At 37.3% G+C, this 72,089-nt stretch overlaps 2 protein-coding genes and 1 long non-coding RNA gene across 10 annotated transcripts; 1 reads left to right on the top strand and 2 right to left on the bottom strand.

Moving 5' to 3' along the window:
- The first annotated feature begins 12,357 nt into the window (after nt 1-12,357).
- On the top strand, nt 12,358-43,073 carry LOC113048250 (rab-3A-interacting protein-like). 5 transcript variants are annotated; one of them, XM_026209947.1, is made up of 12 exons: nt 12,360-12,621; nt 16,597-16,701; nt 18,125-18,395; nt 20,698-20,875; nt 22,484-22,579; nt 24,205-24,282; nt 25,950-26,135; nt 29,133-29,261; nt 30,429-30,541; nt 37,324-37,423; nt 39,264-39,333; nt 42,560-43,073. In XM_026209947.1, the coding sequence occupies exons 3-12, from the start codon at nt 18,133-18,135 to the stop codon at nt 42,640-42,642; spliced, it is 1,296 nt and encodes a 431-aa protein (XP_026065732.1). In that variant the 5' UTR covers nt 12,360-12,621; nt 16,597-16,701; nt 18,125-18,132; the 3' UTR covers nt 42,643-43,073. The 5 variants fall into 5 exon arrangements, with proteins under 5 accessions (XP_026065734.1, XP_026065733.1, XP_026065732.1 ...); XM_026209945.1 differs by having other exon boundaries at nt 25,950-26,153; XM_026209946.1 differs by having other exon boundaries at nt 12,362-12,621; nt 25,950-26,153; nt 42,563-43,073.
- A 3,517-nt stretch (nt 43,074-46,590) lies between these two features.
- LOC113048249 (uncharacterized) lies at nt 46,591-53,735 on the bottom strand. Of its 3 annotated transcripts, none has more exons than XM_026209941.1 (3): nt 49,809-53,735; nt 49,142-49,554; nt 46,591-48,865 (listed from the first exon to the last, which is right to left on the bottom strand). In XM_026209941.1, the coding sequence occupies exons 2-3, from the start codon at nt 49,496-49,498 to the stop codon at nt 48,782-48,784; spliced, it is 441 nt and encodes a 146-aa protein (XP_026065726.1). In that variant the 5' UTR covers nt 49,499-49,554; nt 49,809-53,735; the 3' UTR covers nt 46,591-48,781. The 3 variants fall into 3 exon arrangements, with proteins under 3 accessions (XP_026065726.1, XP_026065728.1, XP_026065729.1); XM_026209943.1 differs by having other exon boundaries at nt 49,916-53,735; XM_026209944.1 differs by having other exon boundaries at nt 53,368-53,735.
- An 11,382-nt stretch (nt 53,736-65,117) lies between these two features.
- On the bottom strand, nt 65,118-66,364 carry LOC113048248 (uncharacterized). 2 transcript variants are annotated; one of them, XR_003276428.1, is made up of 3 exons: nt 66,248-66,364; nt 66,066-66,143; nt 65,118-65,848 (listed from the first exon to the last, which is right to left on the bottom strand). It is a non-coding gene; the product is annotated as an uncharacterized LOC113048248 (long non-coding RNA). The 2 variants fall into 2 exon arrangements; XR_003276427.1 differs by having other exon boundaries at nt 66,066-66,364.
- Nucleotides 66,365-72,089: the final 5,725 nt, after the last annotated feature.

Below are 72,089 nucleotides of genomic sequence, written 5' to 3'. Positions count from 1 at the left end.
CTTTATATTTCACATCTGTGTGGTTCAGTCTTGTATATTGATTAGGCCTACTTTGCTATTCCATAAAAATATAGGCCTAATAAATTGTATTATAATATCCTATAATGTTTGAAATATATTTATCTAAATGTATCAATTAGTTTCCTCAATATTCACCAGAAGTCAAAATTTCAGGGGTTATTTTTCAACATTTCCCGCTCCCCACTCCTTATTTCCATTTCAGAAAGTTGACAACCCTAGTTATATGACAATGCTCAACACTTAAGTATCATAGTATTATACTTTGTAAAACCTTTTTACTAAACCAATAAAGCTAAATAAATCTGAATATGCTTTTCAGACCATGTCTCTGTTTACGGTATTTAACACTCAATTGTATATTTTGAAATTTACTTTCATGTTACTGATCAAGCTGTTATAGGAAGCAAGTATGAGCAACAAAATACATTCTTTATGTCCAGATTTACACTTCAAATCAAAATAAAATAATACAACTTTGATAAAAAAATACGTCTTTAATGATGTCTTAATATATATCCAAATTAAAGTTACTAATTATGTGGGAATCCAACATTCCCAGCCACTAGGGAACACACAGCCATGATTATATGTTTATTTTATTTATAGAGTTAAACAGCCATCTAGTTGTTACACATTGGTATTACAGATGATAAATGGTGATATTCCCAATAAGAGATTAGAGATAATAAATATTTTAGTAATATTTGGTCAAACCCACTTAAATTACAACGTTGTTATATATATATAGACACATACACACACACTATATGCTCCTATATTTATGTTCAGTTGTTTCACTTTAATAGCCTGGAAAAGGACCTGCACATTGCCATTAAAGTAAAATGACTCCTAAAAATCCAAATTTTAGATGAAAATTTCAGATGGCACTCAGAGGCTTTTGCATCTGAACTCTTCATATATGTATATATATATATATACAGGTCCTTCTCAAAAAATATGTATATTGTGATAAAAGTTCATTATTTTCCATAATGTAATGATAAAAATTAAACTTTCATATATTTTAGATTCATTGCACACCAACTGAAATATTTCAGGTCTTTTATTGTTTTAATATGGATGATTTTGGCATACAGCTCATGAAAACCCAAAATTCCTATCTCAAAAAATTAGCATATCATGAAAAGGTTCTCTAAACGAGCTATTAACCTAATCATCTGAATCAGCTAATTAACTCTAAACACCTGAAAAAGATTCCTGAGGCTTTTTAAAAACTCCCAGCCTGGTTCATTACTCAAAACCACAATCATGGGTAAGACTGCCGACCTGACTGCTGTCCAGAAGGCCATCATTGACACCCTCAAGCTAGAGGGTAAGACACAGAGAGAAATTTCTGAATGAATAGGCTGTTCCCAGAGTGCTGTATCAAGGCACCTCAGTGGGAAGTCTGTGGGAAGAAAAAAGTGTGGCAAAAAATGCTGCACAATGAGAAGAGGTGACCGGACCGGAGGAAGATTGTGGAGAAGGACTGATTCCAGACCTTGGGGGACCTGTGGAAGCAGTGGACTGAGTCTAGAGTAGAAACATCCAGAGCCACCGTGCACAGGCGTGTGCAGGAAATGGGCTACAGAGAAGCAACACTGGACTGTTGCTCAGTGGTCCAAAGACCTTTTTTCGGATGAAAGTAAATTTTGCATGTCATTCAGAAATCAAGGTGCCAGAGTCTGGAGGAAGACTGGGGAGAAGGAAATGCCAAAATATAATATTTATAATAATACAAATATTTATAAACTGATTATTACTGTCTATTATTGCTTTATAAATTATGAATTATCTGTTTACTAATGCTTAATTAATGATTAATAATGTGCAGTTATTATAAAGTCTTACCCTATAGGGGAGGAAGAATTGTATAAACTTGTTAAATCATCCAAACCAACAACATGTATGTTAGACCCTATACCATCTAAGCTTCCAGAAGTCATAGATCCTCTTCTGACTATTATTAATTCCTCATTGTCATTTGGATATGTCCCCAAAACCTTCAATCTGGCTGTTTTTAAGCCTCTCATCAAAAAACCACAACTTGACCCCAAAGAACTAGATAATTATAGACCAATCTCGAATCTCCCATTTCTGTCCAAGATACTAGAAAAGGTGGTATATGTAAGAATTTCCAGTCAGGAATTAGACCGTATCATAGTACTGAGACTGCTCTCCTTAGAGTTACAAATGATCTGCTTTATCATCTGATCGTGGGTGTATCTCTCTATTAGTTTTATTGGATCTTAGTGCTGCGTTTGACACAATTGACCACAACATTCTTTTGCATAGACTTGAACACTTTGTTGGCATCAGTGGAAGTGCATTAGCATGGTTTAAATCATAGGCTCAATACTAGGGCCGCTACTCTTCACGCTTTATATGTTACCCTTGGGAGATATCATCAGGAAACATGGTGTTAGCTTTAACTGTTATGCTGATGATACTCAGCTCTATATTTCTTCGCGGCCCGCTGAAACACACCAATTTGAAAAAATAACGGAATGAATAGTCAATATAAAAAACTGGATGACGAGTAATTTCTTACTGCTAAATTCTGAAAAAACAGAGGCGTTAATTATAGGACCTGAAAATTCTGCTTGTAATAACCTAGAACACTGTCTAAGACTTGATGGCTGCTATGTCAATTCTTCATCATCAGTTAGGAACCAAGGTGTGCTATTTGATCGCAATCTTTCCTTATAAAGCCACGTTTCTAGCATTTGTAAAACTGCATTTTTCCCATCTCAAAAATATATAAAAATGACTGACTATGCTCTCAATGTCAAATGTGGAAATTTTAATCCATGCATTTATGACCTCAAGGTTAGATTATTGTAATGCTTTATTGGGTGGTTGTTCCGCACGCTTAGTAAACTAACTACAGCTAGTCCAAAATGCAGCAGCAAGACTTCTTACTAGAACCAGGAAGTATGACCATATTAGCCCGGTTCTGTCAACACTGCACTGGCTCCCTATCAAACATCGTATAGATTTTAAAATATTGCTCATTACTTATAAAGCCCTGAATGGTTTAGCACCTCAGTATTTGAATGAGCTCCTTTTACATTATAATCCTCTACGTCCGCTATGTTCTCAAAACTCAGGCAATTTGATAATACCTAGAATATAAAAATCAACTGCGGGCGGCAGATCCTTTTCCTATTTGGCGCCTAAACTCTGGAATAACGTAACTAACATTGTTCGGGAGGCAGACACACTCTTGCAGTTTAAAACTAGATTAAAGACCCATCTCTTTAACATGACTTACACATAACATACCAATATGCTTTTAATATTTTTAGGCTGCATTAATTAGGTAAACCGGAACCGGGAACACTTCCATAACACCCAATGTACTTGCTACATCATTAGAAGAATGGCATCTACGCTAATATTTGTCTGTTTCTCTCTTATTCCGAGGTCACCGTATCCAGTCTGTTTCTAGATACGGAATTAGCTTCCACTGTTATGCTGATGATACTCGGCTATATATCCCAACGAGACCAGATTCAACTTCTAAATTATCTAAGCTAACAGAGTGTGTTAAAAATTTTAAAGATTGAATGACCAATACTTTTCTCCAATTAAATTCAGATAAGACAGAGATATAAATTATTGGACCAAAAAAACAGTACACAGAATCTTGTAGATTACAATTTGCAGCTAGAGTCCTTACCAGGTCAAGAAAAATGATCATATTACCCCAATTTTACAGTCTCTGCACTGGCTACCTATTTCCGTATCAGTTACAAATTATCATTACTTACCTATAAGGTCCTAAATGGTTTAGCTCCTGCGTACCTAACTAGCCTTCTACCAAGTTACAATCCATCACGCTTCCTAAGGTCACAAAACGCTGGACTTTTGGTAGTTCCTAGGATAGCAAAGTCCACTAAAGGAGTTAGAGCTCTCACATTTGCCTCCCAAACTCTGGAATAGCCTTCCTGATAATGTCCGGGGTTCATACACACTCTCTCTGTTTAAATCTAGATTAAAAATGCATCTCTTTCGCCAAGCATTCTAATAATGTATCTCTTAAATTGTGAGTGTAGTTGCATCTGATCAAATGCACGTTCTTATTCTTTAGCTTTGGTTAAACTAATTAATTTTACTTTATTGGATCCAGGGCCGGCGATTGCTATAGGCGAACTAGGCGGTTGCCTAGGGCAACAGATATGTTGGGGACGCCCTCTAAGCTCTCCGTTACGTGAGGCAAGTGCAGAGTTGATGAAGAAAATGAAGCAGTCTAATAAACCCAGGGCTTAATTTGTGCTGGAACAAGCCAGATCCGGAACCTCTGAAATCTGATCCGGTATCTCATTTTGGTGGATCTCCCTCCTCCAGGGGCAGAGTTTCAGTATGGCAGACAGTGAATAGCCAGATATGTGCCATAAAAAACTATCCAAAATTCATATCTCTATTATAATTCGTTATTATTATTTTAAATCACAGGGGTTTCGAAATATTTAACCAATGATATGTATTTAAAGGAGCTTGTAAAACTTTGTAGCCCCATTGGATCCTCAAGCTCTCGTGAACCCTCGTCACTTCACCCCACCTCCACTCAGATTGAGCGCCGCGCACAGCCTGGAGGAGACCGATCTCCGCTTATTTGCAAAGCAAGGGTAAACAAATAACTTTGAATAGTACAGGATTTCTTTTCTCAAACACTATGTCTGTAAAGGCTAATGTTTTTGTCTGTTTGAAGACTGGAGAATTAGTTTTTTGCCATCTAGCCAATATACTTTTGTACGTTGAAAATATCCTGTGCATAAGTGCTTAATCGTTTATATCATGAGATTTTGGCCAAGTGTATAAAAAAAAAAAAAAAAAAAAAAAAAAACCTTAAAAAAAGAAATGTTATATCCTAACCTGTAAATACCTCAGGTGCGGAAAAAACACAGATCTCCTCAATTGCCGGCCAAAGACCTTGTTAACTCCATTTGAGCTTGTTTTTCATATAGCCTGATGTTAATTGCAAGTGTCTGATACAACACCAACACTGACGACGCAGTGTTGTTTAATTATTGATTTGTTCCCCTATTCTTTCTTTTCCCCACTGTATTTTAGTAGAGTGTGCCATGAAACTATTGTATTTGTCAATACCCATCAGACATCATATTGTTTGTATATGGTTGCTTAAACTCAACAAACTACAGAAAATAACTCTTATACAATACTCGCAAGTCAGCTTTATATGCACAAGCTTTGGATGTGACTGTGAGGGCACATAATACAGCCTTTGGAGCGTGTGAGTACCAAATGGCTTAAAATTCTTAAAAATTATTATAAATTTTTGTGACAATGCAACTATGACCCAATTAGTCAAGTGACAACTCTGTCCTGAAATGTGAGTGAGTGTTGTATCACAGCATGCAGGTCACTGATGCGCTGATGAGAAGCGCGCTCTGAGAGAGGTCATGGATTGAAATTACTGATTTAATCTTAGACTTTGTGTGGATTTAATCTTGCCTAGGGCAACCAAAGGGCTAGAGCAGGCCCTGGCTGTTACTGTTATGAATATGAAAATATGATGTTAGTTCTTTAAATGTAAACTAGTTTCAATCCTTCCAGAGTACACACACACACACACAAACTCTCTCTCTCAATCAGATGTGTGTTTTATTGCGTTTATCTTTTCTAAACCTGTGTGAGGCACTAATGTGTTTGTAGCGCCACCTAGCGACCATTAAACACTAACCCGCAGCACAGGACTGATTAACTTGTAATCCACAACCAGATAACTGAAATGAAGAATGTACTGCAATAGTTCATAAAAGTACTATTCAAACCATTGGATGAGTGTTAATTATTTACTGTTCACATAATGTTTTAGCTATAAAACCGTATTTCAATTGCATATAAATGGTCTGACTAACAAAGACCCTAATGTTTCACAGTATTTATTTTTAAATTATACTGAAAACATTACACTGTTATCAAAATACTTGCTGTTTTGTAAAAGGTATCGTTAGGATTGTTGCATTACACCATTTTGACCAGTAGGTGGAACCCGCGTGACGCAAGTCAAACGAATCAAAACAGTGGATCTTTTTTTGTTGACCGTCTGCCGCAGAATCATATATTTCTCAGTGCCAGGGGCATAGATTACGCGGGGGACGTGTCCCCCCCACTTTTAATATCACGGAAATTCGTCCCTCACACCTTTTCAGTCAAATGTGTTCGCATAGAGGTTTCCAAGAGCATGTCTGAATAAATATAGATTTAAACTCAAAGAGACAGGATAGTCTGCGCATGACCTGATATTTTATTCGGACCCAGAAGGCGAGATGAACTTCACGGAGCACTAAACTCTCATGCAGTGTGTGTTTCATTCATACTACAAGCCGGAGGGCGCTCTCGCACATAAAGTCAAATCAGGAAACTCCTAATATGGGCAACAGCGTCCAGCTATCTGTATGAAAAGAGTTGTTTTGATGGGAGAACTGAAACTTTTGTAAACACGAAGACATTAATATAGGATTGCGACAATATGGTTTTTCAAGTCATCTCCAGCAGGTGATAAATACAATATATGAACAAAACTAGATTCATTACCGTATAGAAACTATTCTTCCTTATGTGATAAATGTGTTTTTGTAGTATATAAAAAAATCATTATTATTTGTTATTGTCCAGCAGCTATGGATTTCTAAGCCAATTAAAAGCTAAAAATTAGAGAATAATTAAAAGGCAAGTCTCTTCTGTTCACCAAGCCTGCATTTACTTCATCGAAAGTACAGCAAAACAGTAAACAAATATTTTTACTAGACTATTTAAAATAATGTTTATAAATAAAATAATGTTTTCTATTTGAATATATTTCCAAATTTAATTTATTGAGATTTTTAAGCTTGCTAAATAAAAGTATTATTTTCTATAATTTATTTTCCAAAAAATATTTTTTTTTTGAATGATATGCTGTATAATGTTGCAAAGGCTTTTTATTTCACATAAATGCTGATCCTTCTATTCATCATAAAATGTCGAAAGAAATGTACTCATTTATAAAATATAGATTATCAGCAAGATTTGGGGGGGGGGGGGGGTGAATATGTATATATAAAGGTAAATTATATATACATATAATTTCTGTCCCCCTCACTTAGGCAATTAATGCCTGTCTTGTGCTTTGAAAAAAAAAAAAGTTTAGAATTAATTATTTTTAAGTACTATATTGAAAAAGAAGCTCATTTTGGCGGACTTCAAATTTTTTTTTTGAATGATATGCTGTATAATGTTGCAAAGGCTTTTTATTTCACATAAATGCTGATCTTTGGATCCTTCTATTCATCATAAAATGTCGAAAGAAATGTACTCATTTTTAAAATATTGATTATCAGCAAGATTTGGGGGGGGGGGTGAATATGTATATATAAAGGTAAATTATATATACATATAATTTCTGTCCCCCTCACTTAGGCAATTAATGCCTGTCTTGTGCTTTGAAAAAAAAAAAAGTTTAGAATTAATTATTTTTAAGTACTATATTGAAAAAGAAGCTCATTTTGGCGGACTTCAAAGTATCGCGGTAAGTTACGTGAGTGGACTCTCTTCTCGTTCTGTTCCCGCTTTAGTCTACATGCTAAATAAACAAAATGGACATTCGGCGTTTTTTTAATAAACCCACTAGTAAAAGTGTGGAGTTTTCTAACTTTGACACTTCAACCATCAATTCCACTGCTGCTACTGAAAGAGCAACCGAGGCCGCATCTGAGAACAACAAAGCTGGCCTTGGATCCAGCAGCACCGGCGCCACCGTGTCAGTGGAGTTACCCGCTCAACCTGTGGATCTGGATACGCTGACCTCGAGGAGAAAGCTATTGGGCCGAAACAGCCCATACTTTCTTTCCCTAAGCGCCTAATTGGAAATGTTAATGGTGCCTTCTCTACATTTTACTATCACAAGTTCCCATGGATGGATTACTCAATATCACTGGATTCGTTTTTTTGTTTTTGCTGTCGCCACTTTTCTTCAAATATTGCAAGATCAGACGCAGACGAACTATTTACAAAAGCCGGAACTTGGAACTGGAAAAAACTGTCAGAGAAGCTGACAAAACATGCTTCGCCACAGGTACATTCAAATAGCATGAAGATATGGGAGAGTTATAAACAGGCTGGTGCATCGGGATCTGTGGCAGCACAGCTGTCACACAGCCATCAAATCACAGTAGAAAAAAAACAGTGTACCTGTACAAATCCGTTAAAATTATAAAACTGCTAGCTAAATTAGGTCTCCCTTTCCGCGGACATCGTAAAGATACTGATGCAGAAGCAAGGGGGAATTATTTAAGCATATGTAATTTGTTTTCAAAATACGACCCTGATTTCGAATCCATGCAGTCCAAATATTTTAACTGCACAAGCCGAGACTTTCAGAATGAAATAATTGCATTGTGTGCAATTTCTAAGAAAGTACACAAGACTGGTTTTCTTGCTGTTATTGCTGATGAAGCAAAGACCTCAAAGAATGAGCAACTTTCTATTTGCATTAGATACATGGAGGGACTTCAAATCAAGGAGCGATTAATTTGCTTTGTTGACTGTTCAAATTCTCGCGATGCTGCAGGGATTGTTTCTGGCATTAAAGAAAGATTGTAGCGGTGTGGACTGAAGGACATTCCCATAATTGCTCAGGCATACGACAGAGCCTCTGTAATGTAGGGGCGTTTGAGTGGAGTTCAGCAATGGATAAGAGAGGAATTCCCCTTTGCTGTGTGTAGTGTAGTGGTATCGCGAGAAATGAGGGGGGGGGGGGTGATCGCGAGAGTTGAGTGACTCGAGAGTCTTGTAGTTGAGAATGTGTTAATAAAAAAAGTAGATAACAGCTATACAGACTGGTTATTGAGACAAACAACAGACCATAAAATAGCGACGAGGATGAATACATAAAGAACGATCAGGATTGTCGTTCAACTGTCGCTGGAAAAGACATCTAGATCTGTAGGACTGAGAGAGCTGGCATGGAGGGCGAAGAGGCAATAGGCAATAGATTTTCATGAATGTCCAGGGTCCCAAAGATTCATATACAGGGACTGTAAATGCACTGGATGCTTATTTTACACCTCAGAAAAATGTTGTGCTGGAAAGACACAAATTCCAACAGAGATCTCAACTACAAGATGAAACAATTGACGCTTTTGTGAATGCGCTGAGGGAACTGGCCAAATCTTGTGAGTTTGGAGCTTTAGAACTTGATATAATACGAGATCAACTCGTAGAGAAATGTGCATGTAGACGATTAAGAGATAAGTCACTATGCGCGTTTGCAGAAAGAAAAACAACTCACAAGAGTATAAAAATGAAAAATTAAAGACCAAAGACAAGTCAGATCATAAAGACAAAGCAGTGAGAGCTGTAAATGACAATTCTGATTCAGATGGACTTGTGTATTCAATTGATCCAGAAGGAAAAGAGACCATAAAAGTTAATGGACAGAGGCTGAAGATGGTCATAGATACAGGAAGTGGAAGAAATTTCATTGGAGAAGAACTGTACCATAGATTGTTTGCACAAAAAGTTGAACTGAAACAAACAAAGAGAAAATTCTTCGCCTATGCACAGACTCTCCACTGTGTGGGATTTTTTTAAGCAAATTTCCAATTGAAGGATAATGTAACGAAAGATTACATTTTTGTAATCAAAGAATGTGTTGAGCCACTGCTAGGAAGACGGTCATTCTTTGACTTAAAGATTCTGAATACCACAGACCAGGTCGCTGCAATTAACAATTCGGCAGAAAGATTTTTGAAACAATATCAATCTTTGTTTAAAGGACTGGGGCAAATCAAAGGTTACAGCCATAAAATATCAGTGAATGAAAAAGTCCCTTCTGTAGCTCAAGCTTTAAGGAGAGTACCCTACCTGATGGTAGAGGCTGTGAATCAAGAGTTGGACAAAATGCTTGAAGATGGCATCATAGAGGAAGTGCATGAAGCATCTGAATGGGTGTCAAACATTCTTCTCATTCCAAAAAAAGACACTAAAGAAGTGAGACTTTGTGTAGATCTGAGAGAAGTGAACAAAGCGTTAATAAGAGAAAGACACCCAGTACCAACAATAGACAATATACTGCAAGCAATGTAGGGAGCAAAGGTGTTTGCAAAACTGGATGCCCGTAAGGGTTTCTGGCAAGTTGATCTGGCACCTGAATCCAGACAAATGACAACATTCATTACGCACAGAGGATGCTACCGTTTTAGAAAGGTTCCATTTGGATTGTTGAGAGCTCCAGAAGCATACCAGAAAGCCATGGACTCCATGTTATGTGGGACGCCAGGTGTGGTGTGCTACATGGATGATGTGAATTGGACAGGCGATTTTCAATTGAAGCAACGGCCTGATTTGATTTCTGAAGGATGTGACACTGAAGACTGGAGTAATGATGCTAAAATTTCACCTTTGATCACAGAAATAAATCACATTTTAAAATATATTCAAATAGAAAATAGTTATTTTAAATAGTAAAAATATTTCACAATATTACTGCTTTTGCTGTACTGTGGATCAGATAAATGCAGGCTTGGTGAGCAGAAGAGACTGAAAAACATTAAAAATCTTACTGTCCAAAAACTGTTGACTATTAGGCTATAGATTACAGAAATGTTCTATTGTAATGTTTTATATTATATCGTAATGTGTGTATATTATATATATATATATACACACACACACACACACACACACACATTTATTCATTTAGCAGACGCTTTTATCCAAAGCGACATACAAATGAGGACAGTGGAAACGATCAAAAACTACAAAACAGAGCAATGATATGTAAGTGCTATAACAAGTCTCAGTTAGGTTAACACAGTACACGTAGCATGGGCTTTTAAAGAATATAATAAATAGAAAGAAAACAGGTGGAACAGAAAAAGAATAGCGCAAGCTAGTGTTAGAGGTCTGTACACACACACAATTGCACAATAAATGAAAAGAAAATAGAATACAAAAAGATTAGAAAGGTAAATTATATATACATATAATTTATGTCCCCCTCACTTCTGAAAAGATGGCTACGCCCCTGCTAAGGGCAATTCGCTAACAAGAGTCCATTATTCATTCCAGTCGTAGTTTTGCAGAAGTAAATGTTTAATGATTACATAAAAAAAAAAAAAATGGCCAAAGTCTTTCATTCCCCATTTATTTGACATGTAGACTTCTACTAACAATCAGTTATTGGATAATTGATATGCAGAAAGAGACAATGGATTATTATATTATATTATATGCAAAATTCCCCTTTATACCCTTGTTCAACAACATCTACAGCAAGCCTCTGTGTGCTTTGTGTTGGACTCTTCCGATGAAAAGGCATTTAGGTTTCTTTCAGTGTTTGAGCCATCTTGTGGATTCTGAACGCCATTTACATACAAAGCTTGTTATTAGTGTATAGTTTTAAATGAAACTTAATTTTTACCATTAGTATATGTGAGACAAGAGTGATTAGAAATTCCGCTTCCCTGGCCTTGTCCGCTTCCCTGGCCCTGGCCCTGTCCCTGACTGCTTCCCTGGCCTTGTCTGCACAGACACTCTCTCTAGATTCTAGACATTTGAAACAGTTTGTTTTATCATACATATTCTGTGCATTCAATCTGTTTTGCAGTTATCTGTTGTTTTCAAGCTGTTATCATTTACTTACCCTCTTGCCATAGCACGTCTGCGAGATGTTAAATATCTCTTGATCTGGAAAGCATCTGCTGTCTACACACGTCTGACAGACGTCTTTCTGTCAGACGTCAGTTTTGCATACATTCTAAATCATAAACATCTATTTGACATCTAAAAGGAAACGTCCTAGTATTGCAGATGAGCAAACAGTCAAAAAATATGTCTTGCAGATGTAAATGCACACGTCAAATAGACGTCTCCCAGATGTATGTGTGACTATCAGGGATATCTTGACTGTTTTCAGTTAGATTTTAAATGACTCAAACGGTCCCATGCGCGGCGCTGCTGTACAATTGATAAATCTGCGCCTAAATTGGAATTCTATTTTATTTTTGTAACTTTTGTTTTCTAGTTTTATGTCTGTTACCTTAGAGGGTTTATGTTTTCTCAGAGAAACCGATTTAACACAGCTTTCGTGAGCCGCTCGCCTCCGCCTATGGCGAACGTGCTTGACTTCTGAAATATTAATTAGTTACCGTCATGGCCGATCAATGGGCACTCATTGGATTGGCTGAAAAGGAGGCCTTTGTAGGTGGGCCCTTTTCTAGCTGACGATACAATGACTATCTTATGAATATTAATCATGTTACGTGCCTGGAAGACCTATGAAACTACCAGCGAAACGTCAGCGTGACCTATTTAATAGTCATGAGGGAAACCGTCGCAATAGTAGGAATTGTATTTTTTCAACAGCACAATCATGAAGCGGGATGGTGGCAGCCGGTGGCTCTGTTGTGTCTTTGTCTGGCCCTGGTTACTGTCGTTAACAGAAGACTAGTTTATTGCGAGAAAAGCATGCGTTGTGAGAGGAAAACTGCGTGATCGTGCAAGCGTTAATGTATTAATATTAATTATATTCGTGTATTTAATTGAAGAAGGAGCGGGATACATGACCGACGCACAATATCTCCAGGACATGTAAGTGAATTCTTACACTATTAGACAGTCATCTTGCGCTTTTAACAACGATTGTTGCTTTTATTTATTGCATCAACGCCAAAACGAACGTATTATGTCATTATGTTAATGAGGCTTTGATGCATTATTCATAAGAAGTTAATATCTATTACGTGGTGTGGATCACACTTGCAGTAACGTTAACGTTACTCTGGTAACAAAGTCTTCCTCCTCAGGGTTGTTGAAAGCATAAATATAAAACATGGCAGTTTGTTTTCAGGCCTTCATCCACCTATGCAAACATGCACGTATAAAGATAGCAGGTGTGTTTTTATAATAATATGGAGTTGGTTCTGGATCCTGCTCTTCTGCTCTATATTACATTATGACAGTCTGCATGCATTATACTTGCACTACTACTGTAGTGTACTAGCAGCTGCTATAGGGAGCTGTTGAGGGAATTTTCCCAGTCCCTTATTGCGTCCTATCTTAAAACAATCAGCCCTATGTAGTAAACAGCATGTGGGGGTCGAATGCCTTCAGGTCAGGCTGATACCTGATCCATGTCCTGGTGACAGTGGAGTCATTGTGCACCTGCTACAATCTACTGTAGTGTTATAAGTGTGTCATCTACCGCATCTCCCATAGAAGGCTAAACCAATGTAGCTCAAAGGGGTTATTTTTTGTTCTAAATTCAAATTTAGTCCAAGAATACACAAGATAACACAGCAGATCCTAATGGTGGAAACCTTTAGACAGATCTGCAGTACCTGTTCCTGGGAGATTTTTCCTTACCAAAGCTAGGTTATTTGTGAGGAAGTTCATGTGCCAGCATAGAATCAAACACGTCTTACATTTCATTACAGCTCCATACTATCCATGTTTAATGCAGTTCCCTATTGAGCGTTCACTCTCCATTGTGAGAATCGCTGTGGGAACTCCTCCCCTTCTAATAGCGGTTCTCGCAATGTCACTGTAAGTTGCACTGGATATTGTCTTTCAAATAAGTAAATGTAAATAGTGGCCAGTATAGTGATGGGTTGTGATTGTCAAGTACCCTTTGTCCAATTGTTAACCAGTTTACATAGATTTTTATATTGTATTTGTATTTAGCGTGCTAAGCTTAAAGTGTCAGACAGTTTGTAGCTTAAGGGGCCAAGTGGCACAGAATATGTTTTGCACTTAGATTTTTTACATTTCGATTTTCCGTTGATTTCCTTTATGCTAGACGACCTTGTTTGACATACACCGAAGCAGGAAAATATGGACCAAAAAAAATTAAAAAAAGTTTGCGTATAATCAGTATTACATGATACATATCGTTGGACTGTTTAATTTATTGTGAAGTCACATTATTTGAAGAAAATTATTATTTTTGTATATTAACATAATAGATAATACATGTAATAGATATTACAATCGTTAATTAACTCATTAATTTTTTAAGACCAACTTAAATGTTAATTTTTTTTTTGGTTTCTGCTTTTAGACCAGAGGTTTTGGTTTTGTCCAGGTAGTTTCATTTCAGTCACTATTAAACGCCTCTTAATAAAAGAGTCAGATCCAGGATCAAGCCTAATTATACAGTGCTTACAAATGACTATTCTGTTTTGAACACTTTGCTATGTGGTATTTAAGCACGTTGTGGCTAGAGTGTTGCCAGTATGCTTCTCTAAGTTTCCTAGGGCATTTTGGGTAATCTAAATGCTGTTGATTTTTGCCTGTATATGGCTTCTATGTGTTTTCTTCCTGTCTGGTGTGAAAAGAATCCTGTACACAAGTTTCAGTGTAAATAATTTGATATATGTATTTTTTTTTCAACAGACACATAAGCCAAATGAACACCGTGACCAACATTAACATCGTGCTGAGCTGCACACAGTCAGACACACACATGTCTACAGACAACAGCATAGTTTAGTCTCAGCACTACAAATACTCTGTGTGTGTCTTATGGAGTAAAACTCCTGTGTTGTGCAGCTAGATGTAGGTGATTGTGTTCATATGACTCTTGTTAGTCATATGTCTCCCCATGACAATACATAAACAGACCCTGTTAGTAAGAATTGTGCATGCTTCACGGTTGCTACATGTGACAGCACCAGAAGAACTGAGGAAAATCAAGGGAGGGAGGCTACTAAATGACTTTTATCTGATGATTTTGACCACATTTAGCTCATCAGGGGCCAGATTCACACAAATCTTAAGAAAAAACTTAAGAACGTACTTTCTAAATTCTAAGAAGTTTGTAAGAAGTTCCTAGGTTAAGTTCTTTGGGGGGGGGGGATCAAGAAATTCTCAAATATTTTCTTAACAACATCTTTTTTTTCTTGCATTTTTATAACTAATTATTTTGATTGATAAATTCTTCTTCTTCATTGCATCTTATTATTCTATAATTGAATTTATTGTTTAATGTGAAATTTTGTTTATAAATATTTTTATAAAAATAAAATATAAAATACATTTAATAAGTTATTAAAACCCCTTTACAAAGGTTAATAAAGCCCTGCAAAGGAATCAAACATTGCCTCATGGTAAGGTTAATTTCTTTGATTGACCAGAAGATGCATCTCAATTTTATTTCTTCTTTTTTTTTTTTTTTTTTTTTTTTTTTTTTTTTAATAGGAGCACACTTTGCTTCTTAAAAAGAAATGTAAAGCATTTTTTATACGTTTCATCAGTTTGTTGTTTGTTTTTAATTCACTTCACCAAACCAACACTACAAAAGAATCAAAGAATCATATAAAACCCAGTAAAACTTGTGAACATTATTTGTGGCATTGGAATGAAATGTATGGAAATAATATTGTATGATTTAAACTAAACTGAACAACAATATTTTTCTAATTTCACTTTTTCAATTTCACTTTTTCATTTCATTGACAATTTTATTAAACATGGACCTCTACTTTCATTAAATGGTCTTATTTCTTCTATTGCAGGCTCATTTTGTAAATAACCTAATTAAAATGTATACATTTATTTAAATTTAAGTGCAAACTGGGTGTTTAATGCAAATGTAATTGGCAAAGTCGGGCAATTATGTTCGCTCATCTACACAAATGTATCTTTATGTATGGAGACAAAAGATTGATGTTAATCACTCTTCATCTTTTGGGTTTTTTTCTCATCCAACCCAAGATAACTTTAAACAAATAATGTTAAATCATATCTAAATGAATTATAATTATATTTTTATACAATGTCCAATTACTATGTTACAAATTAGGCCTTTATGGAACTTTTTTCCGATTTTAATTGGTGTGGAGTGTTTTAAGAAATTGTAAAAAGAATCCAGTCATGTAATTGTGTTTCTTTTTATAATCGATTACTGTTGTACTCAAGTACTTAAGCCCACCCTTACATCATACAGAAGGCTGTGATGAAGGCTGTCATTGTTCATGGATCAACATGTGATCCCCTCGAGAGGTTATAAACACTCATGCTACAGATAACTAGTGATTTTACACTGGTGAAAGTAAGAGCTTGTGTAGATAGTCCGGACCATTTCCAGCAGCAGCAGAGCTCAATATTTGATGAGTGAGCAGCTCCAGCCTATCAGATATCTGTTCAGTTTATTACAGTGTTCATGAATACAATACTTTCCCAGAGTTTATATGCTTATGCACATAATGTTATCTAAAATCTGAGATGATGCATTCATGGTGTACATGATTAGTGAAATATTTTGACACACTCAAATTAATTGATGTTTCTTATGACCTTAGACCTTTACAACTTTACTGACCTTACATGGAGAAGCATCAAGAAGTGTTCAACCCACACTCTTTCAGTTGTTTTTAATAGATCCCAACTGATATATCGTTTTGCAGATATTATCGGCCATAGTGTACTAGGTTTTAACACTAATATAATGAGCATTAAAGTGAAGTTTCTTTTTTTTCTCCTATAACTTTTATAACAGTTTTAATTTTGCTTATAACTCTGCTGTCATTCATCTGTAGCTTGAATTCTTGTTTTGTGTGTTTGTAGGTGAAGACAAATCAGGAATCAGACGTAGTTTATGCAGAGAAAAGTTTGTTCTGCTCCTCCTGCTGACTTGTGTTCTAAAGCTTTAAACATCACTTCATCACAATGGTATGTTCACATTTCCCTAATGTGTCTTTACGTGTTATTATTTCTTAATATTATATTTTGCTGATGTTCATGTCATTCTGTGTAATGCTTTGTACAACAGACACTGAACACAATTATTATATTGGTAACACTTTACAATAATGTCTCCTCTGTCAAACAAACTTATAGTAACATTTAGCAATGGATTTTTTTACAGCATTTTTTTTTTTTTACCTTTGTACATATTAATTATTTAACAATTTCAAAGTGCATTAACTATTGTTAACAAACACGGATTTTGACCATAAAAATGTTTTAGTGAATTTTGAGATTAACATCAACCAATATCAATAAATAGTGTAGAAATATTATAAATGTTAAGTTCATGTTAACTATTATTCAATTTTGGTTCACGTGAAACCTTATTGTAAAGTGTACCATTATATAAACAAACATAATCATTCAGGGCTAGTTAGCTACTTAGCTAACAATAAGTAATTTTGCCACTGATCTATAATAGAGAACTGGATTGCTCATAATGTCATAAAAGTGAAGCCGCCTCACTGCCATATTGGTAATCCCTAGCATTCCCATACATTCCATTGAATTAACAGGAAATCGTAATTTTAAACATCAGATGGACAAGACCTCAACACATATATATATATATAATTTTGTTATAGTGTTTGTATTCGTACAGTAGGCTTTAACTGCAAATGTTTCGACAATGATTTTGTTAACAGCATTAATTTTGAAGCAGGCAATGATTTAAATGGTGGTTGAATTAATCATTAATTTAGCATACAACATTTTACATGGAAACGGTAATGCTATAAAACATATTTGTGCAATCTTGGAGAAACATATGCTGCTCAATCAGGACATAAAATATATGTACACATCATAATTTAGAGAAATAACTGATTACAGTACAGACATGAAGCATTTAATTTCATTATAGAGCAATATAGTAACAGAGGCTATTGTATTATTCATTGTATACTTAAATCAATTTCTGATACTAATACGTTCATGTTTAATAATTCCTGAATAAATACGGATCAGCTGGATCAGTTAACTGTGTCAGCAGTGCACAGCAGACACAACCACATAAACAGTTTAAATATATCGCTTATCCTGCCCAAAAAGACCATAAACAATGCAGATAAAATCTAAAGTCAAAATGTATTTACATACACAGAACATAAAACCTAATCCCGTTTGACTGATTTGCTTCAAATCGGGTTATTTTAGGCCTGCGGGTTGCCTGTGAACACTTTCTGTGGCTTCACTGCCTGTTGTCAGTTTAGAATGCGATGAGCGATCCAGTCATATTTAGATCAGTGAACTTTGCCCATCCTAATCAGATGGTTTTGATCATAGAAATTGAATTTCACTTTTATTGGCTCTTGTAATTTAACTACCAATCCTGTTGTTTGCACAGAGTACTGTATGAAGATATTTGGGGCAATGGCCAGTGAACCGCTCGAAGGTTTCCATGAGGTGAACCTGGCGTCACCCACCACCCCAGATCTTCATGGCGTTATCGACCCGAGCCCACCAAAGCACAACGCTCCTCCAAGCACACTGTACCGCACACACTCTCTGACTTCTGGCCAGAATGCAGCCAATGCTCTCAGAGCCGACCAGCTGCCCACCCAGCCTGTGTACTCAGCCCCCCGACACCTGGGCACAGAGGACACCCTCAATGGCAGGTAAGACTCCTGGAACATGGGACAGCAGGTGAACCAGGCAGACAGTGTCTACACTAGTCACCAATGCAACAATTTGGCATTTCCCAATATTGCATGGATAGAACAGTAATTAGTCTAGACTGTTAAACTAAGAAATTAAAAGGTATACAAAAAAGTATTATAACAATTGCTTTTATAGTATTAGTAATAGAGAAGCAAACATTATTATACGTTCTCCTTTAGTGTCAGCTTTCAGCAAATACACATTTAAATCATATAAACAAATCTTTGAATGTCTAATAAACATTTCATTTCACAAACTTTGCACACTAAGTCGATAACTAACACAAAAGAAGATATTTTTAGAAATGTCTCAGTTTTTTTCCTCCATACAATGGCAGTCATGATCAGTAATCTTCATAATGCTTTAATGTTGGAGAAGAAAGTTAGGTCTTATAGATTTGGAATGACATAAGTGACGGCCGAGTGAATGGCACATTGAAAAAGAGTGACGCCAAAACTGTCCCTGTCCCATTTCCTGTCCCACTGTATTTGACAAAAGCCACAAATAGTATAAAAATATAAGTATTTTGTATTTTGGGGAGATGACACCAAAAGCATGAGCAATAGTAGATATGTTTGGTTAAGATCTATAGTACTTGTCAAAAGTTTGGAAATAATATTTATAAGTTTTAATGCTCACCAAGGCTGCTATTATGTGCTAAAAAAAAAAAAAAAAACAGCAAAACCACTAATATTGTCAAATAAAATAAAATAACTGTTTTCTGTTGTATTATATTTTAAAATGTTTTTTTTTTCCCTGTGGTGCAAAGCTGTATTTTCAGAATCATTGCCTCAGTTTTCAGTGTCACATGATCTTTCAAAAATCATTCTAATATGTTGATTTGCTGCTTAGAAAACATTTATTATTATTATTATTATTATTATCATCAATGTCGACAACAGTTGTACAACTTAATATACAGTACAGACCAAAAGTTTGGACACATCTTCTTATCCAAAGAGTTTTCTTTATTTTCATGACTATGAAAATTGTAGATTCACACTGAAGGCATCAAAACTATGAATTATCACATGTGGAATTATGTACATAACAAAAAAGTGTGAAACAACTGAAAATATGTCATTTTCTAGGTTCTTCAAAGTAGCCACCTTTTGCTCTGATTACTGTTTGCACACTCTTGGCATTCTCTTGATGAGCTTCAAGAGGTAGTCACCTGAAATGGTCTTCCAACAGTCTTGAAGGAGTTCCCCGAGAGATGCTTAGCACTTGTTGGCCCTTTTGCCTTCTGTCTGCGGTCCAGCTCACCCCTAAACCATCTGGATTGGGTTCAGGTCCGGTGACTGTGGAGGCCAGGTCATCTGGCGCAGCACCCCATCACTCTCCTTCTTGGTCAAATAGCCCTTGATGCCTTCAGTGTGACTCTACAATTTTCATAGTCATGAAAATAAAGAAAACTCTTTGAATGAAAACGGTTTGTCCAAACTTTTGTCCTGTACTGTATATGCAGAAACCATGATATAACAGACAAGAAACAGATGATTCTCCTGCACAATCTGACTTTGCTGCAGCCTGGAATTGAACTACTGGTTTCGTCTGGTCAGAGGAGAACTGGCCCCCAACTGAGCCTGGTTTCTCCCAAGGTTTTTTTCTCCATTCTGTCACCGATGGAGTTTCGGTTCCTTGCCGCTGTCGCCTCTGGCTTGCTTAGTTGGGGTCACTTCATCTACAGCGATATCATTGACTTGATTGCAAATAAATGCACAGACACTATTTCAACTGAACAGAGATTACATCACTGAATTCAATGATGAACTGCCTTTAACTATCATTCTGCATTATTGAGACACTGTTTTCCAAATTAATGTTGTTCAGTTGCTTTGACGCAATGTATTTTGTTTAAAGCGCTGTATAAATCAAGGTGACTTGACTTGACTTGATATACTAGCATTAAAAAAAAAAAAATATATATATATATATATATATATATATATATATATATTAATATTACTATATAATGTATAACCTGCTTTTGGAGTTGAAGCCACCATTAAATCAAAATGGACATCTTTTACTTTTTATGGAAAGTTGCATTATTTATTATAAATGATTTATCGGTGTGTAAGTCATTATGTTTTAAAATTCTATATTTTTTCATGATCAGCAACTTTTCCTTTCTGACAATGTGTGCACTACCGAGAGAGCTGGGCTCTAATCCCTCCCCCTCCCCTTAGTTTCAGTTAAAGCTCTTTTTAGACTGAAGAGAAAGTTTCAAAATCAAATCGGTGTTTGTCTCTGCAGTGCAAATGATCCCACTTCTGCTGTGGATGTGGTGGATGGCAACGTCCCATCCGCTGATGGAGAAGATTTTCTGGGCCTGAGCACAGACAGTCTGTCCCGTCTAAGAAGTCCGTCAGTAATGGAGGTCCGAGAGAAAGGCTATGAGAAGCTAAAGGAGGAGCTTGCCAAAGCACAACGGGTAAGATACTTAACAAATGTCACTGACACTCACTGATCTACACTTACAATTATTCAATTCGCAGATGTATTCATCCAAAACGAACGAGAAATTATGAACACTACAAACAATGTTTCAGACTCTGAAGAGTTGCATTATATCACGTCCTTTGGTTAGGACACCGTGTAATTTCACAAGAGAAAAGTCTAGAGGGCTGGGTTGAAAATAAACGATTCTCACATTGATTAACCAATATCAATTATTAATCCCAGGAATAGATAATTTAGTCTATGCGGATTTCAGTTAATGTGTTAATGTACAAAAAAAACTTCACCAAACATTATTTCTGTCTTGACAACTCTCGGAGGGATTGGCATGGTAATGTATATGACAATATTAATGTATTTGGTTTGGAGGAATCGATCTTTTATGCTGCTGTTGCTGGGGCAGAGGAAGTACCAAGACTTGCTACTTGCTAATACATCCACAACCTGCTGCTATGAGCATGTAAGAAATATTGCTGCTGCAAATATTACATACATGAAAGGAACCACTCAAAGCGGGGGACATAGAAAGAACAATACCTGGGCTACCACGCTGACTGGCATAGCTCTAATTAGACGTGCACTATGTGTAATGTTCAATTAACAGAATAGATATACATTGCAATCCTATAGTTAAGACCCCAGCACCCACCTGAGCAAATATTATAATTTAGTTATTTGATAACTGCTGTTGCTTTCTCCACTTCATTTGTCCCTACGGCAGTGTAACATTTTGTTAATTCATATTTCTGAAATGATAAAAGTTATCGAAGTTTCTCACCAGCTGGGAAAAGTATAGGAAAAGGTCATTGAGAGTTATTTTGTGCCTCTTTGGGATGGCACCTCGAAGCATCGTTTAGGGCTTCACATATAATCATATTTTAATATTGATAATGATTATCCCCCCTTCTTGATTAATTAAAACAATCATCACGATATTGGCTTGCTCGTTGTTTATCCGGAAACACCTGCGGTCCTCATGCCTCCCTGCAACAGGGACATGGCATGATTACTCAGTTGATCAGGAACCCTGGACATCTTTCTCCTGGTGTTTCTTTATTGTCCTATGTTATTGTAACTGGGACCTTAATTGCCTACTGCTTGTAAACAATTTAGTGTCTAAAGGACTGTTCCAAAGGTGCAATAATTATTTATGGTTTATTGAAAATGCATGAAAAACATTGTGTCATCCCTTTCCAATGAAGATCTGTAATGCTTATTTGGATTTTACTAAATTATCTTTAAAATACTGTATCCTGAAAAAGGGATTTTTTTTTTTTTTTAGAGTAAAAAGTTATTATAATGTTATTATTATTCTATTATTCTTATCAGTGTTATCCACCGTATCATCGGTTAATTTTAACCTTTTATATTATAGTAATTTACCAACTGTCTTCCCTTTATCACCAAAATAAACAGTATTTTATTTAACATTTTTTCTGTATAAAATATTATAGTGTGTGTTGTATCATTCACCTGTTTACATTAATGTCATCTACAAAAAGAATGAATGAGCCATACATTCCTTACTTTTCTGTTCTGTTTTTCATTTGTGTATTGTTCATGTCATTGCATGTGTCTGAAGGAGCTTAAGTTAAAAGACGAGGAGTGTGAGAGGCTTTCTAAAGTGAGAGACCAGCTGGGGCAGGAGCTGGAGGAACTCACTGCTAGCCTTTTTGAGGTTTGTTTGGTTTCTTCTGCCAAAAGACAGAGCAGATCTGTGTGTGTTTGGAAGCACTTGATCGTCTGGAGTTACTCTGAATACTCAGCACTGTGATGGGTCTACTCACATAGACAAATAATTCAAAACAGAACTAAAACAGTTTTTGATTGCACTTTGTCCACACATATGTATTAAAGTAATATTATAAACATACAGTAATATTGTGAAATGTTATTGCAATTTAAATAAAAAATGATATTGTATTATATTGTAAAATATAATTTATTCCTGTGATGGCTAGGCTGAATGTTCAGCTTCATTATTCTAGTCTTCAGTGTCACATTGTCTTTTGGAAATTATTATAATTAGCTTATTTTCTGCTCAAGAATCATTTCATATTTTTATCAGTACTGAAAACAGTTGTATTTAAAAGCATTATTGATTTAAAATAAAAATATTTTATAGTATATAGACTTTTATAAAAGTATAAACTATTTCCAAAAATACAAAAACTTTTATGATCTTACCACAATTTTTGACTGAGTGTGTGTGTGTAATAATATTATATATTATAAATATAATAATATTACATATATATATATATATATATATATATATGTAATATTATTATATTTTTTTTCTTCTTCTTTTAACTCCGCCTACTGTCTCACACACACACACATATATATATATATATATATATATATATATATATATATATATATATATATATATATATATATATATATATATATATATTTCACAAAGAAACAAACAGTATTTACAAAGAATTAAACATATAAAATTTGTTGTGTAAAAAGAGTGAATGAACACTCGTTCATAGAAATCACCCACTGAATATGGCTCTGTGACGTGCATGTGCTATCAGGGTGCTATCAAAATGTGTTCATATTTAAAAAATACAATGAAGTTGGGCAGTGAAAACATTGGAGATCTATTATTTGTAGTTTTGTCCGTTAAGTTCAGGTTGAAGAGAATTAAGAAATCCAAGATTCTCGTTTTTATTGCCTGTTACAATTGTCCCAACTTTTCTGGAAATGGGAGTGTATATTCAGTGCATTTTACCTGTTTGTGTTAATGTGAGTTTGTTAATTAGTCATGAAAGTCTGTTTTTATGACAGCAACTGTTTAAATGAAGCAATTATATCAATAGAAACTTTGTGTGCTCAGCAAAATTGACTTGTAATTGAGTAAATTAGTAAATTTTCAAAAAGTTGTTAAAGAATCCTTCTGAACTAAACAAGTCTCCAGATCCAAGTTACTTCAATTGACTTTTCGGTCATTGTGTGGACAGGGTCACAAGATTATGTTGATCTTCACATTATTTGGATCCAGATGTGCTGAGTGTTTAGATAATCTGCTCTAAAGTCTCATTTGCCCTTCTCTGTTATGCATTTCATACTTTCCTCATGTATAACTTTTTATTATATATTTTTTTCTTTTTCATGTCTTTCTTTCTGTTTTCCCTCATTTGCTTCTGTTGGTCAAAGTCCTCCTGTAGCACTGCTCTGCGAGGTGACTCTGGTTTGGTCTGGTCTGATGTGGTAGAGGTGTCTCTTGGTGTGGGTTATTCTCCGATGAGTTTGAGTTAATGTGGATCTGATCTGAGACGTTCTCAACAGGAGGCTCATAAGATGGTGCACGAAGCAAACCTGAAGCAGGCCACTGCGGAAAGACAACTTAAGGAGGCACTGGGAAAGGTGAGTTATGCTGACATTACGGTTTTGTTAAGGCTAAATGCAAAGACTGCACTTTCAATATGATTAGAAATAAACTAGCCAAATGAGAGAGATACAATGAACTTCATAGAAGAAACTAAGCTAATCGACAAACTAAACAATAATATTTGTCATTGTCACCAAGACAAAAAATTAAACTTAAACTGAGGTTATTTATTTATAGTATCCTATGTACCAGAAAAAATAAACAATTCTGGGAATATTTCAGCAATTTAAGTATTGTCTTTTTTTCTGTTAGTTCTTTAGATTCACAGCTTTTAGAAACGGGTTTGCAAAAAGGTCTGAAACTGTTCATGTTTAAGTTTGATTCATTCAAATATTTCACTCCCACACTGAGTCATTGGCAGGGGTTTCTTACACTGAAAGAGCCACAAAATAGTTTTTATAATAGTTAATTGTAGAAAACAAAACTTGAAAATGTCATCTATTGTTTGTCAATGATGAAGGAGCACTTCACTGTGTATGAAGCTTGTGAAAGACACCGTGCTGCAGGTAATTACAATTTATATTCAATACAGTATTCAAAAAATTATCAAAATATGGGCACGCTTTTTGCTGAAGGACCTGTGCCCCTGTACTAATGAAAGGCTAGAAATGCCCTGGGCTTGACATGTTGATAATTTGATCATCTTTGTAGATTTCGTTGGTCATTATGGTAATGTTCTGGCTGCATCATTTGCCCTGCTTAATGAATCTGGCCCTATATCTCTAGTATTAAAGGTAGGACATATGACCAAAGGGGGAAGACAAGTTGGGGGAAGTTGTGGCATAATGGTTAGAGAGTCAAACTCATAATCCAAAGGTTGCAAGATTGAGTCTCTGGCCGGCAGGGATTGTAGGTGGGGGGAGTGAATGTACAGTGCTTTCGCAACCTTCAATACCATGACTGAGCTGCCCTTGAGCAAGGCATCGAACCCCCAACTGCTCCCTGGGCGCCGCAGCATAAATGGCTGCCCACTGATCCGTGTGTGTGTTCCCTGGTGTGTGTGTGTGCACTTTGGATGGGTTAAATGCAGAGCACGAATTCCCAGTATGGGTCACCATACTTGGCTTTATGTCATTTTCACATTTTCACTTTCAAAATCTAATTTTACTCTTATTTTAATAGTCATATTTTTTTACAGTAACAGTACATCTCACAATATACTTATGGCTGCTATAAATTGTTGCTGCATGGTAATAGTTTTATTTACAAATGTAAAAAGGATATAACATCACTGTGTAATGGAATTTTGTTTCCTGCAACAAAACCTCTCTCGGCTTTAAAGGAACATTTAATCTTGAAAGGCACCTTAAAGTGTGTTATTCTCCATTTTTGAAAACACTGTTTTCAGCCCACATGAGCACTTGCAGTGCAAGTGAGGTTTGTCTGTATGAGTTTGTTTTTTTCTATATTTATAACATATAGTATAGTTAGGCATTATCAATAGAGGAAGAAGAGTGCTGTTTTCCCGAATATTAGCATGATTGCAAAAACAAAAAGTTAAATTTTAAATATTAAGTGATATACATATTTTATATGTAATGACGTTATATGTATTTTGTTACTCCCCAACCCTGTGTATAAATACCTGAATTTAAACCCCTCATACGTTTGAAGTCTCACAAGACTTTCCCCTTGGATTTAGATTGATGTTCTGCAGGCTGAAGTGGCTGCTTTGAAGACTCTGGTCCTGTCAACCTCTCCCACATCCCCCTGCAAGGAAATGCCCCCCGGACCCAAAGCCCCCTTTAAGAAAGGCCACGCTCGCAACAAGAGCACGAGCAGTGCCATGTTGGGCAGCCAGCAGGAGGTCACAGTGACACAGCCCATTGTACGTGAGTGTAAAGAGGTTTGTATCTAATCATAAACGTCCTTGTGTGTAACATCACTCCCACACCTGGAGAGATTTACCATATACTCCTGGGGTTTATTCCGTGTCAACAATGATGTCTTGGTAATCACAAGCATCCACATGTACATGTACATTTTGTTAAATTAAATGTATAAAATGTAAACTGTTATAAACAGACCACATATATTTTTAGACCCTGATTTAAAGGTTCACAGTTTGTTTAAAATCGTAACACGTATCTGCGTAATATCAATGAAAAAAAAAGTGCTTGCAGGATTCTGTGTGAAGAACATGAGCACACGTGAACACACACACACACACACAGAACATTTGACTTTGGCGTTGCACTTTTTACAAGCGCATGACTTTTGTCAGTTTTTTTTTTTCCTTGTGTGTAGCGAAAGCCGAAATGTTGCCACACCTTAGCTTTGTACACCAAGGTGGAATTTCTTTCATCCTTCATTACTAGCAGCTAACTATATTCAATTTATAACTGCAATCTAGAGGTCGGGATATAAACTCAAAACAAAACAACTGCCATGAATCTTGTATGATTTATTATAACTATATTTATATATAAATAAATATATATATATATATATATATATATATATATATATATATATATATATATATATATATATATATATATATATATATATATATATATATATATATATATATTTACATTCACATTCAGACACACGATCACTGGCCACTTTATTAGGTACATCTTGCTGGTACAGAGTTGTACCCCCTTTTGCCTCCCACCACATCCCAAAGGTGCTCTTTTTGATTGAGATCTGGTGACTTAGGAGGCCATTTGAGTAAAGTGAACTCATTGTCATGTTCAAGAAACCAGTCTGAGATGATTTTAGCTTTGCGACATGGTGCATTATCCTGCTGGAAGTAGCCATCAGAAGTTGGGTACACTGTAGGCATAAAGGGATGGAAAATATCAAGAAAATATCCCCCACACCATTACACCACCACCAACAGCCTGAATCATTGAGACAAGGCAGGATGGATCCATACTTTCATGTTATTTATGCCAAATTCTACCATCTGATTGTCACAGCAGAAATCGAGAGTCATCAGACCAGGCAAAGTTTTTCCAATTTTCTATTGTTCAATTTTGGTGAGCCTGTGCCAATTGTAGACTCTGTTTCATGTTCTTAGCTGACAGGAGTGGCACCCGGTGTGGTTTTTTGCTGCTGTAACTCATCTGCTTCAGGGTTCGACTTGTTGTGTATTCAGAGATGGTATTTCGCATATTTTGGTATTAACGAGTGGTTATTTGAGTTACTGTTGCCTTTCTGTCATCTCTAACCAGTCTGCCCATTCTCCTCTGACCTCTGACATCAACAAGGCATCTTCGTCCACACAACTTCTGCTCACTGGATATTTTCTCTTTTTCGGACCATTCCAACTCTAGAGATGGTTGTGCGTAAAAATCCAAAAAGAACAGCAGTTTTTAAAATACTTAGACCAGCCTGTCTTGCACCAACAACCATTTCACATTCAAAGTCACTTAAATTCCCTTTCTTCACTATTCTTATGCTCAGTTCTAACTTATGCAAGTTGTCTTCACCACATCTAGATATCTAAATGCATTGAGTTGCTGCCATGTGATTGGCTGATCAGCAATGTGTGTTACCAAGCAATTTAACAGGTGTACCTAATAAAGTGGCCGGAGAGTGTGTGTGTGTGTGTGTGTGTGTGTGTGTGTGTGTGTGTGTGTGTGTGTGTATGTATATACAGTGCCCTGTACTTTCTCTGCTGTGGAGTCAAGACAATTGCAAATATGATTAAAAGATGAATATGCAACAAAACTGCAAAATGTCAAATTTTATTGTTAGGTCTTTTGACACATACATGTTTTACCAAATAAAAAGGACCGCACTTTTAGAGGTTTTTATGCCTTTAATGCAGCCAATTCCAACTGTAATTTGGGGAGTTTCTGTCTGTGGTCTCCACTTCATCTGGTGAAATTAATGTTCAATCGGATTTAAATCTGGAGATTGATTCAGGGAAATCGAAGTCTCTTTGCCTTGATAAATTCCTTGACTGAACTGGCAGGGTGTTTTGGGTCATAGTCCTGATCCATTATGAAGTGCTTTCTAAAAAGTTTGGTGACTTTTTCTTGAATATTGGTAGACAAGATGATTTTGTACCCTTCCAAATAAATTCCTCTACTGCCGTAATACATTAAGTCATCATTAAAATGAAGAGGTCTTGTTCTAGAGACAGCCATGCATGCCCATGCCATGACACCACCTCCACCAAGCTTTACAGATGAGGCTGTATGCTTAGGATCATTTGCAGTTCCCTTTTTTCTTTCCACAATTGCTTTCCAATCACTTAGATAAAATTTAATCTTTGTCTAATCAGTCCATCAGCTCAGTTCCAAAACTGGCTCACATTTGTGAAGAATATTGCCTTTCTGTTGTTGGTGCTGATCAGAGGTTTGCGTCTTGCGGTGTAGCTTCTGTAATTCAGTGTTTAATTCTGACAGAGCATCACCCCAGCTTTCTGGAGGTTGTTGGTGATTTTACAGACACGTATTTTAGGATTCATTTTCACAGCTTTTATGATTAGTCTGTCATCAACTACCATTGTTTTTTCTCAGCTGATCAGGTTGTCGTTGGTTGCTGATGTCACCAGTATTTTCCAAACTCTTGATTTTCTCCATGCCCTTTGTTTTTTCCCTATAGTTCTAATTGATTTCCCCTTTTCTTTTAGCATCCAAATTGCTTGCTTTTCTTTCTGATTTTCTACATTCTAAAGATATTCTGTTAATCGTTTGATGTAATTCAGATAATTCATCAAACTACTATATCATTGACCTTCAAAGGAAGATAAATCTTCATGTCGTCATCATAAGTCATCTCATCCAGAATTTTGAAATGGTCTATAAAAGTATAAGTGGCAGTTATAATTGTCAGTATTAAGTAGTGTGTGTGTGTGTGTTTGTAGGTGGATTCTCTTCTCTTCACTGAGTTCAAAGTGTGGAAAGAGGAGCCAACCCTGGAGAGAAGCTGCTCCTTCCTCGAGCGCATTTACAGAGAAGACATCTACCCATGTCTGACATTTTCTAAGACTGAGGTATGCTTCTGCTGTCATCCCTCTGTAGAACTTTTGAGCTCCTCCTTGTTATTATTTTATAGACATTAGTTTCTGTAAATGATTAGCTAGAATAAGCTATACATGTGTGACAGCTCAGCTGATCATTGAGAATCTGGAATAATAATTTAGATCTACAGGTGCTCTCTTCTGGTTGAATCTAATAATGATTTGTTGAAAACATTAATGTCAACTATATGAAACTGCAGTGTAGAAAGTTTCATATTGTAGTTGAAGCAAAAAAATAATAAACAAAAATAAGGCCTATAGTCTATATAGTGAAATTTAGGTAAAATGTTAAAGTCTATGATTTAATAAATATACATCAATTATAACATTTACTTTGATTTCTTTATATTGTAAAATGTTGTAAATAATTGTTGATGATTGCATCTCTTGTCTTTTTAAATTAGCAGCTTTAAGTAGTAAAGCGTATACATTTAAAGGGGGGTGAAATGCTCATTTTCACTCAAAATCCTGTTAATCTTGAGTACCTATAGAGTAGTACTGCATCCTTCATAAATCCAAAAAGTCTTTAGTTTTATTATATTCATAAGAGAAAGATAGTCTGTACCGATTTTTCCCGGAAAAACACGACCGGCTGGAGGCGTGACGTGTGGGCAGAGCTAAAGAATCACGAGCGCCAGTAGGCTTTTGCGTTGAGAGCATGTGGAAGCTTGATATCAAAAGCATCCTAAAGGTTACATGTGTTTGCACTATATTGTTGTGAGTAACCTTTCTTGGTATTGCGGTTTCAAATATCCCACCATAATCTGTAGTCCGAACCTGTCAAGGGCTAATGGCAATGGCAGATACATTACTAATTAGTTTTAAGGAAAATCCTTTTCTTTTTTTTTTGTCAAATAACCCTGTGTATGTGTGTGCTCCCGCAACCCCCAGAAACCCCTGAATATAAGTAACCTTGTGTCATATACTGTTGAATAGAACAACAGAATAAAAATATCATATTGGTTTCAGTTACAAACCAAAATGTTTATCCAAAGGTAGGAAAGAAAGGGATTAAATTATGAGTAATGATTAAAATAAATTAGTAAATATGTTTACATAATCTGGCCTTCTAAAGGGCAGTTTAGTAAACTTCTTTAATTTATTTGTGCATGACTGATGTATAGTTTGTGTTATCCACAGCTCGGATCAGCGATCCTGGAGGCAGTTGAGCAGAATACACTGAGTGTGGAGCCTGTGGGATTCCAGCCACTGCCAGTGGTCAAAGCATCTGCTGTTGAGTGTGGAGGACCCAAGTGAGTGTGGCTGAATTCAGAGCCGCTTGACATTAGGCATGTTGTTCCAATAATCAGTGAAAAGAGTAGTTTTATAAATCTTCAGCTCTCCTAAAAATGAATGAACCAAGTATCCTGTAAATAGGCTATTACAGTGTCATCAAATGTGATTACTATTCAGATACATACTTACCTTTGTTTTTAAACATATATATTATTGTGCTTGAGACATTTAACCTTTCTTAAAATAAATGAGCGAGAAAATGAAAATTTTTACATTTTAATTTAATCTTTAATTTTAATGTTAGTACCACCCTGAAGATGCCCCTAAAAAAAACATAGGCCATGATTTATTTCAAATGCCATTATTTCGTACTAAGTATACTTCAAATCTTTTAACATATTTATTGACATATCACAAAAGATTTGCTGATATAAAATTATAATTAAACTTTATTTGAAATATTTCTTTATTGCACAGTGCACATTATTTATAATATACCTAAAATGTGTTTTAATATCAATATTAATAAGGATTGTATGATCTCTGTATAATATCAGTTTTTAAATGCAAGATATTAAAAGTGTACCTCAGACAGGGCTTGAAAAAGAAAAAAAAATTGGTTCAATCCTAGCAGAATCGATATGTTAACGTTTCTGTTCCAGCGTTTCTCTCATATTATTACCGTTCCAAAACCAGTTCGGGTGGAAGAAATACTGGTTAATAACGTTATTATTATTTTTTTTTTACATTTTATTTGCCTATAATTTGCCTAATAATAATAATAATAATAATAGTAATAAGTACAGCGTGTTCTTTACTCAAAAAAAAAAGGAAAAAAAGAGAGATCTGGTAACGTTAGCCAGTAACACACTGCACTTGTCACAGCCGATAGAGCATCATCTTTTCTAGATTTTGGCAAAATGTAGGCTACTAAAAAAACTCATTAATAATATATCAGCACTTTAAAGACTTCAAAGTATTTTTAAAGATATACAAAAAAAACACTTGTATAAGATTGCATTTTGAGAGTGAAAAAAAAAGTCACGACTCACATCACATTTTATTAGCCCTACTACTATCAGAAATAATGATGGTTAAAATGCCTGTAATCTAAAGCAAAATGTTTACAAACATTCTAAAAACAGTTATTAGTTTCTCTCCGAAACAAATCCTCTCAAGTTTAGGCTATAAAAATATCAATCCAAAAACAAATAAATTTAAGGTGAAGCTGATGCTTACCACTCTCATTCGGCACGAATCCAAATGTTTCCATATTCCCGAAGTATCTGGATGCTAAAATATGATTTACTATATAGTGTTTGTACTTTCATCGATATAAAACATCATCCTTCACATCCGCTATATCAGCACAGTGAGGTGCAGTCAAGCTGAATGCAACAAATTTTGTACAATGGAACAGTGTGACTTTTTATTTGTTTCTTTAACTGTATTTTATTTTGATAATGAACAGGCTTCAAAATAACAAAATTATGTTGTGTGTGCGCATAAGGTGTTGGGGCAATGGTAATACCAACGCTGACAGAAAGACATTTAAAGCTGTCAAGCTTTTGCAAATAAATAAAAACTGTAAAGCCTTTGCAAAATAAAGAAAACTACTCTTTGCTGTTTAAACTTTGGAACACATGTGTCACAAAGAATTGTAATTTAGCTAATTTTTACTTTTGTTTCATTAATCTGTCATTATGATTTAAGTGAAATATATTTAATGTAAATGCCTATATTCCTTTTTATGTAAACCTATAGTTTTTCTGTTTTCTCCATTCACAGAAGCGCTGTCTGTGCATGTGATCTGTTGAATTCATCTTACGCTATCCTCAGATAAACTCTAAGGGTGGTGCATTGCCATTGCGATTTACCTATGATGAATTTACAGCGGAGTGGACATATCATTCGTTGGCTTCAGTGCTAAATTTCCATTTGCCTTATTACTGGAATTTTTGATTGGTTGACATAAAAAAAAAAAAAAAAAAAAAGTATTTAATGATAACATAATGTAATTAACCGGTTAATGGCCATTTCAAATTTTCGATTCTGTTTGAAACTATCAAATTTGATTTAGTTTCTGTCTCTGGTTTTGTTCCTGTCAAAATTTTGTTTGTTTCCGTTTTCATTTTCGATCCTTGAACCCGTTCAGAGCCATGACCTGAAGTATACTTGCAATAGTTTCACTTTAGCACAATCAAATATACTTTAGTATATCTTTAGTTAGACCTCAGCACATCTTCTGCACAATTGTGCAGTAAAGCATGAAATTTAGCAGACTTTAAGTATACCAGTTTAGTATACAAAAAGTACAATTGCAGGGCATTTTTATTAAGCACATAAATATGTAAATGTATGGACAAAAAGGTCATATTGTCTTTGTGCATATAGATTAATTAGATAAATTAATAGAAACTAGGGGTGTCCATGGTTAACCGATTAACCGTTAAAAATTGCATAACCGAGTAAAACATTTTGCTCGGTTAAGTGACGTCAATGGCGTGCATTGAATTTAGTTGTAATACATTTTTGCACCACTAGAGACCGCCAGAGCGCTCCCAGACATTTGAAATGTGCACAAGAAGAAGTCATTTTTCTAATATGAAGCGGGCAAAGAAAAGTACAGCGTTGGAGCACTTTAAAATTGAGACTGACGGGGCAAAATGCAAGTATTGCAATACAGTGCTTAGATATAGTTCAAGTACAACCTCGTTGTTGTAATCTCAACAGCCAACACCCGGGCATCATTAGGCCGGCGGCGACACACTGGATGCGTGGCGAAAGCGTCTCAGCTGCGTGGCGTGTCTGTTTTTAATTCGGCTCCCATGTTAACAGGTTAGAGCTTGCCGACTGCCTGCGTGAGACGCAGGCGCAGCTCGACGCGTGCATGCTAGAAATAGAACCGACGCCTTGTTGGAAGCGTTTCCAGGCAAAATATAATAGGAAAATAGTTTTATATGTCATTTTGTACTAAAATACATATGAATTCATGACATTTTGATATTTGAAAGTATATAGGTTGACATAAATTCAGATATAAATGTAATTAAAAAAATAAAAAAATAATTATCAATTTTCAAATATTGTACCTGTCAAACATAGTCATAGTCATAGCCTTAGCGAGGCGGCCGCGGAGCCTGCTTGTTACCTTCGCCTAAACACGGAAAGTTACATGACTATTACTAGAGCCTGTTCCTTTATAACATAGCCAAAGGTCGGTGTATATTTGCGTTATACATTTTAGGCTTATTCTCAAATTCAGATTGTGTTAGGAGGCGGGATTATTAGGCAGTTTTAATAGGACAATTTGACCGGAGAGATTAAATTTTGTCGGACATTTAATTTTTTTTCGGCCAATGTCTGGCAATTACCGGACAACAGAAACCCTGGCGCACACTATGGTTAACTGAGTATTAACCGCTAAGGGCCTCGGTTAACGGTTAATGAAAAACTTGAAAACGTGCTGCCCTAATAGAAACAATAAAACTTTAAATTCACACAGCTATAGCTTACCTAGATTGTGGAGGCCAGACGTCAGCCTATTTTGTGGAGGTTTTCACTTTTTCCAGCACTCCTGTCTTTCCAAGGATGTATTTATGGAACTCTGCACAATTCATCACCAAATTCATTTTTACTTTCATTTCGTTGCGGACCAGGTTAAATGAGCACTCGTTTCTCACATCCGTCCATGCACCTTTCATAATTGAAAACACCTGTTCTGAGTACGCATTGCTCATGGGGATGCTCAAAATGATAGACAGCAGCTTGACTTGGAACGCAGACCTGCTCCTGAGTGCTTGAGCCCAAAGCTCACCTACATGATGACTGTGTATCTCCAGATGAGGCAATATCTCTTTCAGAACACAGCTCATCCAGGTCAAGCTCATCCTCCATCCGAAAGGCAGATACAGCTGCGGTTAATTTCTGGTAGCTGATTTCTTGCTTTTCCTTTAGATTGAAAGACTGGATGATGAACAGCTGCCCAGTTTTTAAGAAATTGAACCATTTCTAAAGGTATTGCTCCGCAATATCATAGAAACTCGTGAATTCTCTCTTGAGCCTGTCAACCCTAAGATTAATGGAGGAGAGGAGGACACGGTCAACTTTTGCTCTGAAAAAAGCATCTTTTTGCGCTGCTGCAGTTTGGTTCGGAGGCCGTTCATCAGCGCATACACTTCAGCTGAGGTGAGGCTGTCACTCTCGAGACTCAGCACAGCACCAGTGAACATCTTTAAAGTATTTTGCAAGAAGAAGAGAGTGACCTCCAACTCGCTGCATTCATCTTCCTCTCCACGCTCGTTACCCAGGAGCGCATCCCAGAGGACACGGGGCACTCCTCCTCTCCCAGCAACAAGAAGTAGCTCCACACAGCTGGCCAGTTGTTAATAAGTCTGTCAATTGCAGGGAGCAGGCTCAACCATCGTGTCGGGACGTGGCGCAACAGTGTATGGTACTCCATGTCAGTAAATTCAAACATTTCTTTGAGGGTGGAAACTCTCTTGGCAGAACAGCTGAAATGGTTGAATTATTTTATCACAATAATCTCCACATCTGTTTGCATTGCTGGCACGTTTAACGGCATTGTGTATAATGTGAGCTGGGCAGTTTGCAGGCAGGATCTTGCTGATTTTTTTTTTTTTTTCGATTTTGGTAAATGTTTTTGGAGTGTTTTCTGCCGTAATTCACTGCTGCATTGTCAGCCGAGTATGCCGAGATGTTATGGATGCTGAGTTTGTGTTCCTTTAATTTATTCAGTAAGGTGTCAGTGACAGCATCTGCGCTCTCGGCTGCCTGTCTAAAGAAATCAAGAACTCCGTTCTTGGGGTCTCCTCAGGAGTCCAGAATCTCACAGAGATTGGGAATGTTTTCACATTGCCTTTATTAGAGGCATCATTTGCAATGGAAAATAATATTTATTTTGACTTGAGGCTCTGGGAGAAGTCAGATGCAGGGGTGCCAGGATGTTCATGACCAGTGCTTCAGCTTTTGTGCGACCGCAGGTGACGAGGTTAGCTATAGCCGAATCAGAGTACAGTTTTGGTGTTAATTTCATTGCACAGTCAAGCTATCTGTATGATTATTGGTGGACCACACAGTGGAACACGGAGGTCAGCTCAGCAGCAGCTATTTTATTATACATGAAATCATCCTGCTTCTTAAAGAAGGACGAGACCAACGTGTTGGTCTTTACTATCGCGGTGTTGGTACAGTGTAGTTTGCTGCGAGCATGCAGCCTAAAATCTGCCTCCCCTCCATGAGAAACAACAAACTCTTTCCTACACACTTTGCAGAACGCTTTACTTTCATCGCTTAAGGCTGTGGCAATCCATGGATACTTCCCCACCCACTCCTCCCGGTACCTGCAGAGGCGTTTTTGCTTTTTAGCAGCGTGTTGGGGTTCCGGTACACCAGCCATGCCAACCGAATGAATGAAAATTAGCTTATCAATGCATATCTAAATTCGCGCCTAACTACCTGTTTGCTAAGATGCTGCAGCCAATGAGCAACCGGCGGGGGCTGCTTGCAGGATGACTCAACCTCCGCAGACAGTTTTTAATGTCTATCAGACAACAACTACTCAATTTCAGGACTGTCCCTAATTTTTCGGGATGTCTGGTCAACCTAGGGTGATGCGAAGAAAAGAATTAAGAACCGCTGATTTAGAACATTGGTTTTGAAACTTGTGAATCCATTAGAATCATTAGAAGACAGAATCGCGATTCATATATGAACAGATTTCTTATGTGCACCCCTAGTTTTCTCTTCCTCTTCTCTAAAGCAGCAAAACATGGCCTCAGCCCCTTTGTTGCATGTTCCGTGGGTGGGGTTTGTCTGGGTTTGTGATGTTCAGAACCCAGGAAGAAGTTTGTTTTAGTCCCTTGTCAGCGATTTTTGAAGGCATTAAACTGCCAGAATTTTAAAAGACGATATCTGCGTTTGCAATGAACTTTCAGTGCTGCAACTTTGCAGATATTGTTTATACTCAAACAGCAAAAATACACATTAACTAACATTTAAAAATAGTGAAATCAGTACAAATACAGTCATTCAATGTTAGTTCATGTTAATTCACAGTGCATTAACTAATGTTAACAAGCACAAATTTTAATTTGAATAATTAGTTAATTGGTAAATGTTGAGATTAACATCAACTAAGCTTAATAAATGCTGTGGAAGTATTCTTCATGCTTATTTCATGTTAACTAAATCTTATTGTAAATTATTTAAATTTATAGTAAATTCCCATGCTGGGAAACTAGGATTCCCTTATACATTCTTTTATATTTAACCAAAATCTTTTTATTAGACGTATTTAAAGTTTGTCAGTAAAGTTTGTCAGATCCATTACTACTCTGTATCTCTAATGTAGCTGTTTATTTTAATTCCATTGTTGCTAAAAATGTTGTGTAGATCAAGCTTGTCAGCATAACGTTCTTTCGTCATTTTTTTCTTTCTGTATTTGTGTATTTTTGTTGATTTTGTTCTCGTACCAATGAGCTCTTCCTGTGGCAGGATGGTACAGACTCTCGTGTAAGTGAATCGTAATAAGACCCTCGGTCCTCCTTATCTGACCCGTGCCACCCTGTCTCCCGATCCCCGTCTTAATTTTCCTAGTACCTGTGTTTCAGGGAGTTAATTTCTCAGTGCCTGTTTATATGTGCTTTGTTTTCGTTATTCACGAAAGTGTTTAGTTTACAGTCCTAAATGGCTCCTCAAGTTATATATAGTTACATATATTGTATATATACAATATAATATAGTTTTTAAAGCTTTGCATCTCTTTCCCACTGTGCAGGAAATGTGCCTTGTGTGGTCAAACCAAAACCTGCAAGCACAGAATCAAGTTTGGTGACTCCGGCAACTATTATTATGTATCTCCGTTTTGCCGTTATCGGGTGAGTATTGCATTATTGCCTTGTTGTAGGCTTCACAGCATCTCCTCTGAAATTGAGAAACACATATATTTGTTTAGTGTCATATGGACACTTAAGGTGATGATACACGGGGCAGCTTTTTTGAGCAGTGTTGCTTGGGCACTTTCCCATTGAGAATGGGCAACAATTTTGTATCTGGATACTTCAGTTCATGGGCCCTGTGTCTCACCTGGGTGCACACTGATGGCAACGTTGCCCGGCAACATTGGTCAAACAGTTGCCCGGTGTATCATCACCTTTCGGTAGATCAGTCTTCAGAAAAAATTGTTATTTCTCATTCTGCTGCATATCCAGAGAAAGCATATTTATGTGTTTCAGTGGTTGCAGAATTAATGCTTTGAAAGTCAAAATGTAATGTTTTAAAAGTATAAAACTAGATGAGTAAAGTTTGTACGAACTTTGAACCTGGGTTGAAAAAGCCTTGACTAGAATCTTGAAGCAGTTGGAAAGTTTAGATGGATTGATTAGATAGATGTAGGTTGCATATTACTAACATGTTACTAGTGTGTTTGTGACATGATTAGTGTGTTGTTAGTAAGTTGCTTACATGTTTCTAACACAATTAGCATGTTTCTTACATATTCTAGCATGATTAGCATGTTGCTAGCATATTTTAACATGATTATTGTGTAGTTAGCATGTTTCTAACTTAATTAGCATCTTGTTAGCATGTTTAAGCATGTTGTTAGCATGTTTCTAATATTATTAGCATTTTTCTAGCATGTTTTAGCATGATTAGCATCGATTGATTGATTGATTGATTGATTTTTGTCATTTGGAGTTTGAAAAGTCTTTGATCATTTGAACATTCCGTCAATGTAAGCCTATGGGAATTTTATAATTTTGAATCTTAATTTTTATGAAAACCTTAAATTGTATCGTTTAGAAAAATCAAAGCAACTAATTTCAGAGCAGTCTGAAGTTCTGACTCGTGTTTTCAGGTAGTAGCTTGAAAGCTCTAGGAGGAGATACTGACTAAAGTTTGGCTCAGAAGAACAAACTTAAAAAGCAGATCAGTAAGTTGGCTTTTTCATGCCAACTTAATATCAGAAAATGTATGGCAAGGCCCTGGAACTTCTAATATCAGACCATCCTACTAAATCAAGCAATTGGATAAAAATAGCAATTGCAAAGAATGGACCTGAAAGTCCGTTACAAATTCCAGTCATCTAGATTCACTTCAACACATTTAGCCTCTTTTGAGAGGCTGACTAGAAGACTTTTTCGAGAAAAACTGACATGAAGTCACAGCTAAGACTGATATGAGACCAGGGACAAAACCTTAGAAAATAAAATACTGTGTCTAATAAGACTACCATTAATCAGTGGGCATGGGAAATGAAAGGGGACATAACAAAAAGCTCATGTTAATGTTGAGTACCTATATATTAGTATTGTATCCATCATATCTCTGAAGAGTCTTTAGTTTTATCAGATTTTTAAAAGAAAGACACAGCTTTACGATTCTCTCCGAAAACAGTCAAACACCGTGAGGCATGCCATGGGCAGAGCTGAAGAGTTTTCTTTACAAATAAGTGTTCTTTAAAGGGGACATAACGCACACAGTTGCAGCCAATCATCAAAAATCATAATGCTCTATAATCTTTTACAAGGCTTTTTTTTTTTTTTTTTTCTACATGTGCTTACTTTTTACTTTTGATTGAAATATGACAGGCTTCAGATTGACCATGTCTGCTTTTTAAGTATTCAGTTTTTATACTTTGAATGTTATCATAGCATTGTTCTCATTTGCAATAGTGAGGTTTGTACAAATGTCATTTTTCTTCTCTACCTACTTCAGATCACTTCTGTTTGCAACTTCTTCACCTACATTCGCTACATCCTTCAAGGACTTGTCAAACAACAAGATGGTAAACTAATCCAACTAATCTCCCTTGTATTCACATCATTCAAAAATACGTATAAGCATCTAAGCTTGATGCGGTTTTCCACATGGATTTCTAGAAGTTTCTGTTTTAGTTTTAAATATAAAAATAATTGATGGTGTTCCAGTATGAAATCATTGTATATTCAAGTGAATGTGTTATGTAAGGTATATACTCATAAATGCTTTATTCTAATTGCTATTATTGTAATTTATTTTATTTTTTTTAAGAAAAAAAAAAATTCTGCTTCTGCTAAATAAGTTACTTTTCTGGTGATTTTCTGCATCACCAAACTACACTATGCAATCTACAGTTTCTGGTATCTACAAAGACTCTTAGACATTTAGGGAAACATGCTGGTCATGTAATTTTAGCCTGGTGGAATACATTGAGAGAGATAACCTGCTTCCCTGTAAAACTGAAATGTTAAAAATATAGAAAATACAAAACCAGTATAAACCAGTTCTCATCTTGTGGGTGTATACTAAAGGTTGACCGATATATTGGGCCGATATTTGTCTTTTTTTTTCTTTTCTTTTTTTTTATATATATATATATATCGGCATCAGCCGATATCCGTGTTTAGTAGTGCCAATTTAAAGTCAGGCACGTCGGCGGGCAGCCCGTGTTATTGGTGCAGTGGAAAGTACTGCTGCCGCATGTGAAGGACCCCAAGCCAAAACTTTTGGAAGATTCAACAACAGTCCTGAGAGATAAAGGTAGTCAGAGAATTTCACTCTGTAAATGGGGTGGAGAAGTTGGCAGCTCTCACAAACACTTCAGCGTGATTGAGGGCTACGTTACTCTGCCTCGCTCACAGACAGCACCGTGCTCGGAGAGACAGCTGTCCTGGAGCTGCCCAGAACCGTGAATCACATTTGTTCGAAAGCATGGCTTAATGCAGACAATAGCCAGGTATCCATCCAACTCATATGTATTTAGGGATGTCAGTATTCGATAATTTCCATGATTGATCATTGATTAAATTAACGATCAATTAATAACCTTAATGCTGCAAAATGCTTCTGCAGCAGTATTATTATTATGTGCAAAAGCCACTTGGAAAAAAAAGCTTTCTCACCCGAATTAAAGGGGTTTTAGTCTGAATAAAATGCTAGTAGCAGGACTGTAAAATTAATAGATGTGATTATGATCATCTGATAAAAGGAAGAGATCGTGCCATACGTTGGAGATCATTTTACTTTGTCGACTGTTGCCCGTCAAGAAGAACGCTGAATGCGCCTCTTTAAATGGTTTCATGGTGCTCATAGTTGTATTTTAAAAAGCAATTGCAATGTTTTCAAATGACACTATAAGCAGTGGTTTTCAACCTGTGGGCCGCGATGGTATTGCAGGTGGGATGCAATTACTATTAAAAGAAATAATAATATTATTCATATTTGTTAAAATGTCATGACATAATAACATCATTTCATATAATTAAAAAACAAAAAATATATATTAAACTGTAATAATGCTTCCATTATTCGAGCTGGCTGATTTATCTTAGATATTTTTGCTGCATAAGCTACAGAACAACAGCAGTTGTGCCAAGCGGTGCCATGCAGCCCGAGTTATTTTCTGTTTATTGCCAGTTCATTCAATAAAGACAGTTAACAATCTAGCTTCTGAGTACTAAGTTATTAACCCAACAATAGCGGGGTCAGTTAATTTTGTTGCAGTGGGCCTCGCAAACATATGTGTTTGGTTGTGTGAGCGGCGAGTTGAAAAAGGTTGGGAACCACTGCACTATATTATTAAAAATAAAATTATCCCAAACGGAACTCTGGCACTTGTGGTTGTGCTGCGCAGTTAGTTATTCTGTCTAGTGTACATATACAATTTTATATATATATATATATACACACACATATATATATATATATATATATATATATGTGTATATATGTGTATATATATAAAATTGTATATGTACACTAGACAGAAAAGAACATCCTTTTCACGTGAGCAAAAACGTCCTTGGCATAACAGCAGAGTGGATCGGTATACTACGGTCTATTTAAACTGACCAGTGTAACCTTTTATGTTTGGTTGACTTTATTTTAATAATGAACAGACTGCGATGTAAGTTTGAAATTAGAATGCACTTTAGATGTTCTGTGGCATTTAAACCAAACACAAATGTTGCTGGTTGCTACTGTGTTTGCAGCACTACTTTTTTTATTTTTGATATATTTTATTTTTTAATATATTTTCCATTTAATTGATTTTTATTTATTAAATTGTATTTATTTTATTTAAATGTATATTTCAGTTTACATTTCTGTTCCAACAAACTTGAAAAATTTTGCTTGATAAATGCTCTAACACTTTTGTAAATGATTGACTTGTAAAATACACTGTCAGGGTCCAGAAAAGTATGAAAAGCGTCGTCAGAATAGTCAGCGTAGCACCATTTTGGAGAATATGAGCTGTATGCAGGCATCTTACGATTGTCGCGTGGCTGACACAGAAGAGTACTGCCTGCTCATATTCTCCAAAATAGTGCTACGCTGATGTGAAGAGACAGAGGAGACAAATTGTTGAATAGTCATTATTTTTGTTTTATTCACATACAAAAAGTATTATCGTCACTTCATAATGTTACTGTTGTACCACTGATGGCATTTCTGAGGATGCTTTTCATTCTTTTCTGGACCCTGACAGTGTATTTTACTTGGCAGTCGATGGGACAGTCACAAGCCTCCCAGTTTTCATCCAAAATATGCAAACAAGGGAAAGTAAAAAATGCCATATAGGATGTAAAAGTGATGAAATAATAAATTTGTGTAAATGTGTTGTCACAACATAAATACAGATGTAACATGGGCCAAAAATTGAAAACCTAGCAGTATTACATGATTTGAAATAGAGAGAGGAAGACTAGTTTTGACTGGTTTATTGAATCCATGAGTTGTTGACTGGAGAACAGCTTCAGTCGAATCAGTACAATTAGTGAATGGATCATTCATTGTGATTTGTGAAATGATTCACAGATTCTTTAAAAAGAATCAGCTCATTCATGAGTCAAACATTGCTATCACCCTGGAAGAGGGTTTTGATTGATTTATTTATTTTTTCAATTAGAAATAATGAATTACAATTTGTTTTATTTTATGTTGTTTGCAACAGTGGTAAATGTAAAAATGCAGAAGTTTGCTCTTATGAAAATTTCCCTTCTAACACGTACATGTTGCTGTGTTTTACCAAGCAGAGCAGATGTTCTGGGAGGTCATGCAGCTACGGAAGGAGATGTCCAACACCAAGTTAGGGTACTACAAAGATGAACTGTGAACATAGCCATCACAGTCAAGAGAATTCCATCGTCTTAACCTGGCCACTCCTTGACATGATGGAGTTTACTAGTCCTGTCAGAGTGGCTTCCCAGGGACCACCACACCTCATTATATTAATTGAAACAGAAGGAGAAGACACTAAAGCATGAACTGTAGCTGGAGGTTGTGTTCTCTCTGAAGAATCTGCACATTGAAGGATGAAACACACTCAAATAAACGCATCTCAAACTCTCTTAGATTGATATGTTCAGTGCTGTAGCTAGCTGTGTGCTGTTGTGAAGTTGTGTTCTTATATCTGGAATGTTCTGTCTATATTCTCTCAGACCGCTGTGTGTATTTCCTCATGAGTCTCATCTAGCCTCCCTCATTTTGATTTTAGTGCCTTTCTGGAAGCCTGAATAAAGTTGTACACCTCCAGAGGAGAATAAACACTGGTGTTTGTCCTAATGAAGCAGTGACCTTCACAGCATGTGAAGATACATGAAGACATTTTGCAGCTGTAATGGGCTGTTCACATCAAGGATGATAAGTATAAAGATAACCATAACTATAAACATTTATTAATCATTCCAATTCTGATTGCCTTTCAGTGTTTTGATAATTCATCATGATAAACATCATGATCATTTTTAAAGGGATAGATCACTTTAAAGGGATAGATCACAATTTTGTCATGCCTCATGTAGACTTTTGTTAATCTCAAAACACAAATGAAGATATTAGTCATGAAATCTAAGAGGTTTCCGTTTCTCTATTGAAATTACAGGTAACCAAAACTTAAAAGATCCAAAAAAAAAGTGATGAAGTCTTTAAAAAACAAATCCATATTAATCTGGCTGTTTAATTCGGCTGTTTAATCCAAGTTTTGTGAAGAGGTAAGATTGCTTAGATAACATAAATTGATTTAATTTTGGATTTTATTCACATATAAACAATGATCAACACACATACACATATGGTAAACACAGAAGCTTGTGTGTGCATTCCAATGCCTATATAATATTTCAATCTTAAATTACCTGGACTTTTATAAAAATATATCCTAATATATCTTATAATATTTAAAATACTGACAGGCAATCAGAATTCACCCAACTTTGAAGAGTTGAGCATTTGAAGGCAGATGGCAAAAAATGCAGCACATGCTTATAATAAACAGAACATTACTGTCTGTTGGTGTGGATGCCAAATAAGTAAATTTTATAGTTTTCTTTACAGTTATTTTTGGTGTGAACAGGCCTTAAAGGTGGCAAGCATGAATTTTATCATCTTAATATTAATTTTAGAAAACCTAATTCTACATACTGGTTGAAAAAGCCATGTTGAAGTCACTGTAAAATGCATATAAAGACTTTTATCCACTATGTTAATTAACTATATTAGAATAATTATGATATATGCTCGAATATAAATTTATTCAAAAGTACATAATGCAGTTTTACACATACAGTAATCTGATGAATGCCCTTTTATAATGCTTCATTGTGAATTATAATAATGTTTAATTTCTGAAATGTTTTGATAAAAATTGGGGGCATAAAGTTAAACATGACATGGGGTGCACAGGCATCATCTAAATAAAATAAAAGAATTAAAATGAATAAAACATCAAAAATTTGCAGTATGCAACTGAAATATTTTTATAATAATTTATCCATCATAGCTGTTTATGTGTTGACACCCCTCCCTTGCCTTTTATTAAGGACTTTAAGAAACAGCTGCAATGGTACAGCAATAGCATTTGGCATTCCACCACGTATGCATGACTTTGTGACGTTTTGAGAGTATTATTCGCTTTTTTTGGATAAGTGGATATTCAAATCCCTGCCAATCAATTAAATGAGCAGAGATAACTGAAATTCACTTAATCGCTTATGCTTAAGCTCCAAACTTGCAGTAACCTGTACTGTCCATGGTGGAAGCTTTTAATTGAATTCAGTCTTTTTTCTTTTTTTTTTTTTTCTTTTTTTATTATGCTTTATGTCAAATATTTTCTCCATACTGTCTGACATAAATTGGCACTCATTGAGATACAGTTGTCCAATGGAAAAAGGCTTACTGAATGAATGAAATTATCTTCCAAAGGATCCTGGAGAAAGTAGCTGTTTATTTTTAAACACTGCTAGTAGCATGGAAATAATGTTATGATATTTATACTGTGGTTATATTATGTACATAACGCGATCAAAGACGGTTTATGTGTATACATGACTGATCAGCTGCAATACCGCTGTAACTTTTTATACAAAGGGAATAAAATATATATGAATATATAATGTAGTGAAATATGATGCTATAAACAACACTTCATGATTAGTTGATCTCTGCAGCTGCAACAGTGAAAGTATAGTAGAAGATTTCAGTGTAGTTCCGTATTTAATACTTATTTTATATGCAAAGATGTAACACAATCATAACAGTGACACCGAAGTCTTGGTTCAGCCAAGGAATCAGATAGTCTTCATTATTCAAAAGTTATTAGCATACATATTAGTGCAACTTTAGACAGTTGGTGATGCTAGAGGGTTTGAGATGTAGATTCCAATTACTATGAAATTACTACGGTTAGTGTTCAGACTCTTCTATCAGCATGTCAAATTTCTTTATATGTTATTCTATGGTTTTCCATAGACTCAAAAGAAGACAACGACTAACCTTTGATGCTCCCCCATAATAATGTGCAATATGTATACACTCAAATGTATTGTAAGGTCTAATGAAATGTGTAAGATAAATGTTTTTAATTTTAACATATGGTTAGACCATATGACAATTTCATAAATTGAGTCAATAAATTGAAAACTATTCTTGAAATTATATATAAACATTTTTCTAAACCAGATGAAACCATCATGAACACAGAGTTAATTTTTAAGAACCAGATTGTTCAAAGATTGTTGCTTTTATATATTGTGGGCACTCTTTTTGTCAATGACCCTTATTCAGATTGTTATTCATAAGTATATTAATGTAACTATAATTATTTGTGTATTTAATCAAAATGCTGTTGCTGCCACTCATGGCAGGTTTTAGAACACACTTTATGCATGATAAAATTACTATAATGCACTGCCTCTTGTGTGATACTGCTTAATTAAATAAGCATAACTTTGCAGTTTTAATTTCATTTTTGAAAAAAAAAGCTAAATCCAAATTGTGTTCACTTGGCAGCCAGTCATAGAGCATTATATTTTCTCCAATTCATGTATGGACAAGCAAATACTGCTGTTTTATCATTTATTTAAATACACTGAATACATAATAAACAGTGATAAAATACCTCCTGGTTACAAAATATTGTAACAACAGTTATTGCAAATATGTTAAACTATGACTGGCTATGTATAGTAAGCACTAAGTTTAATAGGTGCTCTTACTGAATCATAAATGCTGTTGAAGCTCCGTTTTCCTCCATTATTTGTTATTGTGAAATGAACAGGAGTCCAAGATTTCAGTGATCTATTTGCACAGAAATACATCCATCAGTCCCTTCAGTTCTTGTAGAATGTCCGTGTGTGATTACCTTATAAAGCAAACCTTCCTTTATGGCCTCCTACAGGTGTTTGCTTTGCAGTGGGTGGATTTTGGCTTTAGGGTCAGCGACCAAAGTACATGCAAAAGCACGAAGACTGCCAATTTCATTTAATAAGAACCACTTTTTCTGTTTCTATATACATTATTAATTATTTTAATGTAAGAATACATATACTCATGGTGTATTTGGAATAACTGATAGATTACACTTGAGCTGTTTACTAAATGGGTCGAAACCAACAGAAATTTTATGGCATTAACACATCTCAAAAAATTTGGGACAAGGCCATGTTTACTACTGTGTGGCATCCCCTGCTCTTTTCATAACAGTCTGCAAATGTCTGGGCACTGAGGAGACAAGATGTTCAAGTTTAGGAATAGGAATGTTGTCCCATTCTCATCTAATACAGGCTTCTAGTTGCTCAACTGTCTTAGGTCTTCTTTGTCGCATCTTCCTCTTTCATGATGTGCCAAACGCTTTCTATGGGTGAAAGATCTGGACTGCAGGCTGGCCATTTCAGTACCCAGATCCTCATTCCTCATTCTAAGCAGCCACACGCATGTACTCATGCAACCCCATACCATCCGAGATGCAGGCTTCTGAACTGAGTGCTGATAACAATTTGGGTTATCCTTGTCCTCTTTAGTCCGGATAATATGGCGTCCCAGTTTTCCAAAAAGAACTTCAAATTTGGATTCGTCTGACCACAGAGCAGTTTTTCACTTTGCCACAGTCCATTTTAAACGAGCCTTGGCCCAAAGAAACTGCCTACGCTTCTGGATCATGTTTAGATATGACTTCTTTTTTTACCTGTAGAGTTTTAGCTGGCAACGGCGAATGGCACGGTGGATTGTGTTCACCGAACAACGTTTTCTGGAAGTATTCCTGAGCCCATGTTGTGATTTTCATTGAAGAACGCAAGCAAAGGTCTGAACCAGCGACTTTAGGTATATTGCTGCAGAGCCAGTGGTTATCTTGTAGGCAAACATCACTACCTTGAATCTGATGCGAACAGCTATTGGTAACCAGTGCAAAATTATGAAGAGATGTGTGACGTGGGCTTTCTTTGGCTCATTAAAGACCACTCTTGCTAATGCATCCTGGATCAGTTGCAGAGGCTTGATAGTACGTGCCAGAAGACCTGCCAAGGGAGCATTACAGTAGTCCAGTCTGGAGAAAAACAACTATTAACTATATTTAAACAACTATATACACACTACAATAAATAAAAAAATATATACATTATTTGGGAACAGTTCTCCGCATTTCCTCTAACCACTGTTCTTTTGTAACAGTCTCAGACTGTGGGCAGTATACTTTGCCCCTGTACTGGCTATGTCCCGTTGCACTGGTTTTGAAATGTCCGCACTTCTTGCAAGTGTTTGCCTCTACAGTTCTCTTGTTGGGTCACAACTGTAGGCTGTGACAGTGGCATCCCCTGAACCATTGGCATTCCCTGAACCATTGGAATTCCCTGGACCATTGGAATGCCCTGGACCATTGGAATGCCCTGGACCATTGGCAGTCTTTGAGCCATTGGCATGCCCTGGAACACTGGCACACCCTGAAGCATTGGCACACCCTGGAAACCTGGTGTTGCAGGTATAAGTATTTTGGGTACCATCTGCACTGATGCTCCAGGTGCTGATGGCATAACCAACATAGGAGTCTACTGTATATTGGTGCCTTGGGTCTGAGAGGGGGTCGTCCAGTAGAAGTGTGCCTCTGTTTTGCCTGACCTGCTGTGCTCTCTGGTAGCTTGTAATGGTGCTGCTCCACTGGTTGTTCTGGCTCAGTCCGTAGGCGTTTGGCAGCCTGGAGAGGTTCCTGAGCTTCAGGGAGGGGCTGAGGCAACTGAATGCCCTGAATCAGCACAGACAGTTCCTGCTTTTTCTGTCTGTTGTCATACCACTGAATCAGGGTATTCTGGTTCACCGCAGCTGGTTGTAACCATGGGGGAATAGGTGTTATTGACCCTGACCAGCTGTTGCCTGTTAGTGAGGAAAGAACAGTACCAGTGAATAAGATATGGGTTTATACCCATGTGAGCCATTTTAGATAACAATATGTCCGGTTTTATTGTATTAAATGCAGATGAGAAGTCGATGAACAGCACCCTGGCATATGGCTTTATTTTTGGAGTTTTGAGACCAAATGCATGAGCGTGCCAACAGCATCCTCCGTGCTACGCTGTTGCCTGTATGCAAACTGGAATGGATCCAGTATGTCCTGTGTAGACTGAGTGAGTACAGAGGATATGATTTTTTCCAATGACTTCATTAATACTGATGTTAATGCTACCGGTCTGAAATCATTACACTCCTTGGGGCATGATTTCTTTGGTAGAGGGATGATGTGCCAGATGATCTCCCCCAGCGGCAACAGTCAGGCCACTGAGCAGGTGCGCTGCTTGCTCCCAGCATACTTCTGGTGGTGCTCTCTACTCCTGGGGTTTTAGTGGGCCTCCTTGGTACTCTGAAGCGTCCACTCAGCAGTCTCTTCTGGTGTCGAGCTGCATACACCACCTGTTGCTTGTCCTGGTCAGGCAGGTTCTGCCAAAGTTAAATTGTGGTGCTGGCTTCCTGATTGGTCAGGCTAAGGGCTATGTGACCCCGGAGCTCCACCAGATATTCTGCCAGCTTGTCCACATGTTGCCAGCTTGTCCTACATTTTGGTAGTCAACAGCCTATTAAGAAAACAAGCACAAATAATAATCACATTTGTTTAATGCCTAGTTCCATAACTAGTTCCATTGATGTGTTACTGTTTAACACAATCTGTATAGTACAAATCACTAACTAAATAAAACTTATTTGATGCATCTTTGTTGCCTACTAATGACTTTAGTTTAAAATCTAAGCAAATTCTGGATATAAAGCAGTGGCAAGAAGTATATGTTGATCAATCCTTATTTTAATTTAATGTAGTTTATTTGAAAGAAATATAGAGGAGTGGCACTTACAGTCTCTTCATCGTCACCATCATCCTGACCAGCATCCTCTGGCTCTGAGGAGAGTGGTGAAACAGATGTTTCAGAGGGAAAAGGTGGCACAGCAGTCCCCGAGGGTCCAGGTGATGAAGGAGCAGGTGTAGGATCAGGGACCAGTGAAGGGGATGTGGAACCCAGTACAGCCGTGTCACTGCTGGTGACCACGGTGGAAGAACCCAGTGTCAGAGTGGAGGAGGGAGGTGACAGAACATCCTCGGGATCTGCAATGGTGTGATCCTCGCTGACATCACAGAAGCCCTCATCTTCATCTTGCTCCTCCACATTAAGTTCCTCGATGAGCTCTGCCGTCTCTTCAGAGTCTGGGTTCATGTCCTGCAGTGCCTGACCAGTCTGCTGGAACAGATACTGCACTCCAATGAGCTCACCTGGAATACAAAAAAAAAAAAAACAATAAAGAGGAATTAAATACAATTGTTGTGCATATTTGATACATAAGGCCTTTGTAGTAGTTCATACAGTGTAATAGTGTGAGAACATGGAGATCATAGTAGAGGAGAAAAAGAAAAAAGGCAATAAACCTATAACTGTGGGGCTAAAACGAAGCAATACAATACAATGATGACTGAGAAACATACAAATAAAATTACTCAAAAGGCTGATGAGCATATTTGATACTTACATGTAACTTGACTTTTCTAATCAAGTAAACCAAAGTAACTTCAGTTCAGTAAATGGTCACCTAATATTACTTATTATATCTGTGATAAAGCGAGAACCACCACTCACTAGGGGATGTTGTGAATGTCCTTAAAAGATGTTAAATGATGGCTCAGCCCGCAATAGCACTTATGTGCAAGTGAAATTTATTTACAGTGCCAAAAAATAAACACAGTCCAATGGTGAAAAAAATATATATAGGTGCACAAAGTACCAAAGAAACAACAAACAGAAAAATAAAGAGGGAATAATCCAAATGAAAAAAGTCAATATACAGGTAAGTATCCACAATCTACAGGAGTTAGAAAAGATTGCTTGAGGCACCACAGTTGTTCTCTCGCTCCGACTTGGTAACCAAGTCCTGAGTTTTTCTTCTTCTTTCAATTTTTTTGCGGTTGGCAACTAACTTTAATAGTGCATTACCGCCACCTGCTGGACTGGGGTGTGGTACTGGATTCTAACCTTTCTAAAAAAAAAAAAACACCCAAATTATTTTAATTAGTCCTGTATTCCTTAGGAAACTAAATACATATTTAAAACATATTTCACCTGAGCTTCTTTGTAGGATTTCTTCTAAGTTTAATCTTAACTGTTTTCTTTTTAATTGTGATCTTAATCTTTGTCTTTCTTCCTGATATTTAGGACAATGAATTATAACATATCTACAGACTCTGGACATTCACATAATTCACAATTGCCATTTTCATGTTTCTTTATTATTACCAGAGTTTTATTTAATCTTGTGTGTCCATATCTCATTCTTGACAACACATCCTCCTCCTCCTTGCTTCTGTTGATATTTCTGCCCTTTCCCACTTTATTTTGGATATTATAGAACTGTCTTCCAGTCTGCCCATTGTCCCATAATGTTTGCCATTTGCTCTTAACAATGTTTTTAACTATACTCTTAATTTCTTCTTTGCTGTAATTAACCTCAATATCTACATCGGAATTTCCAGCTGCTTTCTTAGCACATTTGTCTGCCAACTCATTTCATGCGACTCCTATATGGGCTGGTACCCATATAAGAGTTATCTCAGTTCCTGCTTGTATCAGATTATTTGCAATTTGTATTATTTATATTACAATATCCTGTCTTGATTTTGACTGACATGTTTTAATGCAGATCAAAGCTGAGCTTGAATCTGAAGCAATTACTGCCTTCCCTGGCCTATTAACTTCCACCCACAGCAGAGCTAGCCACACAGCGACCAACTCCGCTGTATAAACTGCCAAATCATCACTGATTCTTTTACCAACTTCTACTTTTAATTTTGGGATGACATATGCTACCCCCATTCTTTTATCACTCTGTTTAGATGCATATGTATATATACTTACATCCTCGATAATTTCCAACTGTTTCTGCTCTTGCCCTCTTTTCCTGTTGACTAAGGTTTTCATTACTATGTACCTTACTAAATGTCTTAGCCATTATCTCTGCTTTGCCATTACTATTAGTGATAACATTTTGACCTTCAATCAATCCCGGATAATCATATTCTTTTCCACTCCCTTTCATTTTCTTTATCATACCCCAAACTCTCTCCACTGGAGTAGTTCTTCCTATTGAGTCACAGAACCTTCTCCAACAACCATTCTTAGCCTCCCTTATGGTTTTCCTGACAACTGCTTGAGATTTCTTAAATTCAATTAGGTTTTGATAATTATGTGTTCTTTTCAAAACTCTAAAAACTTTATTCCTATCTTTAATTGCTTTTTTGCACTCACTGGTCCACCATGGTACTATTTTACCTAGCTTCTTAGGTTTAGATTTTGGAATGGCTACACTTGCAGCCCTGATTATTCCAACACTAATATCTTTACACAAACTTTCAATATCTGTATTTCTATCTACTGCTGACATCATTTTCTCACTAATCTCTCTAAATTTTTCCCAATCTGCTTTCTCTAAAACCCATCTCTCATTTTTAACTTCACGTTCAATTGCAACTTCCATTCCTACCTGAACTTTAATTGGGAAGTGATCACTACCTATAGCGTTGTCCTTCAAAACCTCCCACTCACACTTGTCTGCTAATGTTATTGTAGCTAATGTGTGGTCTATTGCTGATTCTGTTCCCCTAACAACATCCATTCTTGTACCTGAACCATCATTAAGACAAACTAACTCTTCTTCATCCATAAATTCTAGAATCACATCCCCATTACCATCATTCTTAACCCCCCACAGTGTGCTATGGGCATTAAAATCACCTCACCATATCACTTTCCCTTTTGTATCCTTCCAAATTTCTGCTAATTGACTTGATTCTAATTGCCTACATGGATTAGAAAAATGTATAATTTCTATATTACCCTCTTTTGACCAAATCTCAACAACAATGTATTCTAGATCTTTCCCTCTTTTAATTTCCCTATACTGAATGCCTTTTTGTATAAATGTTATAACTCCCCCACCTTTTCCATTTTCTCTATCTCTCCTTACTGAGGAATATCCTTTAATACTAAAATTCAGTTTGGGAATCATCCAAGTCTCCTGTATACAAATAACATTGGGTTTAACACACTGATTATCAACATAATTTTTAAATTCCTGTCCATTCGCTATTAAACTCCGGGCATTCCATTGCAATATAATCAAGACCATTAACCCGATTCAACCCATCCTTGCGATTGTTGTACCTCTTCATTCAAAGTGTCTCTGACTGATTCCCACAACAATTCTTTCACATCCAAGAATTTCTCAGCGGATCTAACTATAATTTTAATTCTCTCTGTCCTACTTGTTGTCTGTGCTGAACAATTGACGATCTCAGCCATGAATAAAAAATAACACAAAGTTATTTTTTGATACAATCAAAATCAGTTTCTTCTTTGATTTTGTCACACTCTGTACACTGTCTTCCCTCTTTAACATTCGAAGCTGAACCTACCACTGCCCTTTTAACAGTCTTTGTTGCTTCTGCATAAGATAAACCTTGATTTACTTTGAGCCTCTGTACTTCCTGCATTCTCTTGCTTACTTCACATCCTCTGTATGCTGAGCTGTGTTCCCCCCCACAATTACTACATTTTAACTTTGCATCGTTATCACACTTCCCATACTCATTCTCTCCACTACACCTACTACATCTTTGTTTCCCCTTACACACTGCAGCTATATTTCCATATTTTTGACATTTATAACATCTAAGTGGTGGTGGAATATACATCTTAACTTCATAACTCATGTATCCAACATATACCCTTTCTGGAAGTTTATCTTCTTCAAATGTTATCACAATTGAAAGACTATCAGTAATAACTCCATCTCGTCTTGTTTTTAGTCGCTTTGCTTCCTTTACTTTGGCATTATTTATGCTTCCTTTGACATCATCCACAGATTCCCTTAATGGGATCCCTGAAATTACTCCCCTTACAAGTTTCTTGTCATACACCACTGAACACTTGACTCCTTTGCCATTTATTTTATTAATTATGATTGCCTTTCTTTGCTGTTCTTCATCCTTACATGTAACCATTAGACATCCATTTCTCAGCTTTTTTGCGCTCCTTACCTCTCCAAATTCCTTATGTATTGCTTTGGTTAATTGTATTGGACTCCAATCTTCAAATGTAGATCCATCACAAACCAATTTCACAAATACTTTGTATTCTACTTTACTCCTTTCCGCTATACTACTTATTTCCTCTTCGTCACTAGATTTTGATTTATCCTTTTTTTCCGTTTTTTGCCCCTGACTTTCATCCATGCTCCACTTTCCCCCCTTTCTTCCATTCCCTCACATTCACTTCCTGAAACATCACTTCCCCTTACACTTTCCATACCATTCCCAGTCCAGTTTACCAACCGAATTCACTTCCTCTGATCACAATCAAGCGCCGCGAACGTAGCCTGAACACCCAAGTCCTGAGTTTCTTCTTCTTCTTCTTCTGAATTTTTATGGCGGTTGGCAAACCAGCTTATGGTGCATTACCGCCACCTATCAAACTGGAGTGTGGAGCCCAGACAAGCAAGGAAATAAAAAAAAAAAAAAAAAAAAAACTAAATTATCCCGTATAACCCTATGTCTTTAATAAATGTAATAATGGCTCTATACTTCTTCCATTGCTCAAAATTACATTCCAAAAAGCTTTGTATATTGTAAGTGTTAATGTCCAATTTTTCCATTTCTTGAATAAGCAATATTCTTTCATTTTCGTACTGTTGACATGAAAATAAAATATGCTCTATTGTCTCTGATTCATCACAATTTTTACATTTACCTGTTGCATGCTTTCCTATTTTAAAAAGGGAATAATTTAGTCCAGAATGTCCAATTCTAAGACGTGAAATGGTAATATCTTCCTTCCTGTTCTTATATACACTTCTTCCATTTCCTACAAGTTGTTGGATGCTATTAAGATGTCTGCCCTTGCTATCAACGTCCCATGCTTCTTGCCATTTACTATGAGTGACTTCTTTCACTTTAGCCTGAACCTCTTTTTTACTAAGAGCCACTTGTATGTCAACATCTGCATGATTTAAAGCTTGCTTAGCTAGTTTGTCAGCCACTTCATTAGCCTCTACTCCCACATGAGCAGGGACCCACAGAAACATAATAAGACTAGTATTACTATTTCTCAATAAACTTGCTAGAATATCATAAATAATATCTTGCCTAGTTGATTTTAGTCCACTTGCAAGGCTTGAAAGTGCTGCATAAGAATCAGAAAAGATGACTGCTAACCTAGGTTTTACATCCTCCACCCAATTAAGTTCTACCAGAATGGCAATAAGTTCTGCTGTATACACCGATACATTATCAGTTAATCTTTTGCTGATATCACATTGAAATTTAGGGATATGCACTGCAGAAGCAGTTCTTCCAGAGGCAGGATCTTTAGAACCATCTGTTTATATGTGCAACCACGATGTATAGCTTTGATCTATATATTGCTGTGCAATAATGTTCTTGGGGATATCCTTGTCATTGTTAATTTGCGTTTGAATTTGAAAATCAACTAATGGCTTTGGGAATATCCATGGTGGAATATTAGATACAGACACTATTGGGCTAACTTCTAATCCATCAATACCAGCTTCTAATGCTTCCCTGTTAGCAGTCCATCCAAAGCTTTTAATAGTCTTATTCCCATTTTCCCAGCATTCTTTCATAACTCCTTTTACTGAATGACTTTCCTTATGCCCTTTTATATTAACCCAGTAATTCATTCTAAGCTTATACCTTCGCAGGTAAAGAGGAGCTTCTCCAAGTTCTACCTGCAAGGCTGCAATGGGAGATGTTTTGAAGGCACCACAACAAATTCTTAGAGCTTGACTTTGTATAGTTTCAATCTTTTTAAGTTAGGTTTCAGATGCAAATCCATAGATAATACTTCCATAATCCAGGCTTGACCTGATTAATGTACAGTATATTCTTTTCAGTGATATTCTGCAAGCTCCCCATTCAACCCGATAAACATCGTAGTATATTAACTCCTGTTTTACACTTCTCTATTAACTTTTTAGCATGAGTAGCAAAAGTCAATCTTTGATCCATCCATACTCCAAGGTATTTAACTGCTGAAACTTGCTCCAAGCCCTGTTTGTATAATTTCAATTTAACAACTGGTATTCTTTTCTTTTTTGTAAAGCAAATAACTTGAGTTTTTGCTACTGACAACCTAAAGCCCCAGTTATTTGCCCAAGCTTCAACAGCTTCCACTGATTCTTGTAACTTTTTTGACACACAAATAATATTACGTCCTCTTTTCCAAATTGCCCCATCGTCTGCAAATAATGCCCTACCTATATCACCTTTAAGATTATTAAAAACATCATTTATCATTATATTAAATAACACTGGACTACAAACACTTCCTTTAGGTGTCCCATTATCTATCTTATATGTCTTGGAATACTCTACTCCTACCCTTACTTGTATTGTTCTTTCAAGAAGAAAGTCCATAATCCAGTTATACATTTTCCCTCCGATCCCCATGCATTTAAGTTTTATTAGAAGGCCCTCCTTCCAAAGCATACCATATGCCTTCTCAATGTCAAAAAGAACCCCAACCAGAACTTCTTTATTTACTTGAGCTTTTCTGATATCAGCTTCCAAGCTTAACACAGCATCCATTGTATTTCTCCCTTCCCGAAATCCACTTTGGTATGGTGACATAAGTCCTTTACTTTCCAGAACATAGTTTAGCCTGTATATAATCAATTTCTCCATCAATTTACACAAATTGAAAGTCAAAGCAATTGGTCTATAACCAGTTGGGTTTGATTTATCTTTACCCGGTTTACCTATTGGAACAATTATTCCATGCTTCCAAGAGGGTGGAAGCTTTCCCTCATTCCAAATCCTATTAAACAGACATAAAATCATATTTAAAGATCTGTCAGTCAAATGCTTGATCATTATATAACACACATAGTCTTTTCCAGGAGATGTATGTTTAACTCCACCTAGAGCTCGTTTTAATTCATATAAAGTGAAATCTGCATCTAAAGCGTCTCCAGAAGGATTCCTTTTAATCATCACATCTGGGTGCTGATTCTTATTCTGCTCTCTAAGTCTTTTTGCTTCCTCTGATACATTATCATCACTATGAACTCTGACAAACACTTTAGCCAACATTTCAGCTTTTTCATTGTCGGTTACTGCTATTTTTCCTTCATCATTTTTTAAAACTGGAAGAGTTTGACTTCTATATATTCCACCCATTTTTCTTATTGTCCCCCACACTTCACTTATATCAACATCATCTCCAATTGTACTACACCAATCTCTCCAGTATTTCTTTTTAGCAGCACGAACAGTCCTTCTGTCCTCAGCTTGTGTTTTCTTATATTTAATAAAATCCTCAAATAAATAAGTTCTTTTAATTTGTCTAAATGCTTTATTTCTGTCCTGTACAGCTTTACTACACTGTTCTGTCCACCAGGGAACTGATTTCCTCTTTCTACTTTGTCCCTTTCTTCCTATTACAGTATCAGCTACATCATACAATACTTTGCAAATCTTATCATTAAATTCATCCACTTCCTCCATTGATTCTGGTTCTATTGCTGTAAGTCCTACCTCACTTAAAAAAGAATATGCTTCCCAATTAGCCTTTTTAAATCGCCATCCTGGAGCAGGCTTCAAATTTTGTTCTAACACACTCATCCCTACCTTACAAATGATAATATAATGATCACTTCCCATACTATTGTCTTCACACACATCCCATTCACAGCTCCTTGCTAATTCTTCTGACACCAGAGTTAAATCTATAGCTGATTCAATTCCCCGAACTAAATCAATTCTTGTGTTTCTACCATCATTTAAGCATACCAGTGCATGACTATCTATAATTTCTTCTATAACTTCCCCATTATGATCATCATTAATACTAATATGTGCATTAAAATCCCCACACCAAATAACTTTATATCCTGATCTTGACCCAATAACCTTTTCTAAACCTTTATTTAATCTATCACAAGGATTGTAAAAATTAATAACTTGAATATTCTGTTTTTCTGCATATATATCAATAGCTACTACTTCATACTCTTCAAACTCATTAATGACTCTGTATTGTACCTGATTCTGAATAAAAGTGGCCACTCCACCCCCATTTCCTACTTTTCTAATTTTCCTAACTACACCATACCCTTGTATGACAAAATCTAAATGAGACTTTAACCAAGTTTCTTGAATGCATATTATATGTGGTTTCTCATCCAGTTGATCTATAAAATGTTTAAATTCTAGCCCATTTGCAATAAGACTTCTCGCATTCCATTGCAAAATTGTTAAAACCATTGAATTATGTAATTCTACCTGGAGTTTGAGTGACTGTTTGAATTTTCAGTTTATCATTTATTTTTTCCACAGTCACTCCATCTACATTTAAGTATTTCTCTGCTGCCCTAATAATGATCTTAATTCTTTCTGTTCTACTTTCTGTTTGAGCAGAACAGTTTATCACTTCAGCCATAAATGAGACAAACTCCATTTTCCCAACTTCCAACTTATCCTCATTTACCTTTCTCTGAACCAAAACATTCCTAGTCCATTCATGATTTTTGTTCACTCCCTGTGTCTGCTCAACTTGTTTTACTTTTTGGATTGCCTCAGCATATGTCATTCCCTCATTTATTCTAACATTCTGCACTTTTACTGCATGCTTGTGAACACTACATCCCCCAAATCCAGCACTATGCTCACCACCACAATTTTAACATTTAACCTTTGCTCCTTCATCACATTTACCATATTCATGGTTAGCCCAACATCTTGCACATCGTAGTTTGCCTCTGCAAACCGCACTAACGTGCCCATACTTCTGACACTTGAAACACCTCAGAGGAGGAGGAACATATGGTCTTACTGGGTAGCTAATGTAGCCTAATTTAACCCTGTCTGGCATTCTTTCCTGATCAAACTGCAGCATGACCGACATGCTATCTATTCTTTCTTTATTTTTAACATATTGAAGCCTTTTCACTCCAATAACTTTCCCTCCATCAATGCAGCTCTTAATTATATCAGTAGACACATCAGTTGGGATTCCTGTAATCACACCTTTTACCCAAGGTTTCCTATTATACAATGTGCATGATACCTGATATCCAAGCATCGATTTTATACTGAGGGCCCTCTTCTGTTGTTTCTCATCTTTGCACATGATAACCAAATTTCCATCTCTAAGCGTCTTTGCACTATTTATATCTCCTACCGCTTTTTTCAGAGCTTTAGTCAATTTTATGGGATTTACTGTTATGCCAGACTCCGCAAATTTCAAAATTACCTTAAATTCTTCAACATTTTTCCTACCTACTTCTTCCTCCTTTCCACTATCCGTAAATGATCCTTGACTACCGGTTTTCTTCCTTTTCCGATTAACTATTTTCCACCATTCATTTCCCCCAGCATTCCCGCTACAGGATTCATCCTCCATTTCCGGCTCACTACCAGAACTAGCGTAATTTCCTGCCATCAGTCGCCACCACACTCCAGTCCCTCCTCCTCCTCCTCCTCCTCCTCCTCCTCCTCCTCCTCCTCCTCCTCCTCCTCCTCCTCCTCCTCCTCCTCCTCCTCCTCCTCCTCCTCCTCCTCCTCCTCCTCCTCCTCCTCCTCGGTGCTGCGCGTCAAGTCCTGAGTTTTAATCTGGCCTGCCCTTATATAGGCCAGACTCCACCCCCTTCACATGGGACTTCTCAAATGGGTATTAAGAGACGGTAACCCCATTACTTCAGGCATTTCTACTTCTTTTACACCAATTATTAATACACAAACTCAAACACAAATAAAACATTAAACACAAAAATAATACATTCAACCATTTAATTTATATACACACAAAAACAAGGTACCCCCTACTAATATAAAACAATGGTTTGGCTGGTTTCCGGTGCGCTGCAGCAGCGCGGCGCAGTCAGTGACGTCATAACTGATCGCCGCTCGATCGCTCTGTTTGGCAGCATCTCACACCGGAACACAGACCATCGCACGCCCCATTCAATATAACAAACACTGACGAGACAAGACAACATCAAACAACGTGCAGTGTGAGTGTGTGAAATGTCCGGGGTTATGAATATTGACGGATGTGGAGGGGAAGATGAAATAATGTCCAATGCGTGTGTGCCATCGGGAGTGCGTGTGCACCCGCGCTGCCGATGGCGGAACACCAGGAGGGAAACGAGCGTTAGTTATTACAAAGGTAAGTATTTCTGTTTAAGTGTAGGGGTGTGTGCGTGTGCGTGTGTGTGCGAGTGTTGCCCAGCAGTGACAATTAGGTCAGCTTTGTCACAATATCCAAGTTATTCTTTCTAAAAAATAACTACTTTCTAATAATAAAGATTTCACAGCAAAATGACATGTGATGTATGAGTTAAAGGTAGACGTTTGTACAATTATACTGAAAGGCCTTTTACTTGAAAGAAAATATCAATCAGATGACAGAGGGCATGTTTAAAAAAAAGTTGATCATGTTCAATCAATCACCTTTATTTATATAGTGCTTTAAACAAAATACATTGCGTCAAAGCACTGAACAACATTCATTTGGAAAACAGTGTCTCAATAATGCAGAATGATAGTTAAAGGCAGTTCATCATTGAATTCAGTTATGTCATCTCTGTTCAGTTTAAATAGTGTCTGTGCATTTATTTGCAATCAAGTCAACGATAGCGCTGTAGATGAAGTGACCCCAACTAAGCAAGCCAGAGGCGACAGCGGCAAGGAACCGAAACTCCATCGGTGACAGAATGGAGAAAAAAACCTTGGGAGAAACCAGGCTCAGTTGGGGGTCAGTTCTCCTCTGACCAGACGAAACCAGTAGTTCAATTCCAGGCTGCAGCAAAGTCAGATTGTGCAGAAGAATCATCTGTTTCCTGTGGTCTTGTCCTGGTGCTCCTCTGAGACAAGGTCTTTACAGGGGATCTGTATCTGGGGCTCTAGTTGTCCTGGTCTCCGCTGTCTTTCAGGGCAGTAGAGGTCCTTTCTAGGTGCTGATCCACCATCTGGTCTGGATACGTACTGGATCCGGGTGACTGCAGTGACCCTCTGATCTGGATACAGACTGGATCTGGCGGCTACGGTGACCTCGGAATAAGGCAAAAACAGACAAATATTAGCGTAGATGTCATTCTTCTAATGATGTAGAAAGTACGGTGTTATGTGAAGTGTTTCCAGTTCCAGTTTGCCTAATTAATGCAGCCTAAAAATCCTTTAACGGATTTGGATATTAAAAGCATATTAGTATGTTATGTGTATGCCAGGTTAAATAGATGGGTCTTTAATCTAGATTTAAACTGCAAGAGTGTGTCTGCCTCCCGAACAATGTTAGGTAGGTTATTCCAGAGTTTAGGCGCCAAATAGGAAAAGGATCTGCCGCCCGCAGTTGATTTTGATATTCTAGGTATTATCAAATTGCCTGAGTTTTGAGAATGTAGCGGACGTAGAGGAGTATAATGTAAAAGGAGCTCATTCAAATACTGAGGTGCTAAACCATTCAGGGCTTTATAAGTAATAAGCAATATTTTAAAATCTATACGATGTTTGATAGGGAGCCAGTGCAGTGTGGACAGGACCGGGCTAATATGGTCATACTTCCTGGTTCTAGTAAGAACTCTTGCTGCTGCATTTTGGACTAGCTGTAGTTTGTTTACCAAGCGTGCAGAACAACCACCCAATAAAGCATTACAATAGTCTAACCTTGAAGTCATAAATGCATGGATTAACATTTCTGCATTTGACATTGAGAGCATAGGCCGTAATTTAGATATATTTTTGAGATGGAAAAATGCAGTTTTACAAATGCTAGAAACGTGGCTTTCTAAGGAAAGATTGCGATCAAGTAGCACACCTAGGTTCCTAACTGATGACGAAGAATTGACAGAGCAACCATCAAGTCTTAGACAGTGTTCTAGGTTATTACAAGCAGAGTTTTTAGGCCCTATGATTAACACCTCTGTTTTTTCTGAATTTAGCAGTAAGAAATTACTCGTCATCCAATTTTTTATGTCGACTATGCATTCCATTAGTTTTTCAAATTGGTGTGTTTCACCGGGCTGCGAGGAAATATAGAGCTGAGTATCATCAGCATAACAGTGAAAGCTAACACCATGTTTCCTGATGATATCTCCCAAGGGTAACATATAAAGCGTGAAGAGTAGCGGCCCTAGTACTGAGCCTTGAGGTACTCCATACTGCACTTGTGATCGATATGATACATCTTCATTCACTGCTACGAACTGATGGCGGTCATATAAGTACGATTTAAACCATGCTAATGCACTTCCACTGATGCCAACAAAGTGTTCAAGTCTATGCAAAAGAATGTTGTGGTCAATTGTGTCAAACGCAGCACTAAGATCCAATAAAACTAATAGAGAGATACACCCACGATCAGATGATAAGAGCAGATCATTTGTAACTCTAAGGAGAGCAGTCTCAGTACTATGATACGGTCTAAATCCTGACTGGAAATCCTCACATATACCATTTTTCTCTAAGAAGGAATATAATTGTGAGGATACCACCTTTTCTAGTATCTTGGACAGAAAAGGGAGATTCGAGATTGGTCTATAATTAACAAGTTCTCTGGGGTCAAGTTGTGTTTTTTTTATGAGAGGCTTAATAACAGCCAGTTTGAAGGTTTTGGGGACATATCCTAATGACAATGAGGAATTAATAATAGTCAGAAGAGGAACCTATGACTTCTGGAAGCACCTCTTTTAGGAGCTTAGATGGTATAGGGTCTAACATACATGTTGTTGGTTTAGATGATTTAACAAGTTTATACAATTCTTCCTCTCCTATAGTAGAGAATGAGTGGAACTGTTCCTCAGGGGGTCTATAGTGCACTGTCTGATGTGATACTGTAGCTGACGGCTGAATGGTTGCAATTTTATCTCTAATAGTATCGATTTTAGAAGTAAAGTAGTTCATAAAGTCATTACTGTTGTGGTGTTGGGAAATGTCAACACTTGTCGAGGCTTTATTTTTCATTAATTTAGCCACTGTATTGAATAAATACCTGGGGTTATGTTTGTTTTCTTCTAAAAGAGAAGAAAAGTAATCAGATCTAGCAGTTTTTAATGCTATTCTATAGGATATGCTACTTTCCCGCCAAGCAATACGAAATACCTCTAGTTTTGATTTCCTCCAGCTGTGCTCCATTTTTCGGGCTGCTCTCTTTAGGGTGCGAGTATGCTCATTATACCATGGTGTCAAACTGTTTTCCTTAACCTTCTTTAAGCGTAAAGGAGCAACTGTATTTAACGTGCTAGAAAAGAGAGAGTCCATAGTTTCTGTTAAATCATCAAGTTGTTCTGAGGTTTTGGATATGCTAAGGAATTTGGATACATCAGGAAGATAACTTAAAAAGCAGTCTTTTGTGGTAGAATTGATGGTTCTTCGATACTTGTAACAAGAAGTAGAATTTACAATTTTGGCTATATGAAGTTTACACAGAACTAAATAATGATCTGAGATATCATCACTTGGCTGAATAATTTCAACACTATCAACATCAATTCCATGTGACAGTATTAAATCTAGAGTATGATTTCGACAATGAGTAGGTCCTGAAACATGTTGTCTAACACCAATAGAGTTCAGAATGTCTATAAACGCTGATCCCAATGCATCTTTTTCATTATCGACATGGATATTAAAATCACCAACTATTAAAACTTTATCTGCAGCCAGAACTAACGGATGTAAAATCACCAAACTCTTTAATAAAGTCTGTATGGTGCCCTGGTGGCCTGTATACAGTAGCCAGTACAAACATAACAGGGGATTTATCATTAACATTGGTTTCTCTGGATAATGTTATATGAAGCACCATTACTTCAAACGAGTTATACTTGAAGCCTGCCCTCTGAGAAATCCTGAAAACGTTGTAATAAATTGAAGCAACTCCTCCCCCTTTGCCTTTTAAACGCGGCTCATGTTTATAACAGTAATCTTGGGGGGTGGACTCATTTAAAATAATGTAATCATCAGGTTTTAGCCAAGTTTCTGTCAAACAGAGCACATCTATATTATGATCAGTTATCATATTATTTACAAAAAGTGTTTTCATAGAAATGGATCTGATATTCAATAAGCCAATCTTTATCATTTGTTTATCCATATTGCATTTGTTTTTTATTTGTTGAACCTCAATTAAATTGTTAATCTTAACTTGGTTTGGACGTTTTTTGTATTTTCTAGTTCGGGGAACAGACACTCTCTATAGTGTGATATCTAGGTGAAAGAGTCTCTATGTGCTGAGAATTAACTGACCTCTGTGACGGGAGGCAGCTAGCAGACGGTCGGTGTGGCGAGTGGGGCGGGGCCGAGAGGCGTGGGAACGAGGAGTGAGGCCAGGTGTAGTGATTGGAGATGAGCTACACCTGCGCCCCACCGCCGGTCTTGAGTCCCACGTAGGAGATGGAAGGATATAAAACTGGAGTGACGACCGTGAAGGACGAGAGAGGACCAGGCCTGGGATATTATTTTATGTTTGGGTTTTCATTTATGCGCACCAGTCGTCCGTGAGGGGCTGGTGCGCCGTTTTGTATTTATTTTGAATATTAAAATGATTTTTGAGTGTCGCGCCGGTTCCCGCCTCCTTCTTCCCGATGATTACGAAGTTAATCTCGTTACAGTCGGTTTAGCCAGTCTGTCTGCTTCCTGACCTGGGCCCCAGTTAGTCAAGTATAAACACTAAGACTATGTGCCATATTTCTAGACAGAAGAGTGGCGCCACCCCAGGAGGGATGAAGACCATCTCTTTTAAACAGGTCAGGTCTGCCCCAAAAGCTCGTCTAATTGTCTATGAAACCTATGTTATTCTGTGGGCACCACTTAGACATCCAGCCATTGAGTGATGACAATCTGCTATGCATCTCGTCACCACGGTAAGCAGGGAGGGGACCAGAGCATATTACAGTGTCTGACATCGTGCTTGCAAGTTCACACACCTCTTTAAAGTTATGTTGATAGTTTATAGTTCAAAAATACATATACAAAGTACACTGTATAGGCTTAAATAAAATATTTACTGAGATTACACGGGAATTGCAAGTTAATTAACAATAATAAATTATTACAAAACGTGGGGACCACTTTCCTGCAAAACAGCTTTTTATAATTGCTGTTTACACAGTGAACAAGTTCTCCTGTGTAGCTACGTAAAGCTGATGGCTCAGATGACATGGAAGCTGCCTCCCGATCCTGGTTCCACCTGTGTAGACCCTCCAACAAATAAATCTGAAAGTTCAGACTGTTTGCACTGGTCCCTGTAAACAGACAACAGTTTTTAAGCAATGTTAAACACACAGACACTTAAATGTTCTTTCTTTGCATATGCAGTGTGTGTTTGACAAATACATACCTGGGATGAAACGGTTAAGGTGTAAGTGAAAGGATTCAAGAGAAGTGGAGCCTCTGGCACATTTGTAAGTCTTCAGAAGCACATCTCCCTTGGTTAGGCTCCCGGTCTCAGTATAGAGGGCAACACCAAGAGGGTCTTGGATACACTTGATGTGCTTCTTTTGGACACACCAGATGTGCTCCAACCTTTCTCTGTCCAAGAGAGGAACGCCCAGAGAGTCATTGCCCTTGCTGCTCAGGAGTTCTGTTAGCAGTTGTTCAAGGATAATGTAACCCTTGTCTTGTAAAATGAAACAGAGGGGTTAACTCATATATTAGGGAAAACAATAACTCACTAAGGTTTAACAGTTATTGTAGGTAAACTGTAATTCGCAAATCAGGACCAAATCAGAAGAGACTGAAACTCGTAAGAGGCAAGACACACACACACACACATAGATGTAAATGCGCACCTTTATATTGGATAAAATTGACTTGTAAGCGCGATTGATAGGATACACTGGTTGGGAAAAAAAAAAATATCAATGACACTGCATAAAGGGCAAAAATAACAAGAACAAACAAAAAAATAAATAAAACCAAAAAAAGAAATATTAAATCTGCTTTAAATATTACTTTTTACCAATTAAGCTAAATGAATTTGAAATTTAACCCTTGACATAGAAAATTCTTCTCTCCAATGCAAATTAAATTGTAATAAACATTCAATTTCTGATCTCCTTTTTTATGTACACAACTCAAATGTATACTCAAGATCAGTAGATATAAAATAAACACGAATGTCAGGACTTGTGTTTAGTCACACGTACAAATGTCCACTGTAAACACTTGTTTATACGAAACAAAGTCTAAATGAATGCGTATCAATGCAGTATCAGTAATTCTTGAATGCACAGTTCAAACAAAATGTCAGTCTGAACAATAAAGAATGATATTGTCTCCTCAGTTCCTTTAAATCAGTGATCCAATGCTCAAAAGGAAAAATGAAAATGTCAGATGTTTCAAACCTCAAAAGAAAAAAATCCGACGCGATGTCCTGCCGAAAGTGAAGTGATACAGATGTCCAAAAAGACAAAGGATAGTTGTTTCTGATCGATTTACGGTTGGCTCGCCATCTTCATGAATTGAAAAAATCCAGATTCTAGATTTCTAAAATAACAAAACTGGCCTGTGCACAAACACAAAACAACATTCTTAATCAATCCTCACTTTACATACATTTCACTAAATCTACACAATCTTTACATGTATGTACATATTTTTTATAACAGCGTGTACATTCACTGAACACCTCTTTCCTTCCAGTTACACCAATACACCCTTGAATCGCTATTATTTTTTTAACATATATACTAAACATTAATTATTTATTTTTACTAACTCACCGATTCCCTCGTGTATTAATGATATTTCTCTGTTTTTTTCCAGGTTTCTCTCGGATGACGCAATGATGGCCTACTCCACTGGAATTCAGCGTGACGACGGTCACATAATCAACAAAATGTAAGTAAGTGAGTAGTTTGAAATAAAACTTATTTATCAACAAAATGTCTGCAAAATAACTTACAATGTTTGGTTTTCACATGCGTTCTCTCTCAAAATGAAATAAATCAAGATCTTACGCAGCTTCTAATTCACGTTGTTTCTCAAGTTTTTTTTCTCTCTCTCTAATGCCGCGTCTCTCGATGGGCGGAGTCAGCTTGACCTAATTACGCTCGATTGGCTGCTCACCTGCACAGATCTAGAGCTCAATCAAAATTAAAGTTACATTTCAACTATTTAGTTTACCTAACAAGTAACCCATTTCAAATGGAAAATATTTATATATACATATATATACATTTAGTATTTGCTCCATATTTCTTCCTCTAACAGTATCTAGCTATTCAGATGACTGTGTTTAAATCTAATTTAGACTACAAAGGTTTTTGAGCCTGGGTTACACCCTCCCCCCATAGAACCATGCAAGTCCCTTTGCATATTGCCAGTATAATCCTGTGCTGCAGAACAGCTCGTACGGGGACACTCTTGCAAGGACTCTGAAAAGGCTTCATTTAGGCCTTGAAGAAGGGACTGAACTATGGTTATCAAAGGGTTTCCCAATTTGGGGTAAGTCAAGATTTTGGGTTTCTCTTTTGTCCGAACAGACCTCCTTAACTCATTTCTTGAATGTACTGATTCGATGGCTTCCATGTCGGTTTCCATATTTTCAGCATCATTTAATTCCTCTTCAACCGAACTGAACCTTGGCACAGAAGATTCCCTATTGAAACTTGGGCTTTGTGCTTCCAAGCCAGTTACATGAGTTGAATCAGCAATTTCTTCTCTTTCAGATTGAACTTCAAAATTTACAGGTAAGTTCTCCTCAGGGTTTACAGGTAAGTTCTCCTCAGGGTTTACAGGTAAGTTCTCCTCAGGGTTTACAGGTAAGTTCTCCTCCTCTAATTCTGGCGTTTCTTTCAGTAACCCTGTTCCCAAGGATTGGGCAATGTCCTCCTTTCCAGGTTGAATTTCTTTGGAAGTATGAACTGTGAAAGATTCGCCTACAAACTCCAGTTGGGGCACTGAATGATAAACTTCCTCTTCCGAATCAAAAATATCTTCTTCAGGACTTTCACCATTCGCTTTACTGCGTGTTTTGCATCTGGGAACTGGGCTTGGCGTTTCAAGTTCACTCACGTCAGAGGAAAGTGTTCCGCAGGGAAGCAACAAGTCACGGTGTAGTGTTCGAGTTGGTCCAGTTTGAAACTCAGGACATATTTTGTAAACAGGTAAATCGCCATAACGGTCTACCACTACATAGATGGTTTCCTCCCATTTGTCTGCAAGTTTATTCTTTCCTCTCAGTCTAACACTCCTCACAAGAACTCTGTCGCCTTTGTCCAACTCAGATGCCGTCACACGTTTGTCGAACCGAGTCTTATTTTTCTCAGCCATCCTTTTGGAGTTTTCAACTGCAATCCGGAAACTCTCCTCAAGACTTGACTTTAGGTTCTTTACATACTGGGAGTGTGTCGTATTTGCCTTATCTCTGAGAGGTAATCCAAACGCTAGATCTACTGGGAGCCTGGGTTGTCGTCCGAACATTAACTCGTAGGGGCTAAATCCAGTGGTTTCATTTCTGGTGCAGTTGTATGCGTGTACAAGTGGCTTTACGTACTCCTTCCAGCAGCTTTTCTTCTTGGTCTCCAGGGTTCCAAGCATATTTAACAAAGTTCTATTGAACCTTTCAACAGGATTTCCCCTCGGATGGTATGGGGTTGTTCTTACTTTACGCACCCCAGCGATATCGCACAATTCTTTGATCAAGTGCGATTCAAAATCGGGGCCTTGATCGCTGTGAAGGCGTTCGGGATAGCCATAATGACATATGAACTGCTCCCACAGACACTTCGCGACAGTCTTGGCTTTCTGATTTGGGGTTGGAATAGCAAGGGCGTACTTAGTAAAATGATCTGTTATTACTAGCACATCCTTTGTATTACTACGGTCCGGCTCAAGAGTGAGAAAGTCCATGCATACCAATTGCAAAGGGCGGTTGGTTGCAATGTTCACGAGTGGTGCTGCTTTTTCAGGTAGGACTTTCCTCCGTATACATCTCCCACAAGTTCTTATCTTATGCTCTATGTCTGAAGCCATTTTGGGCCAATAGAATCTATTCCGCACCAAGTCCAAAGTACGATCGATGCCCATGTGACCAAGGTCATCGTGCAGATGCTTCAACACATCAGACTGGTATTCTTCAGGTAAAACCAATTGATACATAACTTTATCAGCCACACTTCTCCTTCGATAAAGGACTCCGTCTTGGAACTCCAGACGTTCTCGTTCCCTAAGAAGGAAAGGTAGTCTAGGAAGAGCATTACGGACAGTTCTTGATGGAGTCTCACCAGTCTGGATTTGGGTAATGACTTCTCTAATACAGGGATCGGCCAGTTGTGCCTTTTGGATTTCTGAAGGAGATAGGTGAGCGATGGTTGGTAGTCCTCCACACTGATCTTCTTGCAAATAAACATCAGGCACTGCGGCTGTCTGCATTGTCAGGGAACTGATGAAAGCAGCAGGTGAGTCACATGAAAACTCAGACCATTGAGTAAGACGACTGTCACAAATGGCTCTTACTACCTCACTGCTGATTTCTTCCTTTTCAGCTTCTGCAGTGAGCCGTTCAGCAAAGTCAAGAATTTGGTTTTCCTCATTGCAAGAAGTGTCCTCTACAAAGAGTTCTGGATAAGGTCGCCGAGACAACCCGTCAGCATCGACATTCTGTTTCCCACACCTGTACTGGAGCTTGAAATTATAAGTGGAAAGTGCTGCTAACCACCTATACCCAACTGCATCAAGCTTAGCAGTGGAAAGAACATAGATTAAGGGGTTGCTATCTGTCACTACTGTAAAGGTACTACCGTAAAGGAAGTCGTGGAACTTTTCAGTGACTGCCCACTTTAACGCTAGAAATTCTAGTTTATGGGCAGGGTACCTGGATTCGCTAGACGAAAGTCCCCGACTTGCATAAGCGATAACTCTTGCTTGTCCATCCTGCTCTTGGTATAGGGCGGCACCTAACCCTAAGGTGCTTGCGTCTGTGTGCAGGATATATGGTAGTTTGGGGTCAGCAAAGGCTAATATGGGGGCGGTGGTAAGTTCCTCGATGATTTGATCAAATGCACTTTGGCAAGCTGTTGTCCACCTAGTGTTGAAGAAATCCTTTGGATTTCGATAATGTCCATTGCCTTTCTGCTTACTGCCCTGACGCAAAGGAGGATACCCCGTAGTTAAGTCGTTCAAAGGCTTGATCTTTTTTGAAAAATCTTTAACGAAGCGACGATAGTAACCAACGAATCCTAGGAAGGACCGAAGCTCTTTTAAATTTCTGGGAACCGGCCAGGTTTTGACTGCTGTTACTTTGTCAGGATCTGTCTGCACTCCCTTGTCTGACACTATATGTCCAAGATACCTGACCGAGGTCTGTGCGAAGATGCATTTTTCTGGGGCAAGTTTCAAACCGTATTCCTTGAGCCTCTTTAAGACCCTCAGCAACCTTTCTTCATGTTCCTCCAAATCCTTGGAAAACACAATTATGTCATCTATAAAGACAAGAACTTCACGGAGATTGATATCTGCCATACACTTCTCCATGATCCTCTGAAAGGTGCTGGGCGCGTTAGTAACACCTTGAGGCATACGGTTAAATTCATAGAACCCCACAGGACACACAAATGCAGTCTTCGCTTTATCTTTCTCCTCCACTTCAATTTGGTAGAAACCAGACCTCAAGTCAAGTACTGAGAACCATTTGGATCCTACCAAAGCCATAAAAGTGTCCTCTAATTTTGGTAGTGCATAGGCATCTTTTATAGTTCGTTGGTTTAGTTTCCGGTAATCTATACATAATCTAATGTCACCACTTTTTTTCTTCACGACAACAATTGGTGAGGAATAGGGGGACATTGATTCTCGTATGACTCCTGCATCAAGCAATTCCTGCAGATGTTTCTTTACGGCCTCCATGTCTTCCGGATGTATAGGCCTTGGCCGATGTTTGAATGGTGTCTCGTCCACAAGGTTAATTTTATGTTTAACCTTATCAGTGCGCCCGAAATCTTGGGGATGTAAGGAAAAGACTTCTGGCATCTCCCTTAACTGTCCAGTAAGCCTGTCTTTCCACCTAGGTGGGATGGGCGAATTTCCAAAGTTGAACTCAAGGGAGGAATTTGGAATGGGCTCCACTTCATCCTCTTTGCTGGACTGTTTATTTGAGATCACAGACTGGACGGCTTTTAACTCAGCTATAACACATCTAGGAGGAATTGTTATGTTGTGAGCGGTGGGATTGGAGATTACTACAGGTAAGCGACAGGATTTAGTGTCCCCAAGGGTAACTACAGAGGTCTTAACAATCAAGCCACCAGGTAGGGAAGAAAAGGATGGATGTTCGAGTACTACCCATTTGTCAGGGTACACTCCTTGTACACAAGCTGTCCCACAAAGAACTGTGGTTTGACCAGCTGGAATTGTTTGCGATTGCTTCTCAGGTAAACGCACTAGCCCAACGTTTCCCTCCACTCCTTGTTTTTGACGTAACTCTAAAATCTTAAGAACCTGCCTATACCCGTAAGAGGGTGAAAAGTAACAGGGTTTCTGTTGCGAAAAGTCCTTATACAGCTCATCCAAGGTGTTTGTGCCAATCAATATAGATGGCTGAAAGGCAGAAGGAAGATCAGGGACAACAAGAGCTAAGGTAGGCACCTCCATGCTGACCCCAACAAATTCTCTGGGAAAGGTAAGAGTTATTTCAACGTATCCAAGGTAGGGAACGTTTTGACCATTTGCACTCTCAACTTCAAGCAAATTGTCTAAGGGGTGAATTTGTTGGTCACTGAGATTTCTGTTGTAGAAGGACTGTGTGATGGTGCTGACTTGTGAGCCTGTGTCAAGCAAACAGTCACATGTCATTCCGGCTATGTCAACTTGGGCGGTGCATCTAGTCCCAATTAACCCTCTGGGAACAAATGACTGCCGTGAGTTCACCTGTGCTTGTGACATCAACACTTTATGTGGTTTGGGACACTCTAAATTGGTTTCAGTTCCCGCTTGCCCCGTAGCAGGAACTGCTGCTAGTTTAACTGTGGCTTGGAGCTGCCATACTGCAAATCCCATTCATTTTGCCGCTTCGTGAGTTGGTTTCTTTTTTCTGTCACTAATGTGGGATTTGGATCATTTGAACAGGAGCTGGCTATGTGCCCTTCCTCTCCACATCTAAAACAGTAGCCCGGTTTGGGTCTAGCTGGCTGCGATTTGTCCGAAACTCTGTCTTTTCCTTTAGGACTACTTATGTTTTGTTTACTCACGGACTTGACAGCACTCGCCTTAGGACTTGATTTGTCCTTAGACTGTTTTGAAGTTAGTACTGCAAGCTGCTTCTGGAGATGTGTTATTTGACTTGCCAATTGAGCAGTGATAGAATGTAACTGAGTCACGTCATCTCCGATAGCTGTCTGAGATTGTACTACTACACGTTGCTTAGAAGTTCCCAATTGCTGTTTCATCCGCACACTTTTTGAAGCGTGTTTGTTTTCCTCAACACGTGACATTGTCATTAGCTCGGCAAAGGATGGTGGCGAGTTCTTTTTCTGCTCTAATTGCAACTCTAAAAGCAGGGAGCTTTCCCAGCATCCTCGACAAAACTGTTTAAGCAAATGCCTATTGATCTCTGAGCTAAGCACTCCACCACGTCGCATGGTGGTCTGTAAGGCCACGTGTAATCGCTGTAAATAAGCGGATGGCTTTTCACCAGGGTTCTGAAATGTGTTCAGAAATTGGGCAAATAATTCGTCACCATCTTCGATGGGTGCAAAGGCAGAATCAAGGAGCTGAATGTAAGCTGAAGGTGATGCTGTAGAACCGAG

This window comes from Carassius auratus, chromosome 29, assembly GCF_003368295.1.
Source record: "Carassius auratus strain Wakin chromosome 29, ASM336829v1, whole genome shotgun sequence".
Classification (NCBI taxonomy): domain Eukaryota; kingdom Metazoa; phylum Chordata; class Actinopteri; order Cypriniformes; family Cyprinidae; genus Carassius; species Carassius auratus.
This window is presented reverse-complemented; position numbering and strand designations above follow the sequence as displayed.

Coding starts and splice junctions, on each gene's coding strand:
- LOC113048250 (XM_026209945.1), top strand. CDS start 18,133: ATGAAGATATTTGGGGCAATGGCCAGTGAACCGCTCGAAGGTTTCCAT. Junction 20,876..22,483: donor AGCTTGCCAAAGCACAACGG/GTAAGATACTTA, acceptor ATGTGTCTGAAG/GAGCTTAAGTTAAAAGACGA. Junction 22,580..24,204: donor TCACTGCTAGCCTTTTTGAG/GTTTGTTTGGTT, acceptor CGTTCTCAACAG/GAGGCTCATAAGATGGTGCA.
- LOC113048249 (XM_026209941.1), bottom strand. CDS start 49,498: ATGAACCCAGACTCTGAAGAGACGGCAGAGCTCATCGAGGAACTTAAT. Junction 48,866..49,141: donor ATGGTGACGATGAAGAGACT/GTAAGTGCCACT, acceptor TTTTCTTAATAG/GCTGTTGACTACCAAAATGT.